Source organism: Pinus tabuliformis, chromosome 3_1 (genome assembly GCF_031772625.1).
Source record: "Pinus tabuliformis cultivar Carrire ecotype Pingquan chromosome 3_1, CPIR1, whole genome shotgun sequence".
Taxonomy (NCBI): Eukaryota; Viridiplantae; Streptophyta; class Pinopsida; order Pinales; family Pinaceae; genus Pinus; species Pinus tabuliformis.
Window position 1 is genome coordinate 650870662 of NC_142301.1, and position 72089 is coordinate 650942750.

Sequence of the window (72089 nt, forward strand, 5' to 3'; positions counted from 1 at the left end):
TTAGATTTGAAAATATTTGGCTCTCACACCTATATTTCATCAGTAATATTGGAAAATGGTGGGAAGAAAATCTTCAGATTCAGGGAACCAGAATGTTCATGCTTCATAAAAGATTAAAGCACATAAAAATGAGGCTCAAGGAATGGAATAAGAAAGATTTTGGCAATATCTTTGTGGAAAAGAAAGTAGTCGAAATCAAAATGCAGATACTCAACCAAGCTATGATCTTGAAAGGCTTCGATAAAGATAAAAATGATCTAGTGGAGAAACATCACCAAGACTGGGAAAATTTGTGTAAACAAGAGGAAATATTCTGGAGACAAAAATCTAGAGTCCAATGGCTAAAAGAAGGGGAGCGTAACACAAAATTTTTCCACAGATCCACCATGGTGAACAGAGCACACAACAAAATTTCTGCAATAAGAAAGGAGAATGGACAACTCCTTCAAACGCGTCAGGAGATAGAGGCGGAGCTAGGTCAACACATTCGAGAAATAGCCAAGGAAAGTAATCGAGAAAGAGATCATCATATCAAGGACTTAATAAAGCATATATCCAAGCTGGTGTCTAGAGAGGACAATTTCAACCTCAACCGACCAGTGACTGAAGAGGAGGTCAGTGAAATTCTCAACGAAATGCAGAATGGAAAAGCACCAGGCTTGGATGGCTTCAATGTTGATTTCTTTAAAGCCTGCTGGAACATTGTAAAAATGGACATTTTGAATGTTGTGGAAGACTCCACGACAAACAGTACTATCTTGAAAGCTCTCAACACCTCCTTCATCTCCCTGATCCCTAAATAGGAAAATTCTCAAACACCAGACAGGTATAGACCAATAGCACTTTGCAATGTGGTATACAAGATAATATCCAAGGTTGTGGCCAACAGACTTAAACCTCTGCTGCCTGCTCTGATTTCGGGGGAACAATCAGGATATGTTGAAGGTAGACAAATTCTGGACAATATTATTCAAGCTCATGAGGTGGTTCACTCTTTAACCAGCACAAGGAGAGCGAGTATGATCCTGCAACTGGATATAGCAAAAGCATATGACAAAGTGAACTGGTCCTATATCAGACAAGTGTTAAAGGCGTTTGGTTTTGATCACAACTGGATCAGATGGGTAATGGCCTTGGTAACCTCCTCCAGCTTTTCAATTTTGGTTAATGGCTCTCCTTCTGAGATTTTTCATCCTTCAAGAGGGCTGAGGCAGGGTGATCCGCTCCCTCCCTTCCTATTCATACGCATGATGGAAGGTCTTGGCTGGTCTATCAAGTATGCTAGAGTCACGGGAAAAATTCAAGGTCTTCTACTGAAGGAGAATGGTCAGGCTTTGACTCATCAAAAATTTGTTGATGACACCATGTTACAAGGTATCCCCACTGTCAAAGAGGCTCGGGCATACAAACAAATTCTGTATGATTTTTCCTTGGCTTCAGGTATGGAAGTTAACCTCTCCAAATCAATTTTTTTTTCTTTAACACTCATATTGCTATTCAGAGAAATATCTCTAGAATTCTTGGCATTCAGAGGGACTCCCTCCCTTCAAAGTATTTAGGAATTCCCCTCACGGCAAAGCCCCTGCATAAAAGCATTTTGGAACTATTGATCAACAAAATGCAAGATAAAGTCAAAAGTTGGATGAGCAGATCCTTAAACCTGGCAGGCAGACTCATGCTAACAAAGGCGGTGCTCCAATCAATTCCATTTTTCATGCTTTCAACACTTCCAGCCCCTCTAGGAGTTCTGCAGCAATTCAGAAATATCCAAAGAGACTTTCTCTGGGGTAGGGAGGAAGTGAGTAAGAAGTGGGCCTTGGTCTCTTGGGAAAAAATATGTAAACCCAAGAATCATGGGGGTCTCGGCCTAGATGACCAGGAGATCCTAAGTAAGGTCCTAGGAGCCAAACTCTGGTGGAGGTGGGTCAAAAATCCCAAGGCTCAATGGGCAAGCATATGGAAAGAAAAGTACGCTAACTCCTCGCATCACTCTGAACTCATAAGGATGTTCGGTAACATTAAAGGCTGTGCCATCTAGAATAAAGCCTGGGGGAACAAAGGTCTCGTTCAACAAAATAGCTTTTGGGAAATCAAAGAAGGAGACCTTGCTCTTTTCTGGGAGGACAAATGGCAACAAGAACTGAAACTATTAAGAGAGGAATTTTGGAACCTTAAGCATGAAACAGACACCCAAGGTCTGACTAGAGTGAAATATTTTTGGGATTATTCACACAACAACGGGAAATGGAGGACTTGGAAGGAGATAGACTGCAGGAATGATGGATTGCTGGAAACAAAAGCTGAGGCTCTTGGACAAATATTGGAACAACGTATGATCTTGGTGTCTAAAGGGCAAGACCAACTCAGATGGGGAAACAACAGTAAAGGCATCTTCAACATTAAGGAAGCAAAAAATATTCTCCTTGAGCTGGTAACCCAGGCTCCGAACAGAACCTGGCTAAACCTCTGGAGACATCAAGGTTGGATAAAGATCAAACTCTTCATGTGGTTGGTTCTGCAAAGGAAAATCTTGACTTGGGACAACATCCGAAAGAGGGGAATAGTTGGTCCTTCTATATGCCAGCTCTGTAAGGCCCAAGAGGAAACTATGGAACACCTTCTCAATAGTTGTAATTTCACTTCCAGACTATGGGATGCTTCTGCCAATATCTTTCAACAGTCTGATAGAGATATAGAGAGTATTATCAACACCCTTACTAGATGGAGGAGAAACTTCTCAGATAATGAAGTTCTCAACCTAGCCTGGGCTCTCATGCCAAGTTTTATTATTTGGAACATATGGAAAGAAACGGACAAAATAATTTTTAGAAATGAAAAGAATCCCGCTTCTCACCTGTTTGACCAGATCTTAAAGCAGATCAAGGAGACAGTCAACTCAATAGTCAAAAATCTTCCTAAGAATCCCCCCACAGGAGCAGACTTGAGAACTCTCAGGCTGTTAGGTCTACAGGGGATCACCCCTAAAAGCCAGTACAGAAGTGTAAGGAAAAGGGAGTCTGATAAAGAATACTGGCAACCTCCTCCAAGAGGTTTTTTGAAATTCAACATAGATGGAGCCTCCAAAGGCAACCCCGGAACAGCGGGCTTTGGGGGAGCTCTTCGGGATGAAGCAGGTAACATCCTCTCTCTGTTCCATTGTCATTTAGGAAGAGCAACCAATAACATGGCGGAATTAATGGCGATGGAGCAATGCTTAGATTTGTTGAAGCGGGGCAACTACTACAATGTGATCATCGAAGCTGACTCAGAGATGGTTATTAACTCGGTTAAAAGAATCAATTGTGGTTCAGAGCCGGAGAAAGTATCTCAGCATTGGAAATTAATCCGGGTTTTCCAGAGAATTCAGAGTCACCTGTAGGGGCTTTTCTTTGTCAGGTTCAAACATGTGCGCAGGAAGGCTAATAAGCTGGCAGATTTCTTGGCCAACAAAGGTGTCAGCTACAAGGAAACCAAAGTGGTGACAGGGTGGCAAGCAATGCCATTTGACAACCTGAAAACTCTTTGTCTCAAACTTGTGGAAGAGGACAAAGAAGCATTTCGGGTTTCTACTAAAAAAGAAAGAACTCAATGAGCTACCCTCAGTTGAATCTCCCCTCTTTAAGCAAACAGGTAGATGAAAACATATGGAGGCAGGCTTCAGATGCTCTTACAAGACCAGTCTCCAGATTCACCAGCTCAAGCCAGGCAACTGGCTTCGTTCCATCAAGCTCAATTCAAATCCCAGGTGCAGGTACTTTACCCTCGATGAGGTGGAGTGGATCGATGCACTCAACATTCCTATGGTCTTGAATGGGGCTCAGGATATTGAAGACTGCTTTTGTCACCATGCTTCTGCCAGGAGGGAGGAAAAACCGTGTCCCAAGCGGTTTAAGAGCGACTGCACTACTTTCGATCGTAAAGTGGTTTATGACAATCGAGAGCGACTCCATACATCTAACGACATGTGGAGGAGAGAGGAGGAGTGAAACCGCCCTCATCGCACAGTAAAGCTCGGGCATGTCCATGGTGCGAAGTGGGGCTCATCCGTCAATCGTCGTGGCATTGATCAATGGTCAGATTGTACCGAGCATTTTGGTTGGGGTGTAGCGTTGTCCAATGTACGGCTAGCCGAAAAAGTCAATTTTTTCCAAAATGGAACTCCAGCTTATGGGGCAGAGAGACAGGCTTTTGGGCTGTCGGATGTAATTACAGTTGTGTGGGAACGGGGAGGTCAAGTCAGCATGTCTCCGAAAGACATTTCTCTCTTCCACTGTTGGGTCCTTCGGTGACTGGGATAGTCTTGGTTTTTAGGTTGGTGGTAGGGTCGTGAGGAAAGCTTTGGCTGGTTTTTCTTTGGCCCGTCTTCCTTTGTCGAGTCTTTGTCATAGGTTAAGGGCCTTGCTGCGAGGGGCGAGCAACCCTGTTCGGGGTCCACAGGATATGATGGACTGTTGTAAATTTTGTAAATTTTTTTTCAATTAATAGTAATGAAAGGAACGTCTCTTGCCTTAGCAAAAAAAAGAATAGTTTGTTTGTTTTTTTACTGTTGTTTGCTTTATAAACTACAGACGAAGCCTGAAGTTAAGCCAACTAGCCTTTGAACTGCTTTTGCTATGCAACTGCAAAGTAGATCAATGCTGCTTCAGTCAATCTCTGGGTTAGTTTATGAACTAAGCATCTAACTTCCAAACATCATAAGTGTCCTGGTGGTAGCCCAACAACCTCATTAGATCAGCCCCTATACTTTGTGTTTACTGTCTCTCATAAGCTCGACCTAAATCCCCGAATTTAACTACAAACTGTGGGTGAAAACCAAGCTCAGGCTCATCCCTGGACCATCGCACTGTCTCTCATTGGCAGTCTAGATGCATCGCACCTCTCATGCGTTGCAGGTGAGATGCATCCGTGTTTTCCTTAAGGACAGGTGCGATGATTGAATGAGATTGTTTCTGCCTCCAGATTTTTTTTTTTCTTCATTGCTTTCAGCTCTATTCAGTAGTTTTGTTGTCCATGATCAGGATATCACTGTTGAATCCTTCTTCCTTCACATTATTTAGCCTCCATTGATAAGGAATTGTGAATGTTTTTTTATGTATTTTTCATCATTTACAGTCCTCCTTCGCAAATAATAGCTTAATCGAACTGTCGTCTTTTGATTCGAAAGTGTCGCAACTGTCGTTTTCAGTCAAGGAAAAGAGTTTCGTAAAGTCTTCCTCTTTTATATAGTTAATTACACTTTTGCCATAGTATTTGATTTGAATTATCAATTCTTTGAAGTGTTGGAAAGAATTTTCCATTTGAAAAAGAAAGTATTGTCTTAGTCTTCCTTTCGTTTTTTTGAAAATAAATTGTTAAAGTGTCACTTTGAAGAAAAGTAGTTCAAATTTGTACTTAGTTTTCTTTTTGTCATTCTCACATTAAGGGAACTGAAACAAAAATACATGCATGTGCATTTACATTTAGACTGCATGTGGAAATTGATTTAGGAAAAGTGCATTTAGTGTGTGCTCTTTGTTCTATGTTGAAAGAATCATATTTCTCTTTCCTTAGTAGCTAGGATTTTCATTGCTAAAAGAAAATAAACGACTATTTATCATTTTAGATTGCATATTTAGGAGTTGTACATCTACATCACGTGGTGAACCTTGAAAGGAAAAATTATTAAGAAATATCAACTATAAAATAAACCTCAATGAACATAAAAATGATTTGGAACCTAGCACATAACATCTAGAAGTCTAAGCTAGAGACATATCCCGGCATCATAAAGCCTGGTAACTATCTTTTTCATCATAGGTTGGGTGATTCCTCCTCTTTGATACGACAAGTGCCAGTACGGACTTGTGCTCCCACATACTGTCGAGTATATATTGGGAGACCACAATAGGCTGATATCCTTTATCCTTAGGAAGTCGTGTCTACCGCCTTATCGATCGCAATGCACTGAACACATCATTCGGGAAGATTGACTACCGTACGTAAACTCCTCGGTAATTTTTCTATAATTTACCACCGAGGTGTATATTGTGGTTTTTCGATTGGTTTGGTAATCCCACTGTCTAGATTTCCATAGTAGTCACTTTCATTCCTTTTCATACTCCTTAAAAGAAAAGGTCTGTATGAGCACTTGTCACTTCAGGCTCATTAAAATTCAAAGGTGACTAGATTCATCTTTAGCCTTTTATCAACTCTTAAAAATTGAAAAATCAAGTTGTGTCAAAGCGTCATAAAATTCATTTAATTCGGAATAACATTTTCCCCTTTTTATTTTGAGTTGATTAAGTAATCTGCAATCGTGGAAGAAAGTCAATCAAAACCCCATCATTCGTGGAGACTAACGAGTAAACCGTCTTTGACCCCAGAAACGAAACCATTCCGAGCCAGGTGATCTCGTTTAACTGGGTCAAAGTCTCCTGGTTTATTTCAAACTTGTGTTTCAACATCCTCAGAGACTCTAGTTTCTCCAATTACTTCTGGTACCCTTGCCTCTACAGAAGAAGTTTCGCAGTTACAAGAGGACGTTAGAACTGATCCTAGTGTAACGGTAAACACTTATATTCCTAAACCAACTCCATCTAGGGCTGATTCGGAAGGTGTCAACCCTTCAACATCTGTCGCTACAGAGTATATACCTTCTTTAGCACCAGAAATATTTTATGGACCTGATGGTCTACCTCTTTTTCCTGGATTGATTGCTATAGAGGAGATAGTGGAGGATCTTCCACCCAGTACTACAATGCATTTTGGAACTGGTATCCACTTACATCCTTCTACTACAGAAGTTAGTTATTTTTCATCGCAAGTTCCTGTTGAATCACTAGGAAATATTTTTGATAGACTCAATATGTCTGAACAACCATCGACATCTAGGACTGTGTCCTTTGATACAGTAGCAGCAGAACTTCCTGCCACTACTTCGACAATTTTCACTGGTATACCATCTGTCCAAACTAGTTCTGAACCACTAGATGGAGTCCACCCGGGGACTATTTCGACAGCGTGGTCTGTTCCTATTTGTTCATCTGGAATCTTATCTGGAGTTTCCTATGTTGAGACTCAGAAAATTGATCCTTCACATCAGTATCAATTTGGGCAGTCCAGTCTCCAAAGACCAGTTTACCATTTGAATACTAGATTGCCGCCATATGGGGGGCAGTATGCTTTTTCATTGTTCCCTCCAGGGGAGCAACCATATGAGATTTTACAACAAAGCTCAGGTCAAGCTGGAATTACATCCAGTGGTTGGGTGCCAATACTGCCTCAACAGCCAAGAGTTGTACATTCAATACAACAAAATCAACCTGTGTCTAACATTCCCACTACACTGGCTATTGTGACGGTGTTGCAAGTACAAGCGCTGCCTGTTGTATGTCAACCCCAAGTCTCTCAGGTCGTAATACAACAGCCTCTTGTCCCCATGACTCAATCAAAACCGCCGATTAGTGGCTCCTTAACTGAATTGACCCAAGCTCAAACGAGTACTATCACCCCTCATCTTGGTCAAACATCTAGTATTAGACAACAACAAATGGTCTCACAGCCATGGCTGGTGCAATATCAACAACCAAAATTCCAGCAAGCTTACCGAGGACTTGAGCAACAAAGCTATGCAGGTAATGGGTAGCCATATATTCAAAACGGTTACCAACAATCATATTATAATGGTTATGCTCATCAAACTTATCAAAGTTATCAGCATCAAATGCATTATGCTGGTATGAAAAGACCTACTGCTCAGGTGATCCCATATTATCCTGGGTATGCTTTGCCAAACCTGAATCAACAGTTTCCCTTCGTAGCAACTTTAGAATTACCAGATCTGAATCGGCTAACAAATGATCCAATTTCTTACGCCCCTTGGTGGCCAGCGATTCCTCATAAACTTCCATCAGATATTCCTAAATTCAATGGAAATTTGGGTGAAGATCCATCAAATCATGTGATGACATTTCATCTGTGCTGTTCGTCCAACACCCTCCATGATTATTCAATTAGCCTTTGCCTTTTTCAACGAACACTAACTGGTCCGGCAGTGAAATGGTACATCGAATTGCCTAGAGCTTCATTCGATAACTTCAACGCCCTTGCCACCACCTTTTTAACCCATTTTCAGTTACCCATAAGGTACAAAACAGGAATGAAACTCCTTACCAATTTTAAACAAACAACAACCACTCACATATATGATCATATTCATGAGTGGAGACGTCATTGTCGAATGGTAAAGACATATGTTCCTGATTAGCTTTTAGCTGAATGGTTTATTAAGTCATTGTTACCTTCTATTACAGAAGATGTGGCCAAGGGAGGAGTCGTCACTGAAGAGCAAGTCATTGCTTGTGCACAATATCTACACTTGATCTATACTCAGTCTAGCATGCTCTATGACAAAATTCCTGATGCTCCTAGACCAGAATTTTTCGTCCCTCCACCTCCTAAATCGAACTGGGACTCTCATGTCGGTGATGGTGTGATTGGCACCTCAAGTACATAAACCGCAAAGGCCCCATCTAGTAAAGCCCTTGCAGTTTCCAGTAAAAAGGCAAATCATAAACATCCTGCCTCGGAGGTTAATGCCATGTCGACTAACAAAGGCAAAGAACCAAAGAAACTAGGGGGCAAGAAGAAAGGGAAAAACAAAAAGAAGAAACAGGAAGATTCATCTCCTGAAAAATCTTCTGGAAACCCTTCTGGGCAAAAAAAACCTAGTCAACCATGTCACATATGCGATGAAGACCACTAGATGAGAGATTGTCCGCATAAAGCTAAGATTAAGAAGTTCTTTAAGAGTTCAAATACCTTAGCAGTGTTTACTGATCCATTTCCAAACCCAGAAACCAATCTGGTTGCTAGCGACAATGCTTCCCCATCCCAAGTGCTTATGTTGTCCATTTCAAAACACCAAAACGATGCTTTGATATTGACAAGGAATAAATATTATGGGAATCCACAGATGTCAAACAACAAGGCTACAGATCAACCTAGTAGTTTGACAAAAAATTTGATAGAAGTTGTGCCACCCATCATTCCTGAGCTAACAATAAAGCCACCAAAGGGAGTAGTACACAAATTGACATTTAATTCTCGTGCTTGAGTAGCATAAAATTATAATATAGTAGAGGATCTAGGCCAATCGCCATCTGCTATTTCGACGCTTGAAGTACTGCAAAATTTCCCCTCCCAAAAGCAGGCTCTATTATCAGCAATAGGTGGGATTGACCCAACGGATTCCAATCTTGTGGCCTTTAATCATAAAGGATACGAACCTTAGTTACCAGCTCAACTCACTTTCCTCATACAAGTGAAAACCCTCAACAAAACTGTTCATCAAACAATTATTGATGAGGGAGCATCTACTTGCATTATGTGGATGAGTTGCTGGAAAACTTTAGGCTCACCACCCTTTTCAAGATCATCAACGACATTAGAAGTATTTGATGGACGAACATACACCCTGTACAGGATTTTAAGTAACTTGCAAGTTGAATTGGGGGGAACAACAGTAGAAATTCACGTCGAAGTTATCGATGGAAACCTCGATTACAATATCCTACTGGGAAATCCTTGGATTTATGCTATGGCTGCTTTTGTGTCATCATACTTTAGAAAGATTGCATTTCCCTTTCAAGAAGGAATTACAATTGTTGATCAACAAACCTTCCTCCCCAACAGTTCACACATTACAGGAAGCATTCCAATGATCCATGGAAGCTCTCATTCGCTTCAAAATGTCAGAGTAAGCCTCCTAAAAGACCTTGCCTTAATGGGTACTTTTTCCCTACCTCCTCTGAGTAATCTGGTATAAGTGGCCACGGTGGAAACCTATAATATGATATCTTCCATATCTAAATAGATTCAGAAGATTTCCAAACATTTTGTTAGCATGGATCATCAAAAGTTGTTGCCTCCAAGCCCAATAGAAATTTTGTAGCAATCAATTTTCTTGGCCTGGGCGACAAACCAAAATTAACGCTCATCGAGTGTTTTTGTTATGAAACTAGCTCAAGAAAAGATAGAAAAGATAGATCAACGCCTTAGAATTCAGCCTCTTCGAGGGGGCAACCTCCTTTACATTACATAAATGAACAATTCTTGGATGATACAAATGACAAAACCTCCTTTCTATATATAGGAGTCTAAGGAGTCACAATATAATCCAGCCGACCTAACAATAATAATATAAAGCCACAAAAATAACAATAGAGGGATTCTATGGGGCACAGAAATAACAATATGGGGGTAATAGGGGCACAACAATATAAATAAGGGGTATAACTACAATAGTAATGGGGTAATCACTAGTATTATAGGGACCCAACATGCCCCTCTCCTTCAAAAAAGTGTTGTCCTCAACGCTTGAGTAGTTCTGGATACTTCTGCATAAAATTCTCATCCTCCCATGTGGAATCTTCAGCGGATAAGTTCTTCCACTTGATAAGATACTCTGAAATTGATCGATTTCGTAGCTGTCGAGTTCTTGTTTCTGTGACTGCTTCCGGTTCCAATATAATTTTTCCTTCCTCGTCAAGTTCTGGCAATATTGTTTGAATTGGGAGCTTGTCACCTATAACCTTCTTTAAACATGAAACATGGAAAACTGGGTGCAATCGAGAAGCTGCAGGAAGCTCCAATTTGTATGCCATAGTACCAATCTTTTGCAACACCTTGTACGGACCATAATACTTTGGTGATAATTTATTATCCTTCTTAGCTTGCTTTAGGGACATTTGCTTATATGGTTGTAGCCGTAGGAATACCCAATCACCTACATCAAAACTTCTTTCACTGCGATGTTGATCTGCCTGTTGTTTCATTCTATTTTGTGCCAACACGAGGTTATCCTTTAAGAGTTGGAGGACTTGTTGTTGATGTTCGATGTGATGTTCCACTGCCTGAACCTTAGAATTTTCTCTTAAATATGATGTGATGGATGGTGGTTGATACCCATAAAGTGCCATAAATGGGGTCATTTTTGTTGCTGTATGGAAGGAAGTGTTATACCACCATTCAGCCAGAGGCAACCATTTGACCCATTGTGTCTGTTTATCAGATACAAAGCAACGAAGATATCCTTCCAAACATTTGTTTACTATCTCAGTTTGCCCATCAGATTGAGGATGATAAGATGAGCTATGAGCTAACTGAGTACCAAGACAAGAAAATAATTCTGTCCAAAAATTTCCAGTGAAAATGGGATCTCTGTCACTTACAATAATCTTTGGGTTTCCATGTAGCTTTTGAACTGTTTCCATAAATGCAGTAGAAACTGTACTGGCTTTAAATGGATGTGATAATGCACAAAAGTGTGCATACTTGGTAAGTCTGTCAACTACCACCATGATGACACTCTTTCCCTCAGACTTGGGTAAACCTGTGATAAAATCCATTGAAACCTCCTCCCAACGTTGGCTTGGAATGGATAAAGGTTGTAATAGACCCGGTGTCTTAATTGTTTCAACTTTATTTTGCTGGCAAACCAAACATTCTGCCACAAACTTTTGAATATCTGATTTAAGGCCATCCCAAAAAAATTCCTTCTTAACCCTGTGGTAAGTTTTTAAAAATCCTGAGTGCCCTCCTAAGGGAGAAGTGTGCAATTCCATAAGAATCTTTTGTTTTAGCTGGGAATTCTTACAGAGGTATAAGCGATCTTTGTACCATAACGAATCATTTTGCCAGCTAAATGTATCAGAAGTACTGGAATCTTGTTGTAGCTTTCGAATAAGTGCCCACACTTCTTCGTCATTCTTCCATTCCTCCCTTGCTTCGTTTATCCAATCTGGTTGGATAATAGAAATGGCACACAACAATGCTTCCACATCCTCATCCTTTCTTGAGAGTGCATCTGCCACCACATTTTGCTTCCCTTTTTTGTAGATGATTTCAAAGTCATAACCCAACATCTTTGTGACCCACTTTTGTTGCTCTTCAGAGGATAATCTTTGTTCTAAAAAGTATTTAAGGCTATCATGATCCGTTTTTACCTTGAAGTGTCTTCCCATTAGGTAGGGTCGCCATTTCTTAAGTGCATGGAGTATTGCCAACATTTCCTTCTCATAAATAGCTTTGCTTAAAAACTTTCCCTTGATTGGACGACTTTCAAAAGCAATGGGTCTTTCATCTTGCATTAGAACAACACCAATTCCATTTCCTGAAGCATCACATTCCACAATAAAGGTTTTTGTGAAGTCCGGTGTAGCTAAGACCGGTGCTTGGCACATTGCCTCTTTAAGATGTTCAAAGGCCTTTGTTGCTTCCGGAGTCCATGAAAATGAATCTTTCTTCAATAATGTTGTTAGAGGTGCTGCTATTCTCCCATAATTCTTAACAAACTTGCGATAATACCCTGTCAACCCAAGAAATCCTCGCAGATGCTTTATGGATGTGGGGATTTTCCATTCCTTAATGGCTTTAATTTTGCTAGGGTCTACCTTAACTCCTTCATGAGATACAATATGACCCAAATATTCCACCTCCTGGACTCCAAAGAAACATTTGGATCTTTTTGCATATAATTGTTTCTCCTCCAATAGTTGTAGCACCCTGTCAACATGTTCAACATGATCCTTCCAAGACTTGTTGTAGATTAGTATATCATCAAAAAATACTAACACAAATTTTCTAAGGAATGGTTTGAAAATTGAATTCATCAAACCTTGAAATGTTGAAGGTGCATTGGTAAGGCCAAAAGGCATGACCAAAAATTCATAATGACCCTCATGAGTTCTAAATGCCATTTTCAGAATGTCTTCAATCTTCATTCTGATTTGATGATATCCCGAACGAAGATCCAACTTGGTGAAGTAAATTGATCCATGCAATTCATCCAGTAATTCATCAATAACAGGAATGGGGAACTTATCTTTAATAGTGAGCTTGTTGAGCTCCCTATAATCCGGACACATGCGCCATGATCCATCCTTCTTGTGCACCAATACTACTGGAGCTAAGAAAGAACTTTGACTTGGTTGAATTATACCAGCCTCTAGCATTTCTGCAACCATACGTTCAATTTCACTTTTTTGGGCATAGGGATATCTGTACGGCCTGATGTTTGGAGGAACACTTCCTGGAATCAGATGAATAGCATGATCATGATCACGCATAGGTGGGAGACCTTTGGGAGTCTCAAATACCTTGGAATGATTGTCCAGGACTTTTTGGAGATCTGGAGAAATAGATGATTCCAATGTGGAAACATCTAGCGAACATAATTGTGCAATTACACCTCTTTGCTCCTTTTTAAGAAGCTTAGTCATGCCATTAGAGCTGATTATCTTTCCTGGTTTCCCTGCAATACCCCTTAATTCAACTTCCTTTCCTTCCGTAGAAAATTTGATGAAAAGTTCTTGAAAATTAAAAGCTATTGTACCCAAGGATTGTAGCCATTGGACTCCTAGTACAACATCAACACCTCCCATTGGAATGGAAAGCATTGGGCTAGTCAATACATATTCTCCCATGGATAGCTTGATATTATGGCACTTTCCAGAGCAATTTATTGTTCCTCCATTTGCAATCATCACTTGACACTCTGGTGCTGGATATAGGAAGCAATTCAATTCTTTTGCTACCCTACAATGAATAAAATTGTGGGTGCTTCCTGAATCAATCAACACTATTACCTTTTTCTTCTTGATTTGTCCTTCTATCTTGATGGTTTGAGGAGTGGTAATTCCCGCCAATGCATTACAAGATATGGTCGGATTTATTTGTTCTTCATCTAGGCTTTGTTCCTGGAGTATATCTTCTTCTTTTGACCTTTCTTGCTCCTTTTCTTCTTCCTCTTCACAATCTATGTAGAATAATTTCTTCTCAGCACACTTATGACCTTTAGTGTATTTGCTATCACAACTGTAACAAAGCCCTTTTGCTCTTTTTTCTTCCAATTGTTGTGGTGTCAACCTTATAGGTTGTGGAAGACTAGGGGCAACAACACTTCCGTCTTTATAGTTGTGAGTGGTATGCTTCCTAGTTGCCATAATTTTGCTTTCCATTTTTCTTGCTAACCTGAATGCCTTCTCTAATGAATCAGGTTCCCAAAGGCGAACATCATGTTGGATATTATCCTTTAAAGACCCTATGAACACATCAATCCTATGCTCCTCTGGAATATCTTTTACCCTTATGTTCAATTTTTGGAACTCCTCAATGTGCTCCATTACTGAACCCTTTTGTTTGAGACTTATCAATTGGCTAAAAAAAGTGTTGCTTTTTGTATCTTCATAATGTGCTATCAATTCTTCCGTAAAAATTGCCCAAGTGATAAATTGTTTACGAGAGCAAAGCCATTGATACCATACAAACTGATTTGGTTCCAAATATACAGTTGCCATACGTACCTTTTGTGCGTTTTGCACATTATTGAGATCGAAGAATTGCTCCATCTGTAATATCCATGTGGCGGGATCCTTGCCATCAAACTTCCTCATATCGATTTTTGGAATATGGTGATTCTTCGATCCAACATTAGCATCTATGGAATCATGATTAACATTTCTTTTGTTTTCATCATGAGTTTCCTTTACTACCTTTTCACCATTAGTGACCCTTTCTTGTAGCAACTTCTTCAATTCTTCCATGTTTGTCTTCAAGTATTTCTTCAAATCTGCCATCGAATCCTCCATCTTAGCTTCCATGCCCTTTATCTTAGATTCCACGCCATTTATCTTAGATTCCACACCACTTATCTTAGCTTCTGTTAGCTTTTGTGAGCGTGACATTTGTTGCACTTGTTCTTGTAATTTTGATATATCATGTAGCATTTCTTCCTCTTCTTCATGAGTCATGCTAGAGCTTTCAGGTTCCTTACTAGGTGTTTGCATTTATTTCCTCGGGGCATCAGTTACCAATAATAATGCTTTACTATGCCCTTTGAATTCCGTTAAACCAAGCTTACACAAAAATTAAAAAAAAACTACACACCTTTTTTTCACTTTATAGAAGCCTGATATTGAATCTGATGTATCTCTGTAATTTCAGATCATCCAGTTCTAAAATTACTACCTGTAGTAGCCTTCTGTGTCCTCTTTCCAATGCCACAAGTCTGAGCCAAATTCGATTCTCCAAGGAAGAGTTATGTGAAATCTCCCACATTGACTTGCTTTTAGACTGGTTCAGTAGAGCGAACTTGTATGACGTGCCACGAGAAATGTTTCAACCTTTGAATCTCAAACACACACCCAAGAAACTGCAGTCCGTCCTCTTTTTGTACCTTCTTACGAAATTTCAATCCGATCCCCAGAGAAAACGTTATGACGATTTTCCCCAGGTCACCTGTTTTGAATGTAATTCAGGAGTCTGCAAAAAGTCCAACTTCCTCAGATCATATCTCCGTAAATATGGCGCGAAAAGCGCTGAAATTCGGACCCACGGTTCAGCGAGATTTCTTCTCAAATGGGTTTTATTTGCGACTTTTGAAATGTCACAGAAAATAAGTTATAGCAAAAATTCCACGATGACCTGTTTGGAGCAGCGAAACCCTAGAATCCAAAGCTCTGATACCAAATGTTATGAAACCAGCTCAAGAAAAGATAGAAAAGATAGATCAACGCCTTAGAATTCAGCCTCTTCGAGGGGGCAACCTCCTTTACATTACATAAATGAACAATTCTTGGATGATACAAATGACAAAACCTCCTTTCTATATATAGGAGTCTAAGGAGTCACAATATAATCCAGCCAACCTAACAATAATAATATAAAGCCACAAAAATAACAATAGAGGGATTCTATGGGGCACAGAAATAAAAATATGGGGGTAATAGGGGCAAAACAATATAAATAAGGGGTATAACTACAATAGTAATGGGGTAATCACTAGTATTATAGGGACCCAAAAGTTTGGATAGATAGGTCTAAGGAATATGGCACCTCTTTAGATCCTTGGTCGTATGTACATTCTACAGACGAAGGAATTATTCAGTCGATGATGATAGGAGAGGTACCATGGGAATATCACCACCATCATTCCCATCTTCCAGATTTCAACGAAGATTATCCCGACCACCTTAATCATCCTTCAGTTTTTGATTTTCTGTCAAATACTGTAAATACAGTGGATTCTGAGTGAAATCTGTCCACTATTGAAGAAACTATCATCATAATATCTCGACCAAACCTAATATTGTAGAGAATATTCATGTCACCAAATCTTGTTCTTCTACAGAACTTGAAATACATTGCACTCTCTTTCACGAATTCAAAGATTTCTTTACATGGTCATATGAAGAAATGCCAGGCATAGACTCGAGTATAGTTGAACACGAAATCAAGATGTATCAAGATGTCAAACTGGTACGACAACGGCTTCGACAGGTACACCCGAAGAAAGTTGCCGCCATCAAGGCAGAAGTTGAAAAAATTTTACATGCTAGTTTCATTTACCCGATTCCCCTTACTGATTGGGTATCGAATATTGTTCCTATGATGAAAAAGCAAGGAATGAGTAGAGTGTGTGTTGATTACAAGGATGTAAATAAATCTTGTGCAAAGGACAACTACCCTACACCCTTCATGGACTAGATAATTGATGAATGTGTCAGATGTGAAATCTTTTCATTTATGGATGGATTTTCCAGGTATAATCAAATAAATATCCGCCCACAGGACCAGTCAAAGACTACATTTATATATCCATGGGGCACATTCACATACCGCAAACTACCTTTCGGTTTAAAGAACGCAGGGGCAACTTTTCAGAGGGCTATGAACTACGCCTTCCATGACATCAAGAACATCGTTTAACCATATCTCAATGATCTACCGGCTCATTCGCGAAAGTGGACTGACCATCTGCAGCATTTGACAGCTATATTTCTATGTTGTCGACACTACAAGATATGACTCAACTGACACAAGTGTGTGTTTTGTGTCAGTTTTGGTCGTTTACTTGGTTTCGTGGTTTCTAAGGATGGGATTTGACTCAACCCATGTAAGGTTCATGAAATCATCGACATGCCTCCACCTTCAAATTTGCTTCAGATTTAGAAAATCCAAGGGAAAGAAAACTTTCTGAGGAGGTTCATTCTAAACTACGCCGAACTTGCTAAAGATTATACGCATCTTTTGAAAAAAAAAAAGTTCCCTTTAACTGGGATCAGGTTGTGCAAGCTTCCTTTGATGCTCTAAAGGAATCCCTAATAAAAGCATCATTAATGTACGCTCCTGACTATCAAAATGACTTTAACCTGTATCTAGCTGCAGCAAATATGACCATCGCAATGGTTTTAGTTCAAGAAGACAATGGAATTGAACATCCTATCTATTATTTAAGTCGAAACTTAAATGATAAAGAAAGAAAGTACCCATACATTGAAAAGCTGGCTCTTGCAGCTGTTCAAGAAGTACAGAGATTTCGACACTATATCCTCTTTCGAAAAACAAACATTTTGTCAGATTGCAACCCTATGACTTACATTCTATTGCGCCAGTTACTTGGGGGAAAATATTCGAAATGGATAGCCATTTTGCAAGAGTTTGATCTGGAATTCTTAAAATCCAAATCAAAGAAATCTCTAGTATTCGCGGAGTTACTATGAAACTTACCATCGTCGTCCAGCGATTCAACATCCAAAGCATCAATCGTGGATGAATCTTTGTTTCTGATATCATCAAGCGATCCATGGTATGGAGATATATTGATCTATCTCCAAACCCAAATATTTAGGCCTAATACCTCTCGGTTTGAACAATGATGTACTCGATACAAAGAAAAAGACTACATGATCATCGGTGATATAGTTTACCATCGTGGTATCGATACAATTCTGCGAAGGTGCCTCACCCATGAGGAAGCCGAAAAAGTCCTGAATGATTTCCATTCAGGTGCATGTGGGGGGCATCAATCTGGTTATGCTATAGCCCAAAAGATCTTATGAGCAGGTTACTTCTAGCCTACTATGTTCAAATATTGCATAATCGTAGTTAGAGGTTGCCATGCTTGTCAAATCTTCGACCGCAAAACCAGAATACCATCCGCACCTCTGAATTGAGTGGTTGCTATTGGGCCATTCGCGAAATAGGGAATATATTTCATGACATGTAACCCCACCTTGGCTAGGGGGCATGGGTATGTCATAGTCGCAGTTGACTATTTTACAAAATGGACCGAGGCGATGCCTACATTAAACAACAGCAGCGAAACAACTGCTCTTTTCTTTTTTAATCATGTAGTCTCTAGGTTCGGTGTTCCACAGGCTATAGTCACAGATCATGGATCGCATTTTTGCAATCACATGATGGTTGAATTGACTGCCAAATTAGGACTATCCCACGATAGTTCTACTCCATATTATCCGCAGGCTAATGGACAAGTTGAAGCGATCAACAAAGTCCTCAAGCGCATGCTGCAGAGAATGATTGGAGCCCACAAACAGGATTGACATTTAATCATGTACTCAACTCTATGGGCATATAGAACCTTGGTAAGAAATGTGACTGGGTTTACACCCTTTTAGTTGGTGTACGGCCTGGAAAATGTCTTACCAATTCAGTGTGAGATTTCATCTCTCAAGCTCGCAGTTGACCTTCTCCCCAGAACTTTAGAGGAAGAGACTTGAGGCTTGTTTCTTGGAACTAATCCAACTGGATGAAACTCGTCATGATGCTGCCTTGGCTAACGAAGTTCACAAGAAACGAGTCAAGGCACAATTTGAGAAAAATGTCAAACCTCGTGTCTTCTCAGAAGGTGACTTGGTCTTACTTTACGATCAGGAATCCGATAAATTGGGATCAAGTAAGTTCCAATCATTGCAGATGGGGTCCTACATTGTTAAGTGAGTATTAGCAAAAGGAGCCTACAAGCTAGTATATTATGATGGGATTCAATTGTCGCAACCCCGAAACGGGTTGTACCTTAAGCGTTGCTATGCTTGACTAAGTGTAGTAATCTCTTTATATGCTTTTGTTACGTTTTTGTTTTCATCAAGAGTGATCATTTTGGTTATGTAATCCAGTTTTTCATTTGTTGCAGATGTCGAACCTATTGGAATCATTTGTTGGATATGCCGACGGAGCTAGTCATAGTACACGGAACCTATCTTCTGTAGCCTGGGCCATTTTTGATCCAAGCAGAAAGTTAGTGAGTTTCAGAGGGGTATGTATTGGTTGGTCAACAAACAACATTTCTGAATACAGTGTGTTGATAAAGCTTCTGTCTAATGCCATCGCACATGGCATATGTCGACTTGTTGTCAGGCTAGAATCACAACTCGTCAGCCTACAACTTACTGACATCTATTCCGTTCGGAATCCAGCTATTTGTCGTATGTTCCTAAGGGTCAGGATTTTGGAAAGGCAGTTTGATTTTATTCAATATCAACACATTTCCAAAAACTTAAACACATTAACTAATTAATTAGCGTAGTATGTGTTAGATAAACATTTGCAGCATTAATAAAAGAAAAAGAATGTCAATCAACATTTGCATTAGGATCAAGAAATAAATCCGACCATATCTTGTAAAGGATTGGAAGGGAAAGCGGCGTTCGGCTCCAAGAATGAACCCTGGTTCTGCCGCCTCCATGCCCTCGGCCACCGGCAGGGCTCGGATCGTTCTGGCTGCGAAGGGGGTCGAAAGACTCAGGCAAAAAACAAGATTCTTTCTGTCCGCTGCAGCTTTGCAAGACGGCCACACCAGAAACGCAGGCGCCGCAGGCTCAAACGCGCATGCAGACCTCTTGGCCGAGAGATCTGGGGTAGCATGGCCCTGATCCCCTGCTGTCGTAACGCGTTTACTCAGCCCACTTCAGAATTATGGAGCAGCGACTAAGAATGATCACGCAGATCCCCTAGCTACTTATCCTCCGTCTGTGGCTCTTGGGAAAGAAGGGCATGCACCGATTGGCTGTACGCCTCTCACGCCCATAAGGCAATTTCAGGAAACAGAAATCAACCAATGCATTTTCCTGTCCTCTCCACAGATTTGCAGGGGAAAGGGGATTTCGGAAGCCTCTTCAACATTTCAGATACAAATCAAGCTCATTACAGGCAAAACAATGTTACTATGGGTAAGCCAGATGGATCTAGTGCAGCATCTTAAGCAGACACTGAACATCAAACTGGGGATCCCCTCTGCAGCACAACGACTCCTCCATGAAGGTAAACAACTTGAGGATCTCTATCCCATTTCTTTTTACGGCATTAAGAAAGATGCATCTATTATTTTAAACCTTCGTTTGAGAGGAGGAGCGGCTGGAGAGCCATCCTCAGCTAAAGCATTTTCATATAAAGACGCAGTCCACGCTAAGAAGCCTGACAAGACAGAGCCACCAGCTCAGGCTTTACCCAAGCCTTTTTTGGTTGACAAAGTGGAGGAGGTTCCCTCTGTAGAGATCTCCTACTCTAATCTGGCAGACGACACCCAAAAATTCGCTGAAAGGGCCATCATATGTAGATTCAATGGGCTCTGGCCACCCTCTGGACTGGATCTATGACAACTGGACACGCAGCTGCAAGATCTACTTCTATGCAAAGGGGTATTTTATAGTGTTGTTCGACAATCTCGAGCACTACGAAAAGGCCTTAGAGGAAGGTCCTTGGTTCATGGGGACGGCAGGCCTATTCCTAACACCATGGTTCCCAGACTTTGACCCAGCTTCTGCTGTTATCACAAAAGCCCCTGTATGGATCAGACTTCCAAATCTTCCAATATATCTGTGGAAAACAGAAGTATACAGGCAAATAGGCAACGCTCTAGGCTGCTTTCTAATGGGAGATTATCAGAGGGAACAGCAAGGCCTCTACACATACGCCAGAATTTGTGTAGAGCTAGATCTAAGCAAGGGTCTGCCAGAGCAAATCAATCTCAAGATCAATGACACTGTTTGGACACAGTTTCTAGATTACGAAAATACTGCCTTCCGATGCCGCCATTGTCACCTAACAGGGCATCTTCAGACCTCCTGCCCATCGCTGACAGCAAGAGCGAAAAAGGGAATCTTCGCAAAAACCAAACCCAAGCGTTGGGCTCCCTGTGCTCCGCAGCCAGCTCGAAGCTCCAGCTCTCCAAGTTCGGAGGACGGGGATAGCGATTCAGATCCAGACCAGGTGCCTCAGCCGATGGATTCACCCATGAACACTATGGGGCACTCCTATGACTCAGCTATAGCCCAGAAACATGCTCATGAGACCTCCTCAGAATCAGAAAAGGAATTCCCGATGAAAGAGAATTCCAGTCTTCAAGTTGTCTTAGCTCATTCCCCCCAGGATGGCTGGATAAAAGTCAGCAAAAAGAAAGGGAAAAAACAATGTGTTGTAGTCTCTGCCCCTATGGGGTAATCAGGCAGTTTGTGATTCCTAGTCATCTGATGTAGCTATGAGGTTGAATCTTTCCTCCGGAACCGAGGTTGATGGATCCATCATTTCCGGTTTGCCGGTTTTCTGCTTTTCCTGATTGTACTATATTTCACTTAATAGAATTAGTCTTTATCGAGAAAAAAAAAAACATTTGCATTAGGATCATATAAATTAACCAAAATAAAGCTCCGAAAATCAAAAATATATATAACTGTTTATAGTCTTTTACAAAATGTTCTGTCTCCAGGACAAGATTGGTCGTAGGACCAGAAAACTCAAAAATGCAGGGAAGCACCCTAGACTAATGGTGCTGGTGATAACAAGTCACCGCTTGTGCAATCATACGTAAGAGCCTAGTCCATCGACTCGGCACGCCAGTGGTATGGCGCTGTAATCTCAGAGGTAACTGGTCGGTCCTCACATCCTAAATACCAAGGGTGAGACCCTCGATCTTATCCTACAATACTGCAAGGGTCTTGGCTATGTCCAGATCGCGAAGGACAACCCTCCCTACAACCTCTCCTACTAGAACAACAGCTGCTACCCTCGGGCGCGCTACTGGTCGTACTGGTCCAATTTTTGCACGAACATATGAGTTTTATTAGTCTTGATAACATTTAAAAAACACAAGAATATTATAAAAGCAATAAATAGAGATATGGTCAGATCTTTTTACCTATAATGCCCCACTGCTCGCCAGCTGGCAGCACCAAATCTGGGTCACCCCGGAAATCCATCCCAACATATGGGTACTCGGAAAAGACCATCTCCTAACGGTTGAACCACTTAAAGAAGGCATCAGAGAATGAAATCTATGACTGACCAGCATGTCTGTCCATGAGATCGACCCATCTCTGCATCTGTGGTTCCGTCGGTGCTAGCAGTTCGAGTGAAATGTACTGTGGCTGCATAAGTGGGATCCTCTCCAAGGCAAAAGCAGTCAGAATAGAACCATAGCTGAAGTTCTTGGATCTTCCATTCTTCACCCTGGTAAGCTATTCTTTTATAACCGGAAGTACTGCATCACACCAGTTGAATAGCTTTTGTTCAAGGCATTCCAGAGCATACTGCATATAGGACCTGTTGGCCAAATGAAGAGCTGCACTACCAGCCAATCTAGTGAAGGTGAATAAGATAGTCCATAAGGACCGGCCAGTGACATCTCGAATACTAATCTTGTCGTCCGTGCTTGCCTGAGATCCAGCACTACAAAACCGGTGAATATAATCCCTCACGGATTCACCCCGACGGGTAGATCCTGATAGTGAGAGAGAAGCACCACGCCTCGATAAATCGGTTAAGAAGTAGATATCCTCAACTGTCAAAGGGATGGATTTAACTCAAATCTGGAACACTTGGTTCATAAGATCCCATGCATCGAGAAAATATTGCAACAAATTGATTTGTTGCCTCATGCTGGATATGCGGAAGAATTTAAGCAATCCATAGTTCCACAATGCAGTCACCATACCCGGATCATGTAAGGCAATCATATCCTCTTCTTCATGCTCTCATTCATGCCATGTAATGACCATCTTGATCCAATGAATCTCTGAAAAACAAACAAGAGAAGAATTAGGATCCTGATTTGGGAAAAAACAGGTAAAATTTCCATGAAAAAATAGTGCACAAACTTTCCACTTTGCGCCCATCGCACCCTAGTTGTGTGCTGGGTGGGATGCATACTGACTGGCCAATGGCCAACTCAATATGCATCGTACCTTTCAATGTATACTAGGTGCGATGGGGAGAGAATGAATTGTTTAGACCTGTGAGGCCCAGAAAAACAGGAAATTATGCTTAGAATCAGAAAAGGAAAGAATGAAATTGAAGAGCTCAGGTTAGCTCCTACCTAGTCCAGACAGCGCCGAAAATAGTCCACCGAATCTCCCGGAATCAGTTGATGAAATTCGAGGGGGAAAACACCTCCAGAGCTCCAACAATCCCAAATTCGAATGAAATGGTAAAAATTGGAGATAAGAACTACTTTTATGTTACTATTCACGTAATTCAAGTAAGATGTTAGTGTTTAGCTCATTTTTTAAGCATGTATTTACATTTCTAATCAATTTTATGGAGAAATTGAACAGGCAATACGACCGTCAAGAAAACATAGTGTTAATGGTGAATTGAACATCTCTGACTATTATCATGAGCACATTTTCGCGAAGTTCAAGCTCGTTAAAAAATAAACCTAGCAATGAGCATATGTTCCCCCAGAGTTCAAGATCATTAAAAAATGAACCCACCTTCGGTAAATAACCTTTGTGATTGCATAGCTATCAGCTTTTGAGCCTTGGTCGTGTTCTTACCATCACCTCCACTCTTTTTAAGCTGATCATATGCCTCCACTTGATTGTTTACCCTTTTGAGGAATAGCTATGATTCTATTAGCCACCTTCTTTACACTGCCATCATTGAAAAGTTCCAAACCTTACCTGGAACCAGTTGCTATCCGAAAACATCACTCGTTCCTCAAAAACAAGTCTCCTTTAAGCTCTTTTTTAAACTCGTAAAATATGAAAATATTGTCGAGAAATTGGCCTTTCTAGCTCATTAAAGTGATTGGAAGTTCCATCCCTCCTCTATATTTTAATATTTTTGGACCTAAGGGATCATTACACAAAAATATCGATCACTTGTCTTTTTCGGCTCGCTAAAGTGATCAGAAAAGTCATCCCTTTCGTATTATTTTACACTTTTTCGGACTTAAGGGATCATACTACGAAAAAGGACTACTGGAGTTTCCTTTCCATATCCTTTTAAACTCTCTAAAATAGAAAAGGACCGAGTTATCTTTGTCGTTAAACTCATTAAAGCAATAGTGACAAACTTGTCCGTATGGACAAGAGTGAGTTTCACTGTCGCTAGGCTCGCTAAAACATAGTGACAGGTTTGCCTGAAGGGAAAATTATAGAACAAGCATATGTTATCCTCCTCAAGCTTGACAAAAATAAAGAGGTACTGGTCAGCAATGACTGGGGAAAAAGGGAAGAAAACTTGAAGAACTTCATTGGTAGCAGGTCGCTCTTGAACATGACACTTTCACTCCATCACCATGATTGAGTCGGGTTGGGTTATTCCGTTCACCGGTCATATCACCATTGGTCCTCTGTACCATCCATCTTGGGGTTAACACTACCAATCCATTCCAGTGTCGCTGATATGTTCAAGAGAAGTCACTCAAAGAATTCACCAACATAGCTAACACCTCATCCGCTACGATACCTTCATGCTCCATTCTTTCATGACTACCACCGTGAACCTTTTATCATCAAATCGTTTTCACCTCCACAAAATCATTTTCTCTATTCTGTGTCGTAGATGTGGGATTCAATAAGGCCCTCTTATGATGGGTCACTTCTTTTCGACATCGGCTCATTATCCAAGAAGTTGACTTAGAAACAACCCTTTCAGTACGAGGAAGCTTGCATGCCTCAATGGCATGTTTCTCACTTCTAGTGACAGGTTTACATCAATGGCCTCCGACCGAAAGATATTGTGTGGTGTTCGACATCGACTCATGTATTCACACCACGTGAATTGTACTATTTTACCTTGAGGGTCATTATCATTATAGGTGATTCCTCTCGCGCCTGTTAACAACTTACATAATTGGTTGGTAATCAGGCGATGTCTTTCCATGTTTGACACCAGAACATCTTTTGACATGGATCGACTTGTACATCGAGCGAAGATTGAATGAATTTGAAGACCCCAGATCTAGTTTCATCCATCAGGGCTACGATATATTCAAGAAAATAAAGACATAAAATGTACTCCATAGCTGCACAGATAATCATCCAAGCTAAAGGATGATGGCTCTACCAGAATCATTAGTCTGCCAGACAGACGATTGTCTATCCTATGTACATAAAAATGAATTTATAAAGCTGACCATGGGAATGCCCGTCTCAGCTAGATCATGAAAATATTATGAAGATAATGTATTGTATTGTATCTTATTACAAGTCACCTTCCAGTTCGAAAAACCTCGGATCCTCATGATAAAGCATTTCACCCGACATCAGAAGATTTACGACTTCATGCTTTAGGGGGCAACTGTTATAGACATATTTGGGAACTGCAACCCCAATCACTTATGTCAATAAACCAAGGCCTATCAAACCCCTAAAATTGTTGTTTCATACCCCAAAGGATCAAGGCCAACTGATTACATCATTTCCTAGAAGTTCTCCCTGAAAAACTACTCAGAACTAGTCAAAACTGGACCATACAGACTGCTCCATGCTGAGGGTGCAATGCATCTCACCTGCAGCACACAAAGGGTGCGATGCATACTGAAAATAACTTCTATAGGATGCGATGAGTGAGAGCAGAAAAATGGTAGAGGCAGTTTGATAGGTGGAAACCCAGAGAATCTTCTAGAAACTACTCATATGACACTTGCCTCTCTGAATTCACCCAGGGATGAGTAAGAGATCATGAAATATCCAAGTGGAACCAAGAACTATCAGTGAAATGACACTAATCAAAATCCCATAAGCTGACTCACCCCCCTGCAAATATCTATATATGGATTCCTCATCCTAGAGATCCAAAGGCTGGAATTTTGTAATTTGTAAGGAAGTGCTATTGGTTTCTCTCTGATACATTGTATTGTTGGGTGATCTAGCCTTTCATGAGGTGAAGAGGGCTTTCATGTTGGGAGGATGATGCTGGATCAGACAGCTGGGTTGTAATCCTCTCTTCTACTACCTCTATCAATAAAGCTATTTGAGTTTTCTTCCATATACTTGTATACTTCTGAATATTGTATTTGTGTATGCATTTGTATGGTTAATGTACATCTGATTCTACATTGTTTATGGTTATAGATCTCTATGCTTTGATGGTATTTGGCTGCTTTGACTCTACAAGTGTTCTCTGAAGCGAGACAAGTGAGAAAGGAGTGGCGAAGCTTTATCAAAGGAGAGAGGAAACAAGAAAGGAGCCAAGCGAAAGACTGAGGTTGGTACTCTCTTCTTCTCTCTCATCTATCTCTCATAAAGGAAAACACAAGTTACTTTGAATTGTTTGTTTCTAAGATAGCTACCAGTCTTAGTGGGACTAGCAGCTCTGCATGGACACTAGTTTTCCTGGAAACACACCCCCTATCCCACCGCATGGGGGGAAACCACCACCTCCATATGTACCTCCTGTTTCTAGTGGAACCTATATGAGTGGATCTCAAACTCATGTTATGGGAGCAAGTCAAAATGTTGCAAGTATTCCTTCTGGATGTAGACAAATTTCTTATGAGAAACCTCTTTCATATCAGATAGCTTACAAATATCTATACCCTCCTTATGTTTCACACCAACTTCAAAACCCATCTTTCAATAAATAGGTAGGACCCCAAATGAAGTCTAGTCCTAATCCCTCGTTTGGGTCGTCTGGTTAGTTTTAGTCTACTTCTGGAACTTATACTTTAGCAGATGTTAATCCTTTATAGCAAGGAAACTATTCATATCAACAAGGAACCTATCAAACTCCACAAGGAACCCATCAACAACAAGGTTAATCATTGCATTAGAAACCCTATTCTCAATACTCCTCATAGGTTTTGTATCCCCATTATGGTTCTCATGGGCCTGTGCAGGGTCAATGCTAACCTTTTCTTGGTTAGAACCTACCTTTGCAGGGACAAACTTAACCTTTAGATGTTCAAAATTCCTCTCAGTTGGGGCAGTATCAAAATCCCTATGCTAAAAATCCACCATATGGGGGAAAAATTAGTACCAACAAGGTTGGAATCCTTAATATGGACCTTATAAAAGGCCTTTCATGCATTTTAATCCTCAATTTCCATTCTTAGTGACTTTGGAGTTATCGGATGTGTCGAGGCTCACAAACGACCCAATACTTCATTCATCGTATTGGCCTTCGGTTCCTACCAAAATTCTTGGCGATTGTCCAAAATTCGAAGGAAATTATGGGGAAGACACCCAAGATCATGTCATGATCTACCATTTATGTTGTTTGTCTAACTCTTGGGTCGGTGATTCCATTTGATTTCATCTATTTCAGTGAACCCTAACATGTGTTGCCACCAAATGGTACATCGAGTTACCTCGAGGTTCCTTTCAAGATTTCAACAATTTGGCTATGGCTTTTCTTACTCACTTCTAGCTTGTTCGATACGAAACTAGTACCCATCTCCTAATGTCTTTGGAACAGAATACTGCTACCCACAACTCCAATCACATCCATGAATGGAGATGTCGGCGTCGCCTTATTAAGTTTGAAATCCCTGATGAACTTTTAACCTAATGGTTTACTAAGTCATTCGTTAATCAAATCACTAAAGACATAGCTATGGGTGGTTGTGTGACCAAAGAACAAGTCATCGTCCATGCTGAGTATCTAGATTTGATATATTCTCGATCAGGCACGCTTTATGATCTCTTACCTGATGCTTCACAACCTTCAACTAATCCGACATCTCCAAAACCTGCGAAGACACCAAATATTAATGGTATTATTGGGTCAGTAGCTCAAACTTCTAGTAATACATCTTCTGCTTCTACGAAGCAAGGATCTACTCCAACTATTGTGCCTTCTCCTCCTTTTAATACTCCCAAAAATCTTGGTAAAACTTTTGAGGTCAATGTTGCAAGGAAAATTTTAAGGATGGAAAATTGTCTTGAAGTTTAAAAACATTGGCAAATCTCACTAATCCCTAATATGAAAACTATAAAATGTTTATTGATATATTTGTAAAATTATTCAAATTTATAATGATTTTATATATAGTCTCTACATAATGTTGGCAATTTTTAAGGTAAAATAATTTTATATTATAAAATTTGGGCGAATCGTCTTTTATAAAAATTAGAAATTGGAAAATCTTTTTTGTGGAAAAATCATGGAAAATTAGCCCATTGGGCGAACATTAGCCCCTAAAATTTTCCATGCAATGTTTTCCAATCTACCACAATAGACAAAGCCTCGAAAGGAAAAAATAAGGGTAAAGGTAAGACTAAATCTAATACCACAAAACAATATCCTTATATACCATCTAATAATGATGCATCCAAATGTAGTCTGAAATATCCTTGTCTTATATGTGATGAAGATCATTGTACCAAGGATTATCCCCATCATGTTGAGGTTAGTAATATATTAAAAGACACCCTAGGGACACTAGCTTTGTTGAAAGAAACCTTTCCATCATAGTAGACTTCATTGGTAGATCAACATCTATCCTCTACATCTTTAGGCTCTCAATCTTTTAAGAGTGGAACGACACCTATCTATGTTGCTACTTGATTGAAATATTATTAGCCTCCTACCAAACTAGTTGTGGAAAGTGATGCCACTAATATGCCTTCTACTTCCACTTCGCCCAGTTCTAGTCCTCTTCATATTGAACAACCTAGTAATGATTCCATTATCTGACCACCTCCCAAAGGTGTTCTTCGAAAGTCATCGTATAATCTGAATGCACGAGCTGCTCAACATTATAATATTGTGGAAGATTTAGCTCAAGCACCTTTGACGATGTCAGCTTTGGAAGTCCTCCAGACTTGTCCATCGCAAAGGAAATAATTACTATCCGCCATAGGAGGAATTGATCCTACATATTCGAATCTGATTACTTTTGACCTCGAGAACCATGTTCCTCATCTCTCGCATCAACTTTCCTTCTTGATACAAGTTATTATCAAGGGGAAGACTATTCATAGGATTGTTATTGATGAGGGTGCTTCTACTTGCATCATGTCTCTTTCATGTTGGAAAGTTATTGGCTCTCCACCTCTCAACCAGTCCCCCAATACCTTGGAAGCCTTCAATGGTAGAGGTTCATGCCCATATGGTATTCTCAATGACATCCCATTTCCTTGGAAGGAAAAACCATTAACCTAGAAGTAGAAGTTGTCGATGCCAATTTGAATTACAATCTTCTACTTGGTCGTAGCTGGACCCATGCAATGTTTTGTGTGGTTTCCACTTTATTTCGAGTGCTCCATTTTCCTCATCAAGGGAAAATAGTCACTGTCGATTAGCTCGGATTTTTCTCCTCCAACTCCTCAAATGGAAATTTTCCATATGTTTGGAATACCGATATTCCTTATGAAAGTGTTGGGGTGTGTATTTTAAAAGACTCTTCCCTTATGGGAAAATTTTCCCTTCCACTTCTGAATGTCACTTCAATTAACATGATCTCGACTTGTCATGGTCCTAGGGTCATTACACATCTTGATCATATTGATAGTTCTGGCGATGATATGCCTCTTAGCCCGTAGAGAAAGCATATCAAGTTGTCATTTCGACTTCCGTGGAAAATTCTGAAATTCATGATCATTTTAGTCTGAGTCTAGATGCATATTTGCAATCTCCCTGGCTCGGTTCTTGGGATTCTCTAGATCCTTTGAATGAGACATTTTCGATTGACGAGTGTATCACAAAAGTTATGTCTCTTAAAGAAATTCCATGGAATGATACCCATCATCATTCCTAATTTCTCTCAAGCCTTAGTGAGATCTCTTCTTGTCTAGAAACCCTTGTTTCGAATGTACTGAATCATCCAATTTAGAAACCTTTTTTGGTTCATGAAGTTTTGTCTGAAGGAAAAATGGAGAACATTTCAGCGACAATGCCCATTGACATCTCTATCAATCCAGGGACTATCGAAAATATCCATGTCGGGGTTTCTTGTTCTCCGGATGAGATCAATATTTATATGAGCCTCTTCAAAGAATTGTGTGATGTCATTTCTTAGTCATATGAAGAGATGCATGACATAGATATGAGTATAGTAGTGCACGAGATTCCTACTTATCTAGGTGTGAAGCCTCTTCGTCAATGCCTTTGTCCCATGCACCCTAGAAAGGTAGCTACCATAAAGGAAGAAGTTGAAAAACTTCTTAAAGGTGGCTTCATTTATCCTATTCCATTGACATATTGGGTCTCGAATATTGTTCCAATGACTAAGAAACATGGAACTATCCGTGTTTGTGTTGACCATCGTGATATCAATCCTGCATGTCCTAAAGATAATTATCCAACTCCCTTTATATATCAAATCATTGACGAATGTGCAAGGAATGAGATTTTTTCCTTCAGTGACAGATTTTCTGGATACAACGAGATTAACATTATCCCCACTCATCAACGCAAAACTTCTTTCATTTTTCCTTGGGGAACCTTTGCTTACAAAAAAATCTCTTTTGGTTTGAAGAATGCTAGTGCTACCTTTCAATGAGCAATGTCTGATGCCTTTCATGATATTAAGTATATCGTTCAACATTATCTCGATGACCTAATGACATAGTCTCCTAAGCATCACAACCATCCTAATCACCTTCGAGAGATCTTTCTTCGTTTTCGACACTACAATATTGGTTTAAATCTGCATAAGTGTGTCTTTTGCATTGAATCTAGTTGTCTCTTAGGGTTTGTCATATCCAAGGAAGGCATCCAGATCAATCACATTAAGGTGGAGGCCATCATGAATTCCCCCTCTCCATCTTCTTTACATCAATTGCAAAGCTTACAAGGGAAAGTAAACTTCCTTCATCATTTTGACCCAAATTATGTTTAACTTGCCAACGGATTTACCCGTTTGTTAAAGAAAGTGAACCCATTCATTTGGGATGAAGTTTCTCAAAAATCCTTCGATGGATTGAAGAATGCCCTGATTAGTGCTCCTTTACTACATCCCCCAAATTATCACTACGATTATTTATTGTACTTGGTCATTGCCAATAGTACTATTTCTTGTATGGAGATGAACACATGATTTATAACCTGAGTCGAAATTTGTTCGACACTGAAAATTGATATGCTCATGTCCAAAAACTAGTTTTAGCAGTTGTTCATGTTGTTCAACGCTTTTGGCACTATATTCTCTTATGAAAAGCCACTATGATTTCTAACTGAAACCCCATGAAATACATTCTAACTTGTCAGTTGCCAGGGGACAAGTATTCTAAATGGATTGTTATCTTACAAGAATTTGATTTGGAATTTGTTAAAGCTAAATCGAAGGAATCATTGGTTTTTCCTGAGTTAATTTGTGACCTTCCTTCTACAACCATGTTAATTGCATCTAACCAATTAATTCATGACAAAACTCTCTTCCTCATAATTATTGTCGATCCATGGTATGGAGATATAATTACCTATCTCTAGACCCAAAACGTTCAACAAGAGTTATCCAACTCTGAACGTCAATACATCTGACATCAGTCCGAACCTTACCGAGTCATCAGAGATACTTTGTACCATGTTGGTGTCGATTCAATCCTTTGTCAATTTTTAACACTTGAAGAAGATGAGAGATTCTTAAATGACTATCACTCTAGAGCCTGTGGTGGTCACATATCAGGATATGCTATGAATCAAAAAATCCTTCGCACCGGTTATTTCTGGCCTTCAATCTTTAAAGTTTGCATTTTAGCAGTCCAAAAATATCATGCTTTCTAGATTTATGACCACAAACAACACACCCTATCCGCACCCTTGCACCCAGTTATTACCGTCGGACCCTTTGCCAAATGGGGTATTTATTTCATGACATGTAACCCTCGCTCGTCTAGGGCACATGGTTATATCGTCTTTGCCATCGATTATTTCACTTAATGGGATGAGGTGATGCCCACATATGATTCCAAACGTAAAACTGAGGCTTAATTCCTTTTTAATCACGTCACAGATCAATTTGGTATCCCTCAAGCCATCTTCACTAAACATGGCTCTCATTTTCAAAATTATATGATGACAGAGCTTACTACTCAATTGGGTATGTGTCATGACAACTCAAGGCCTTACTATAGAAAGGCCAATGGCCAAGTTGAGGCAGTCAATGAAGTCTTGGTTACCATGCTTCAACGTACTGTTGGGATGCATAAACGAAATTGGCACCTTATGCTATTTTCAGCTTTCTGGGCATACCAAACTACAACTAAGACAACAACTAAATTCACACACTTTCAATTCGGGTATGGTTTAGAGGCAACCCTTTCGATTGAATGTGAGATTCCTTCATTGAAAATAGTTGTTGAATTACTCCTTGACACTTCGTTGGATGAGGAATGATTAATTTACCTCGAAAGTCTTGATGAAACTCATCATATTATTGCATTAGTAATTGAAGCTCAAAAGAAAAAATTTAAAGTACAATACGATAAAATTGTTACTCCCCATGTTTTTGCTGAAGGTGACTTGGTCTTGTTATAGGATCAAGCCAATGATAAAGTAGGACCCTGGAAATTCGAACCAATGTGGCATGGGCCTTACATTGTTAAACAAATATTACAGAAATGTGCCTATGAGTTGGTTGTCTATGAAGGAAATCAGTTGGATAAGCCCCCAAACGGGCTTTACCTCATGAAGTATTATGCATGATTTCATGTAAATACTTTATACATTAGTGTATTATTCATTAGTGTCTAGTTTGGTTTTGGTGTGTTTGTTTGCTTTTGCAAATGTGTTTTCCTATGCTTACCATGTGTTCTACTTGGTTTGCAAATGTCATGGAACCTTTTTGTCAGTTTCGCCAAAGGAGCTTGTGTACACGGAATTTATCTTCCGCTACATGGGAAATATATGACCCTAATGGTGAGTTAATGAATTTACAAGGCTTATGTTTAGGTTGTACTACTAATAACATTGTCGAATATAGTAAGGTTATCGAACTTTTGTCAGAAGCCATTGATCTTGGCATTAGAGAGATAATCATTAATCTTGATTCACAGCTCATTGTATTACAACTTAACAGACAATATTCAGTTAGAAACCCTCATATTTTGAGAATGTATTTGTGAGTTCATCTTTTGGAACGAGACTTTGATTATATCACTTTCAACATATTTCAAGACGTTTGAACACATTAATAGATACATTGGCTAATTATGCATTAGATAGACATCTGCAACATATGTAAAACAAAGACAATCACATAGTGAACATAACAGGAAAACATGTATGTATATAGAGTGTTTGAACTTTTTTTTTATTTCATCAGTATGTCAAAAATTATGTTCTGAGACACATGGCTTATCAAGCCTACATAAGTGTGAAAAATAAATATTAGAGATGGATAATCACCCACATCTTGCCCATGATAACATAACATAGATCTAATGACTCGGTTTAGTAACTTATGCAACCTGGCAATTACCCCCATAGTGTGAATATGATATTGTAGTGACACCTCATCAATCGATGCATATTCAGAAATTCCCCTTGTCAGGACTTCCAAATTATGCTCCACCTCAATGATCAGGTCTACTCCCTCCTCATAAGGAGAATCCTCTATCTGGTGTGCCACTTCCCTGGATATCGAAAAAAACCCTAGAGGTCCCTCTAGTCCAACATTTTCAAAAATCACAAGTATCTAATCTCAGTACACACATAAAAAAAAAAAAAAAAAAAACCTTTAGAAATTGGTTTTTACCTGCATTAGTCCACTGTGCACCAAGTGGAAGTGGAAGATCAGGATCCTCAAAAATCTATGTCATCGTATGCCCAATCATCTATCATGATTAGTTGTTGTCGCAGCCATCCAAAAAATGTTGGGGGAAAAGAAATCAGTTGACCACCTCCCTGCCACGACATCAGCTCATACCATCTTATCAACCATGGATCTCTAGGCATTGGTGCATCCACTTCTATCCACTGATATCAAAACAATGGTACAAATTCCAAGAATAACGTCACCAAGATGGATCTAAAACTGAATTGTTTCAACCTTCTAAACTTTCACTTCGTAATTTGGCTCTTCATATTGACCAACAAACCCTCACACCAATTGAAGACCATGGGACTTAGTCAATCAATTGCATACTGGAAATGAGACTTTGTTGCTTCATGCAATGCCAGAGCCCCATCTATTCAAGCCATAGTATGAAGGATTGTTCGTAGTGGGATATTTTTTATGGTCTTTATACCTATCTTCCCACTCTGGTTCTTTCGATTCCCTGAACAATGTCTCATAATCAACATATCAATGCTCTCCCCTCCACTGCGAGAACCAGACAACTGAATCTGGTGTCCCTTTCTAAACAAACCAGTAATGAAATAAACGTTTGTGACATCTATTTTGAGTTATTGGTCCCCAATCATGAATAGTTGGCGATCCACATCCCACCAATTAATCAAATGTTGTAGTAACTCTACCTAGATCTGAATCTCACGAATCTGAAATAATTTCAACAACCTACAATCTCGAAGGGAAACAATGCAATTTCAATCCCCGATTATTTGATTGTCTTCATCTTCGTGTCCTCTTTATTTCCATTCGATCACCATTTTTGGTTGATTAACATGTAAAATGTCCATAAAACAACATTTCATGAGGATTTTCCAAAACATTCGCAACTCTGTGTCAATCTCCCTATCTATATATTTTTTCATGCTTCCAGAGCGCTACCAGAGTTAGCCACATTGTCAGTAGCACAAATCCGATGGGTAAAACACCCGCTAGTCGCCGTCAACATAATTTTTTGCTAAGCCCTCCATGCAGCCTAGTATATGTATGAAAATCCATAAAAATAAAACCAAATTGAAGGGAAGGGATAGATCCCTTACCTATAGTGAACAACTCGATGAATGGTGCCTAGGATTGATCGTACTCTCCACCTGAAGATCAAGGTAAAATAGGGTAAAAATTCTCTCTAATTTGCTAAATGGTAAAATGGTCAAAATTATTTACTTTTTTGAGATTTTATAAGTTTTTAAATGACATTTTTACCAAATTAGGGCATTTTTCACTTATATTTTAATATTTTTCCTTGAAATTGATAATGTACATTTCACTTTTGCAGGGATAGGTCATCGAACATGGTGATGGTGATTAATTATGACTGATTCAATGAGTTTTATTTTATCACTTTTTCATACTCATAAAAAATAAACAAAAAAGCAACTCCCTGGAGTCATCTTTAAGTTCATTGTTGACTCTTGAAACATGAAAATATTGTCAAGTACTTGTCATTTCGAACTCGTAAAAGTAAATGAAATCATTAGGGGAATTTTGAGGTCTAAAATGGGCCTACTAAGGAAATTATAAAATAATAGTGGAAATAATAAAATAAGATTAGATTACATCATCAAATTTTAGAGGGAAAAAAGAAAAAACTATTTTTAAACTTGTATTTTCAACTTACCTCCTTATGAATTTACTCAAATTTTGAGTGAAACACTTGTTGGATGGAAAATTTGATTCCTCATCTAAGGAGGGCCCATGTTGCATACTTTTGGTGGATCCTACTCCATGAAAAATTAGAAATACATGAAAAGGTGATTGCAATCATATTTTTTCATGTATTTCACATTTTTCGTGTAGCAGGGTCCATTGAAAGTATGCAACATGGGTACTCCTTGGATGAGGAACTAATTATTTCATCTAATGAGTACTCCCACTCGAAATGTGAGAAAAAAATTAGGGAGATAAGTTGAAAATATGAGTTGAAAAAGTATTTTTATTATTTTATTATTTTTTAATCTTTTTTACTTTCTTTCTCCAAAATGGTGAATCATCGGCCATGGTTGACATCATCATCTTGAATCCTATTGGTTCTTATAAAGTTTATTTTGGTTGTATATTTTTCTTAGGAGGCCCATTTTAGACCTCAAAATTCCCCTAATGTGGTGCCTACTCAGTATAAGTTTAACCCTTTTTTGAACTAATATAGACTATTGTACAAAAAAGGAATACCTTAGTTGAACATGACTAAGAGGTTCTATTGGATATCATTTTCTGCCTTTTCAGATTCAAGAAATGATTTACAAAAAGGGACCTTTGGAGTTTTCTTTTTTACCTCTTTTTCAAACTCTTTAAACATGAAAAAGATTCCGAGTTTCACCTCTATCGAAATCATAAAACTTAAACAACACAAAACTTGTCATCATGATGAGATCGAGTTTCTCCTCCCTAGGAATCGTTAAAATTACTAAGATGGATTCATCCAAAGGATGAAATTATATGGAATAATATGTTATCCCCTTCAATATTTTGTTAAAAAATAATGGGTTACTCACTGGAAATAGTGGGGGAAAAACAAAAGTGAACATATCTTGTATTTTTTGTAAAGGTAGCATGTCGCTCTTGAGCATGACAGTTATCTGTTGCTCATGGTGGGTTTCGGATATCCTCACTTCATCACTTGCCTTCCTAGGTTTGGGAAATCCATTTTTCCTCTCATATGATTATACTAATTCATCATCATGACATCTGATCCCATGTTGAGTCAAATGTTGCCAAACTCCGAAGTCGTGTCACTGATATTGTTAAGAGAAGTCCTATCTATAGTTTTCACCACTTATACATTGTCTGAGCTTTCTGCCACAATCCTAAATCAAACTTACTCACTCTACTATATCCTTTGTTTTGTGTCAATGATGTGGGAAACATTATGACCCTTCTTCAACGGATCACTTCCTGTCGACTTCATCTCATTATCCAGGAAGATGATCTAGAAACTCCTTTCTAGTACTTTGGAGCTTGCATGCCTCAATCGCAATTTATTCGCATTCGATAAGAGGTTTACATCATTGGCCTTCGATCAAATGATGCTTTGGGTGTTCGACTTCAAGTTCGTTATTCACACTCGTGGATTGTGTTGATTGTGCCTTGAGAGCCATTTCCATTATTGGTGGTTGCTCTCGTGCCTGCTAACGGTTTACATCATTGATAGGTAATGAGATGGTTCTATATCATGTTCGACTTTGACAAATCTATTATCATGCTAGAATTTGTGCATTGATCATATCAAGATGGAGCTCAAGACCCAAGATTTCATCTGATAAATCCCAGGTTGCGTGAATTTGTCAGTTATTTATGATTGTACACATGATTATGCGGATGGATGCGACCATACCGTGGGTCCATATATATGATCCTTTTTATTTGTATGGCTATGCCCATGTCATGGATTCATGTATTATTATATGCTTATTCATGTATCATTAGGCATTTTTATATCAGAGATTTCAGATATGTATATGTATATGCTTGATTTGCAGGTCTCCTAACGATGTTTTTTTGGTCATTGTCTTGACTTGTAAATCATTTCACCCATTACTTGTTCTACCTTCATGCTTTAGGGGGCATCTGTTACATCGTATTTTGTCACAACTCATGTTCGCTTCCTGTCGCACATCATGAAGTGCCAAAATTTTGACAACTGTGAAGTGTATTCATCACAAAGAAAATACTGAAAAATCCCTGAAGATTAAAGGAAAAACTACCCTAGGTCAATTCTAGAGAAGGTTGCCTGAAACCCTAAATTTCGGGACCAACACTCTTTGCTCCACTACCTGCCCATGCTGATGGCAGGCTACCATTCTTTAACCTAGCACTGTCAGCATAGGTTTTTATATGAAAACCCACGTTGAACCTCTTCTGGAAAGTTTTCTCAAAATGGAGGAGAAGCTTTGTATGCTGGAAACTTCAAGAAACAACGAGGTAGATGTTGTTGGGTTGAGATATGGTCGAGCTCTCCCATTTGGAGCTCTTGATCCTACCTTTAAGGGCCTTCCCCTTGATATGTGAACTACCCTATCTCTTTTGTGGATCCCTAACTCCCTCTCCCTTCCTATAAATCAAATCCCTTCCGTCCCCAAATCGTTGGTCATTGAATGCCTGCATTCCTATGCTGATATTATACCTAAATTCTGCCCATATGACTTGGATAAAGAGCGCTTGAAGAGTCTTGGCTTGGACTTGGACATCCACCAAAAGGAGGTTTCCAACATCAAGGAAACCATTGCATGCTTCCCTTTTTCATTCATTAATATATACATATGATGTTCACTTGCTATAAATGTCTAAATCTTTATGCATTTAGCTTGATACTCCTTGATCTATCAAGTATTTTATGTTTCATATGTACTATGTATGCTCTTGTATCTTGTATTGCCTTTTGATCTCTTTTGCAGATACTTGGAAGTAAGGAACACGCAAGGAGCAAGCCTAGAAGCTAGGATATCGAAGCCATCACCAAAGGATTTAGTAATTAGCATAAGAGAAAGGTAGGTTTATCTCTCCCTCTACATTTTCAAACATAAGCTAGGAAAGTTTGCATTAGTTTGTTCAGTTTGTTGCTAGACCCACTCATTGGGTTAGAGAGATTGCATTTGTCTGTAGAGGGGATTTATCTTCACAAGAATGCTATAGTGAATATTTGTGCTCAATTTTCATTTTATGTAAGAATTCCTTCACTTATGTGCATTTTCCAAGATATATGATTGTTTATAAGTGACTAACAAAGGTTGTCTAGTTCCTATACTATTTATAGAGATCATGCACCAAGGAAATGGATGTGTGGAATTCTTTGGTCATTGAAGTATGCCACGAGGGCTGGTGGTTAGATATCTTTTAGGAGTTAGATCAAGGTGAAAGAATGCCCATGATGATTACAACTACCTCTAGACCAAGGAATAAGGAACTACTCTCTAGTTCTTGTCATGGCAGATCTGTGATTTCCTTTTTTAGTTTGTGGTTGCAGTAGACTTTCCTTCGACCACAAGTTATTTTGATTCTTACGTACTTTTTTGTAATTGATTGGTTGGTTTGAAGCTTCATGATGTATTGTAAAATTTATAAAGAAAAGTCATGGCCTTGTGCCTAAGGAAAGTGGTATTATTTTAGACTTATATTGTTGGTCACTTCTTTTAGTCAATTGGATCTGAGACATTGATATTGTGTAGAGGCTGAGTAGATCTAATACAAATTTTTATGCCAGGTTCCATCCTATGTTTTTTGTCTGTTTTATGAATTAAAGCTATGATTTAAATTTTCTATAGGAGACATGAGCTTGTTGGCTAGGCTGGCCAATCCAACTCATTTCCCTCCTCCTTGTGCATTGATTTAGCTAGGTTTCAAATCCGTTGATTTATTCTTGATATTTTTCCATTTGGTGTGCTAACTTGTGCATTTGATCTCAGATCTAGAGGTTTTATAAGTGAAAAATACACACTTTGTCTCCACAGTAGATAAATCTTTAGTCTATGTTTTCTTTGTACTTACAAATCAGGGAGTGTTGGGATTAAAAGCATGATGAATTTCCATGGAAAACATTGCACATATAATTTATTGTTTTACTAGATTTTCATGTGATGATATTTATAATCTACGAAAAATATTTATCATGTGTACTAGAAGGATCAAACCAATCGATAAACTATTTTCTTATGATCCCAATATAGAGGGCTCCACTTAATGGAAATATAAGACATATTCGATCTAACAATATTTGGGGTTTCCTGTCATAACAATGAACAATAGATTGACCCAGACTTAAAGTTATCTTTGTATAAGTACAACATGTCTATTAAGATGTGGGATCCTTTGGTTAATTTATAATTTGGGTTATCAAAGGTCCATTGTAACTTAAAAATGGTTGTTGAACAATGAAAAGAGTTGGATTGTATTCATTATTATTGTTTGAGTTGAGACATGAATTTCTCTTTGATTTATTTATGTTTGTGCATTATAATAGAGTTTATATATGTGTTTCTTGGTGTATGGGAATCAATGACATGGATGTTTTAAGTGTATAATGTGTTGTATCCTTTATGAAAATAATTAATCTCTTGAGGGATCGAATTATCGTTTCAATCTCGAGACATTCCTTCTAACACAAATCATATAAGATCCACAGAAATCTATTATCTAAATGGTAACATGAGTTGTAATGCAACCTTTTGTTATTGATTGAGTTGAAACATAAGTTGCAAATCTGGTGATGTGATGTGTTGTCTTACCTCCTTGGATACGTCCCAAAGGAATAAGAGTGATTTGATTATTTATAAGCTTGTAACTTTTTCATTGTAGAAAAAGTGATGATTTTTGCTCTTAAGTATTTTAAAATTACTTCTTTCCTATGTCCGTTTCATGATCAACACATTGTATTTTAGAATTCATATTTGATTGATTTTTCTTAGAAATATTTGAAACATGTATACCAGTTTGAAGAAGAATGTGCAAATTTTATGAAGCTTTATAATAGTGTTGTGTGCCAAAACTATGTAGGGACCATGTTATTCATGCATATGGTGTTTTACACAGTTTTCACATCTATAATGGATCGATGTATGTCTCGAAAAAATTTGTAATATTTATTTTATTTTAAATAGAGATAGATTTAAATAGGACCTAGTGTAGGATCACAATAGACTTAGTTGTTTCTTTTGATTTAGAGTTCTACATTGAGTGTGGGAATATTTTACAGTGTGTGGATTGACTAGGATCTCTATTCTTTTTCCATTCAAAGACAATATTTAGATTTGATTATTCGATGCTCAAGTTTTTTGTTAATTAGTAGCTAAGGTTTGCATTTAAATAGTTAAGGTTTTCTCTTTAATTGTCAATAGTTAAGGGTTTTCCTTTCAATTATTAGTAGTTAGGGTTTTCTTTTCAATTTTTTATAGTTGGGGTTGTTGAGCAGTAGAGAAGGTATGTTATTATCATTTATTTTGTCATCTTTTCCTTAAAACTCATAACCTCTTTACATCATGAACTAGGTATATGACAAGAGATTATGATAAAATCTAGAAGATTTGTATGCAACGTGTAATAACTAATAATTACCCTTCTTCTATGAAAAAAAGGGAGAAAATGGAAGATTTCCATCCCAAAGGAAAAGTCAAGACAAAGTTAACTATTGTCCCTTTGACAGGGAGCCGCATTCAAACAAGGTGATCCAAATTGGAGCGTATCAACTAGGAAAAGGAAAAGGAGATACCAAATCAGCGCAAGAGAACAAGAGGATAACTGAGAGCTAATAGTTTGGTGAATCCCTCAGGATCCTTTGATCCTGAGGGATCGCTACCTTAATGATTTTTCTATATAGTTGATATCTCTGCTTGGCTTCTGTAAGAAGGGGGCAGCATTACTAGCATGGGGGATGAACTATTGTTGCTTTTATGAAATTCTCCTTTGTACTTGAAACTTTGATCATCGACTCTCTTTGAAGAGCGATTCACTGTAACTCTATTTTGATGTTTTAATATATAAATCTTGTTGTCGTTCCATATTTGATTCTGGAGTAATCTTAAGCAGTGTGATCCTGGAGCCTAAGGGCCCGGCCCTAGTGGAACACTTGCTCCTGTACCATTATTTCCGATTCGTGTGTGTTTTAATCTCTTCTATTCGCTCTGTTCAGTAATCTAATGTGTCTTACTACTTTACATATTGGTTCTGTTATATTTCATTTATACTTGACTAATTAATGTTATTCTTTGCAACAGGAATGTTATGCTATTCATTCTAACTTTATATCGCATCGTTGTTCCTTTAACAATTGATATAACATTGTTGTTCTGTACAGATTTCCATTGCTGTTCAATTACAGAGTAATAGCGTTGTATATTCATAAATCGGTATTACTGTATTTATCTATGGTTTACTCTTAAACGTGATTGTTGTTCATTTGGGATTTTTGTTCCATCGTGATCACAATTGCTATTTCTTTATCACTGTGATTCATATTTATTGTATCGAAGCTCAGATTACTGTTCCTTTCAATATTAGAGTGTCATGTGTAATATTTGATTTAAGTTGTTGTTCCATATTTCATTTCTATTAGTCTGCTATTCTATTTCCATTTGCTGTTCAAATTATCTCTAAAGTAAAGATTGTTACTCAATTCCTGTAGGATATAATTATTGTTGCATTCATTTTTGTAGGTTAATATTTTGCTGTTCAATCCGGTTAATAAGATTAGTTGCTGCTCCATTTCCTATCATTTGAATTATCATTGCTTTGGTGTGTATAACGATCTAAACTGTAATGAGCATTGACATATGTTGTCTAGTTCCCAGATTGATGATCTTTTCCTTGATTTCTTTTTAATTTCATTAGTTTACAGAGGGAAGAGTTACCATTACTATACCCTTGACTGATAAATTGTTGTAGCTTTCTGAATGCATGATTTGAGTTTTAAGTTTCTTTTTGTAAGTAGATTTTATTCCAAGCATCCATTTACTCTTGTATTTAGATCACTATACTACTAGCATTACTCTGACAAATGACTGCCTCAAACTGAGTACACTCTTTGAGATAACAAATTGTTCTTGGATTGACAATTAATGCAGGATAAATAGAGGTGAAAAAGACCCTTTTTACTGCTCGACATTTTGGCGTTGCTGCTCGTGAAGAGTGTAGCCATTTGTTTCTTTTCCATAGTAGTGTAAGAACCTACTAGGAGAGAATTGGGTTTTAAAAATAGAAGGTAAGAACTTGCGTACGGAGCATGTAACAGCCCTGCTCCCCTGCCCACTTTCCTGCATATTTTTTTTTGTTTTTGGGTAGAAATTAGCATTTGATTTGTGTGCATGACTAAGCAGAAAGAGCCTGAAAAGAATCATAAACCACTACCCAAACTTGAAAAAGCTAAGGGGCTGGTGACCCTTGTCCGATCGACCTTTATAGATGAAATCCTTAAGAAAGAAGAATCTCAACCTTCAGTAGGACCTACAAAAGTTGCTTCTAGACAACCTACTAGTTCCCTTCAGGCCATAGGATCACCGGCTGTAGCCTTTGCTGAGGTACATAGCAAAATCAAAGAGCAAGATTTTCAAGAAATTGAGAATTTTAGCCCAAAATCATTGCAAGAAGGGAACCTTCGCAACCTCTGTGAAGGAAGAGGAGAAACAGGGGAAACTGAAGAACCAAGATGTCCTCTCGGGATAATTTAGCCATTAAGGAGCCCAGATAAGGGAAGTGCTATAAAGATCATTCAAAACAAAGAATCCTCCCAAACATTAAATCATCAAGGAACTCTCATTATCCCAGATCAAGGAAGTGCTATTAAGGCCACTCCTGCTCATCGGCCTAGGTGTTATAGACATTTTTGGGCACTGCAACCCAAATCATAAATGTCCATAAACCAAGGGCTCTTAAGTCCATAAAAGTGTTGTTCTAACCTCTAAAAGAACAAGGTCAATTGATTACATCCTCTCCCAGAAGTTCTCCATGAAAAACTGCTCAGAACTGGTCAAAACTGGACCATCTCGCCTGCTCCATGGTCAAAGTGCACTGAATCCCACCTAAATACACACGGGAGGTGCAATGCATCTTGAAAAACCCTTCTATGGGGTGTGATGGGCAAGAGTGGACAAATGGCAGGGTCAATCTGCAAGGTGGAGGATCATGGAATCTTCTAGAAACTTCTCCTGTGACACTTGCCTCTCTGCATTCGCCTAGGGATGAGTAAGAAATCATCACTCTCCAAGTGGAATCAAGAACTACCAGAGAGAGGACACTAATCAAATCTCAAAAGCTGACTCGCCCCCCTTGAAAACATCTATATATGGATCCCTCATCCCAGAGATCCAGAGGCTGGAATTTTGTATCTTGTAAGGAAGTGCTACTAGTTTCTTAGTGCAACATCATAGTGTTGGGTGATCTAAGCTTTTCATGAGGTGAAGAATGGATTTCTTGCTGAGAGGATGGTGCTGGGTCAGAACAATTAGTTGTAATCCTCTTTGTTATTTCTTGATTATCAATAAAGCTATTCAAGTTTTCCTCCACGTTCTTGTATGATTTATGATATATGCATTTGTGTTGTCAATATATATCTGGTCCTATGTTGTTTATGATAATAGATCTATGTTCTTGGATAGTGTTATGCTACTTTGATTCTACAGGTGCTCTTTGAAGCTGGGTAGACGAAGAAGCTAGTGGAAAAGATCTATCAGAAGGGAGAGGAATCAAGCAAGGAACCAAGCGCAAGGCAGAGGTTGGTCTCCTTTTTCCCCTATTATCTATTTCTCATAAAGGAAAACAAAAGTGGTTTTAGTTTGTTTGTTTCCAAGGTAGGTACCAGCCTTAGTGTTGTTGGGAAAAGTATCTATTCAGAATGCCCCTATCCCACTCTAAGGTGTGATAGTGCCTTAGCAACAAACAAGGAAAACTACTTGAGTATTCTTCTTTATGAAATGTAAATGAAGAGGAAGGATGTAACTAACCAGTGTCTTTCGCTAGTTTGTTGATCCAATCGCTCCTCTCTTCAATAGCTGCCAGCTCCCTGCTCCCTTACTGGCCCAGCTTCACCGAATTCCTGCAAGATTTCAGAAGAGAGAAACTACACGAAGATATAGATTTACATTCATAAAAAGCTTAGGATCAGATTAAGCTAAACATGCAAATATAACAAAACATCATTGATACACAGCATGTAGGAGAAACTCAAATAATTTTATTGATATGATAAGAAAGTCCAAGAGGAGATACAACCAAGTGAGTCCCGATCCAGCATCTACCTCCCAGCAAAGGAATCCCTTCCTCTCCTCCAACAAAGCATAAATCACCCAATGCACTAATCTCAATCTCAAACCAACAACAATTCTCTGCAAAGTACAAAATTCCAGCCCCTGGATCTCTGGGATGAGGGATCCATATATAGATGTAAGCAGAGAGGATGAGTCAGCTTATGTTTTGACTTGTGGCTTCCCTCTATCAGTTCTTGCTTCCACTTGGAGACTGAGAGCCTCTTACTCATCACTGGTCGAATTCAGTGAGGCAAGTGTCATTGGAGAAGATTCTGGAAGCTTCCATTGTCTCTCCACCTCGTTGAATGACTCTGCCACTTTTTATTTCCAGCTCAGTGCACCTGGGTAGTGCATTCAAGTGCGTTGCAACGCACCTAGACAGTGTATTTGGGTGCTTTGCAACGCAGGCAGCTAGTGGAGCTTCTGAATTGATCCCGATTTGACTAGTTTTGAGCAGTTTCTGGTGGAGAACTTCTGGGAGAAGCTGTCATTGGTTGACCTTGTTCCTTTAGGGGCAGGAACAACAGTTTTAGGGACTTTGGATCCTTTGGATTATGGACATTTCATGCTCAAAGTTGTAAGGCACAAAAATGTCTATAACAGTTGCCCCCTAAAGTATGAGGCCGTTTATCGGGTGAAATGCTTTATTAGGAGGATCCGAAGTTATTTCAATGCTGGGAGGAGACCTGTATAAGATACAATACAATACATTATTTTCATACTATTTTCATGATCTATCTGAGGTGGGCATTCCCATGCTCAGCTTTATAAATTCATTTTTATGTACATAGGACAGACAATCGTCTGATGGTAGACTAATGATTCTGATGAAATCATCATCCTTTTGGTAGGATGATTATCTGTTCTGCAATGCTGTACATGTCAATGTCTTTATTTTTCCTGAATATATATCGCAGCCCGGATGGATGAAACTAGATCCGGGGTCTTCAATCTCGTCCGATCTTCACTCTAAGTACAAGTCGATCCATGTGAGAAATGTTTTGAAGTCGAACATGGAAAGACATCACTTGATTACCAGTCAATGATGTAAACTGTTTAACAAGCGCGAGAGGAATCACCGATAATGATAATGACCCTCAAGGTACTGCAGTACAATTCATGTGGTGTGAATAAAGGACTTGGCGTCGAACACCACGCAAAATCTTTCGGTCGAAGGTCATTGATGTATACCTATCGTCGGAAGTGAGAAACTTGCCATTGAGGCATGCAAGCTTCAAAGTACTGAAGGGGGTGTTCCTAGATCAACTTCTTGGATAATGAGCTGATGTCGACAAGAAGAGATCCGTCAAAGGAGGGCCTTGATGTATCCCACATCAATAACACAGAACGGAGCAAATGATTTTGATGGAGGTGAAAACGATCTGATGATATATGGTTCAGGGTGGTGGTCATGAAAGAATGAAGTATAATGTATGGTAGTGGATGGGACATGGGTGACTTCTCTGGATGACTTCTCTTGAACATATCGGCGACACTTATATGATGGATTGGTAGCATTTACCCCAAAGGTGGATGGTATGGCGAGACCATGGTGATGTGACCGGTGAATGAAACAACCCAACCCGACTCAGGCACGGAGTGGAAGTGTCATGTTCAAGAGCGACTTCCTACCAATAAAGGTTCTTTGAGTTTCTTCCCAATTTTTCCCCAGTCATTGCTGACCAGTACCTCTTTATTTTTTTCAAGCTTGAGGAGGATAACATATGCTTGTTCTATAATTTGCCCTTCGGGCAAACCCATCGCTATGTTTTAACGAGCCTAGCGATAGTGAAACTCGTTCTCGTCTAAAGACAAGTTTGTCGCTATTAATGTTTTTAACGAGTCTAACAACAAAGATAACTCGGTCCTTTTCATTTTTAGAGAGTCTGAAAAGGTACGTAAAGTTAACTCCGAAATTCCTTTTTCGTCATCTCATCCCTTAAGTCCGAAAAAGTATAAAACAATACAGAAGGGATGAATTTTCGATAGTTTTAACGAGCCGAATAAAACAAGCGCTCGATCTTTTTGTGCAATAATCCCTCAGGTCCAAAAAGATTAAATTCTAGAGGAGGGATAGCACTTCTGGTCGCTTTAACGAGCTGGAAGGCCAAAACTCGGCAATCTTTTCATATTTTACGAGTCAAATGAAAAGAGCTTAAAGAAGACTCGTCTTTTGAGGAACGAGTGATAAAAAGGGTAGCAGCTGATTCCAGGTAAGGGTTGGAATTTTCCAAGCATGGCAGTGTCACAAGGATGGCTAGTGAAATCACTCTTCGCAGCTGTTCCTCAAAATGGGTAAACAATCAAATGGAGGTGAATGATCGGCCAATGGAAAAGTGGAGGTGACGGTGCAAACACGACCAAGGCTTTAATGGCTGATAATGTTACATTCACGGTGGTTATTTACCGGAGGAAAGCTCATTTTTTAACGAGCTTAAACGCGGGTTGAAACACTTGCTCGATCTTATGTTTATTTTTTAACGAGCATGAACTATGTGCTAAAACTGCTCGATTAATCCAGTCATATGATAAGAATGTCTCATGTAAGATGCCATTTTTTATGGAGCTTGCGCCTTACAAAGCTTTGCCCCGCATCCTTTCTTTATGCAAGTTTGGAAACGACTAATCCTACGAGTTTAAAGGGTTAGAGGTCCTAAAAATTTAAAAAATAAATAGCCGCCCCTTGCTTGCACTCCAAAAGGTTTGCATGCCCCCAGGTATAAAGTACGATTTCAAGGTTACCCCTCAATTTGCAGATAAAACATTTGTTCTACCAGGAAAGGCCTACCTCTTTCAGGTCACCCAAAGATTGTTCCATTAATCTTTCAAACAAAAAGCTTCTTCGGCGATGTCTACCGAGATAAACAAAGGTGAGCGACGATGCCCGCCAACTCACATAACTTTGACAAAAGAATCTTATTCTAGAACAACCCCTCTTCCAATCACGGACGGGGTACGGACTAGTCATATTCTCCCGCGGAAACCTACCCTATACCCAAAGTTTTCCTGCCGAAGCAGACCAGGACGCATGCCCCCTGGGTTCCAGTCATATCCCTCCGAATTACTCGCGCTCATCGGGAGGATGGACCGTGGGTTGAGACATTTCTTGCGCGAAGAGACCATTTAGGGATGGTATATGACTATTTGCGATGCGTGATCCGGGAAATGAAAGCTGGTCCACGAGCTTGACCACTCTTCCTTGGTGCGGAAAACACATTACTCTAAAGAGTGAGGAGACGATGGCTCCCATGCAATATATATAGTCTCGTCCAAGGAGTAGGTTATAATCCAAGGGTCCTTGAATGACCATCATGTTCATTTGAACGGTCTTCCCTTTCAATGTTATGGGCACATTGGGGAGGATCCCTAAAGGTCGACTGGTTCCTTTATCGAAGCTTATCAGATTTCTCATCTCAGGCAAAAGCGATGGCGAACCAAGCGCTTTCCAAGCAATAGAGGAAAGGATACTCACAGATGCCCCCTCATCAATGATGGTGCCAGCCATGACCATTCTGTATATTTGAACGATAATTCAGAACGGTATGCTTGCTGGCAAACGGGGTCTGCCTAGTTGGTTCCAGCCGAAGGATACAACTAGGTTGCTTGGTGGTGGGACCGAGTAGACGGCCGGGTATCGCTCTGATGAACTTCCTTCCTGCGATAAAGGAATGGGTGGATTGCCCCCGTGCTCGTCAGAGTCTGTGTTGATGAAGAGAATTTGGACGGTGTCAGATCCTTGTTCTCTTCAGTGACTGTGTCATTCGAAGATAAATCCTCTGAAGGCAAGGCCGGGTCAACTACCGCCTCAACCTTTTGACTTTCGTCGGGTATGGATTCAGCTGGTTCATCTTCAATGACCGGCGCTTCAGCTGACCACTTGAGCGGGCCAGCTGGATTCTCAACTAATGAAGGACTCGGCAAGAGTTTATTATATCCAGGAGGAAGTCGTAATGGTGAAACCGGACGATCTTCCAAGACTCTTTTAGCCTCGTCTAAGAAGGGACAATGGTGGAGGGCATGGTTGCCTTCACACAGTCTACAGGGAGATCTAGTTCTCCCTTTTTGTCCTGGGACTTCACTTTCGCTAGTTGACGGTGTGCTTTCAACATGGCTATCAGAGGTTGACGCCACCGGATTGTGCAAACGGGGAGACCAGTCCCTTAGTATCCGAGGGATGCAGGGACAATCTCTGTGAAAGTGGTCTCCCTTGCAAATGACACATGGCGATTTAGGCCTGGTCAGTGCAGTGTGTGGATTTTTGTTAGACGACACTCGTTTGCCCCCAGTCGCTTTTGGCTCCTTCTTCTTCTTTTCCTTCTTCTCTTTAGGAACTTGACTTTTGGCTTTGCCAGCCCCATCAAGCGAAGAGGAAGGAGGAGAGGAAGAATTAGAGGAAGTAGAAGGCTGGTGGGTAACTCTGGACTGGTCTAACTGCTAATTCGACTGTTCAGGAATAGTGGTGTTCTGAACGACATTGGTTGAGAAGAGCCAGACCGGCAAGCCAATTGTCAGTCCTGGAAGCGACAATGTGGCCATATGGGGCGCACCAACATCTCCCCAAGAGGAGAAGGGACTAGGATTTCCACCAAGGGGAATTCCTTGGTTGGTAGGCTCCATTTTCTCAACCTAAAGATCAACATAGGAAAAAGGGTATGAATATTTCGTTTAAAATAAATTTAAACGACGCTTGGACACAACTTGCTTTTTCAATTTTAAAGAGTTGAGAAAAAACAAAAGATGACTCTAGTCTCCTTCGATTTTTAATGAGCCTGAAGTGACAAGTGCTCAGATGGACCTTTTCCGTTAAGGAGTCTGAAAAGGAACGAAAGGGACTGCTCTGGAGTTCTAGGTAGAGGGTGTGCCAAACCAATCGCAAAACTGCAGAATACTTTTTAAGGTACAGGCGGTCAATCTTCCCGAATGCTGTGTTCAGTGCATTACGATCAGTAGGGCGGTCGACACGGCTTCCTATGGATAAAGGTTTTGAGCCTATATGGGTCTCCCAATATATACTCGACGGTACGTGGGAGCGCAATCCGTACTGGAACTTATCGTCTCTCAGGAGGAATCACCCAACCATCAGCGAGGCAACAGTTACCAGGTTTTACGACGCCAGAACACGTCTCTAGCCTAGACCTCTATGTTGTGTGTTAAGTTACAAAGCGTTGTTAAGTTCATTCAATTTATTTTAGGTTGATCTTTCTTAGAAGTTTGCCTTTTTGGATCACCACGAGATGTAGATACAATTCCTAAATGCAGTCTAAAGATGATAAGCAAGCTTTTATCTCTTTTCAACAATGAAAATCCTAGCTACAAGGGGAAAAGAAAGACACAATCTTTTCTCAAAGAGCATAGAGCACACTGTAAATGCACTTTTCCTAAATCAAACCATACAAACAGTCAAGATGCAAAATGCACATATGCATGTATTTGTTTTCACTTTCTTAATATTGATGCCTAAAAAGAAAGTTGTTGTACAAATTTGAATTCGATTTCAAGTGAAAAACACAAACAAGCTTCTTTTTCGAAATCAACAAAGTAGAGACGATTACGACACTTTATGATTTTGAAATAAACACTTGTTTCGACACTAGAAATTCATAAATTCAAACCAAAAGACAAAAGTAAAAGCGTAATCAACTATCAACAGCAAACAAACTCACTCCTAAGATCAAAACGACACTTACGACAGGTCTAGATCTAAGGGCGACAGTATGACTAGTTTACTTTTGTAATGGGAAACTGCAAATGATGTAACAAATACACAAAAACAAATACAGTTTCTTTTATACAACTGAGGCGGAATTAAGGCAAAGAAAAGGGGTTTTCAGATAGGTACACACACTGATAACAGGCTGCATGTTGGCATTATGAGATAAGTGTTGTCCTTGATGGCAAACCTCACTGATGAAAAATCATAGTACAGAAGGTCAGCAGCAAGGAATTGATGATCAGACTATAAGAAGAAGAGAAAGTTCATACACGCAGGTTCGTTAAGCCCAAGTCGCGTGTACACGCAGGTTGGCTTCAGCAAAAGCGTGTGTATGTGGAAAAGTACCTTTGGTCCATGGCGGTTAGTCCTTGGAAGTTGTGCCTATGGTTTCGGACCATTGTGTCTCGACGGGCGTGTCGATCCCTAGTTTTGAAGTTGATGGTATTGGATTTCTATGGTTTTGGCTCTTGGTATTGAACAAGGCCTAAGGCTATATAAAGGGAAGGAAATCATTAGGCAAGAGCATCTGATATGTCTTGAATATCTGATGAAGCATTAGATCCAGTATGCAGGGTTATGGGTTGATGATGCATTACTTAATCTGAGCTAAGGAGAGATCTCACCGGTTGATGGAGAACTAGATCTAAGGAGAAATCGGGATCAAATGGTTTGAAATGAACTATCTTTATGATGCTTATTCTAGATCTACATACTGACGCATGTATAGTTCTATAAGTGTTATGAGTATGACTGATGTCTGGTACAGCTGCAAGTTATGAGAAATTATTTTTAGATCTGTACGCAGGTTGTCTTTGGTAAAAGCGCGTATACACGCGGGTTTGATTCATCGAAGTAGCGTATACATTGTAAAGCTTGATATTTGAAGTTGTAGATGGATCTGATGGTTATTACAGAGTTCTGTGTCTGCTCTGTGTTCTGATGACTGTTGTTAACAGGGTTTCAGTGATTCAGAGTTTGATGATTGTTTTGAGCTTCAATGATAGTTATGGGTCCAGTATGAAAATTGGATGAAAAGTGGCCTTACAGATTATGTGTTGTGCTTCAGTGTATCCAGTCTGAAAATTGATGAAACGTGGTACCTGGAGGTGAGAAGATTGTAGGCAAGCGCCTACGTACTAGTATCTAAGCTAGTACAAAAGCTAAAGGAGATCTTTGGAGCATTGTAGCAGGTAGCAGCCTGCGTACTAGTAAATGGATCGGCTAGTACAAGAGCAAAGGGGGTTGTAGCTCCCGTACTGGTATAAGACTGCACCAGTACAAATATTGTAAAAGGATTTTCTTATTAAGAAGAAGATTGAGATGACTTGCAGCAGGTGGTTTTCACCCACATTGGGTTTCCACCTTATATCTTTGTGTTCATGTGTGTGGCTCTTGTGTGATGTTCTGTTCTGTTATTCTGCACCTGTTTACTGTTAATATGCTTAATAATGATCTGATGCATTTACTGAAGATTAAGCTAACTGAATTATAAGATCTCTGGATATACGCGAGTTTCATTAGACACAGTAGCGTGTACACGCGGGTTCACTTAATTGAAGTAGCGTATATGTTTCTGAGTATGAAATTGAAAAGTTTGATTGATCTGATAATACTGATTCACCCCCCCCTCTCAGTATTATTTCCAACAATTGGTATCAGAGCAGGTCCTTTGGTAGAAGCTTGATCGCTTGAAGGAGATCCGTGGAACAATGGGAAAGAAGCTTAAGAAGAAAGCTCATAAGAAGAAGAAGACATCTCAGAAGATCTATGACAGTGGGAGAGTCGATTGGGGATTAGGTATAAGAAGTTCTTCAGATTCAGAATCAGATTCAGAATTAGATTCAGAATCATTATCAGGTATGAATGTATTATCCTCTGATGTTCCTGCTATATTTCCTTGTGAAAGTGATGGAAGTGATAGTGAAACTACTGAACATGCTTTTATGGGTGAGCAAGAAAAGTGTCAAATAGAGGCAGTATTTAGAAGGCTTGCAGACAAAGTTAAAGATCAACAAGATCTATTGAACAAAAGGGAATGTGCTTTCAAAGAAGAAGTTACCAAACTAAAGGCCCAACTAGAAGAAGGAAACAAGGTAAGAAAGCTACTCAAGGACAAGGAAGACCAATGTCAAAAATTGCAGCATGAAGTGACATCATTAAGAAAAGAAGTCAACGAAAGAAGCACAACCATCAAGAAACTCAAAGATAGATCCAGCTACTATGAAAATCTTGAAGCTACAATCCCCTCACTAAAAGGAGATCTTGAAGAATCAAAGAAGCAGAATACAGATCTACTCCAAGCTATTGCAAAACAAGAAAACGAAGTCACCAGCTTAAAATCTCAACTAGAATGTGCCTTCCGAGTTCGTCAAATGCAGCAGGATCTGAATGAAGAACAAGAAAAGGAGATTCTCAAATTAAGGCATCAGTTGGAAGAAGGAAGGAAAGATGGAGAAGACATGAAGAAGCAATGTCTAGAAAAGGAGGAACAACTTCAAGTTGAGGTAAATATCTTGAAAGGTAAATTAGAAGAAAAGGATAAACTTTTGAGATTTCAAGATAGTACTAAAGCCTTGGATGATATTCTTAGTAGTCAAAGGTCTCCTGCTATCAAGACTGGTCTTGGTTTTCATGAATCTGTTGAAGGTGAATCTAGTTCACAAGGTGAGGCAAGGAACTCTAAAGAGAAATCTAAAATGATCAACAAGGAGATGAAAGGTCAACCCCATCAACAATCAAGGAAAGAGACTCCTCAAAGAAAATCTTTTACTCCTCCTATGAATAATGTTGAATGTTATGTATGTCATAATCTTGGACATGTTGCAGCTAGATGTAGAAGAAGAAGAGTTCAAGACTATTATGCGGACAGGTCACCTCAATCAAGGTACTTTAATGGATATTGCTTTGCTTGCAATATGTATGGTCACAAAGCTGCTGATTGCTACAGGAGGAATATGAAACATGTAAGATGTTATACATGTAACAAACCTGGACATATAGCAAAGGAATGCAGGAACAAAGGATGGACATCACACCAAAAGGAGAAAACCTCATCACACTTGAAGATATGGAGGAAGAAGGAAGTACAGTCAGCACAATGTACTGAGACACAGCACAGCACAGACATATCAGACTCAGGGGGAGCTGAAGGTGTAAAACTTCAGTGTCCTGAATCTAATACGCAAGTTCCTTAAAGGGAAGTCGCGTATATACGCGAGTTAGACACTGCAAAGTCGCGTATATGTCAGTCTGAGGAAAAGCAGTGGGGACAGGCTCAGAAAAGGGATCTGATATGTTTCAGTCCATTATTTGCTCTATTGGTTAATAGTTACAGTCTGCTGAGGATGTGTAAAAATGTTTTGATACTTGTAAGATGTCTAGAAGTGTTTTGATCCTAACTTGATGATGATGATGATGTCTTGATGCTTATTGCTGATATATGCATGATCAGATCTAACAGATGGCACAGGTTGAGGGGGAGCATATGCCTTTAATAAATCATTGTTGGCATTATGGTTAATAGTCCTTGGTGATGATTCTTATATGGCTAAATGATATATCTTGCTATGATGTGGTTGTGAGTTGTCTATGATAAAATCACATATGATTCTTGGGGTTACATAGTTGATGATCAGATCAGATTTATGGTTGATTCCTTGATGATGCATATATGGTGCTTACATGGTGATCTTCATAAGGACAAGGAGAAGTACAAAGCTTGAATACACATCTTCCTCACTTGATGATGAGTCACTTATATACTGCTGTTGTCATATGCATAAAGATCATACAGTTATGATGCAGGCACTCATGTGGATAAAGATTGTTGCTGATGATGATATCAAGAAGCTTTGTCAAAAGAGTTTGAGCTCAAGATACATAGTGCTGATTCATGTCACATGATCTATATGATGATAGGTTTATACTTACATATGTTAATTGATGCAGATGCTCCCAAGTAATGATACTTGGATCATGTAGAGCTTGATGAAATGGCTATGGTGGTTTCACACATGATACAATGTGAATGACTCTGAATTCTGTTCAAAGGGATGAATTGATGTAGACATACCTTGTTATAGGTTGATGACCTATTCTCTACAGGACATTTACAGGTTGCTGATATGGAAATTTGTGTACGCGTTTTGTTTGAAGGATATCCGCGTGCATACGCCGTTTTACAAGGGGATAGTCGCGTATATGGTGTACGCGTGTTGCGTAAGGGATATCTGCGTATATACGCTTGTTTATGTGTATACAGACGCGCATATGGAGATTTGAAGGAAATCAGCAGGGACAGATGTTGGTTGCAGAAAGTCTGATATAGGTCTGACAGAGATCATCTGGCACAGGTTCAGGGGGAGCAGATAATCTTCCAATGATGCATTGTTGGCATTATCTTAAAAGCTTTTGGTTCTAGTTCACATTTGGTGTTGATTTCAGGAGGAACAAAGGCGAAAGGAGAACAGAAGGATCTCTTGGTTGCTGATCTGAATGGTGATTATCAGATGCTGCTGGTGAATTTCATAAGTCTTGGTCTAGTTATTTCGTCTATATGTCATATATCTCTTTTGTGGTATCTCTTTTATGGTGTCAAGGTCATGTAACGGCCTATTTTGGTTTCCCCACTATGCCTGGGATGATTGATGCAATGTGATTGGTTGTCATATGTAAACTTTTGATGTATCCCCACTTGGTTGGGTGGATGAGTCAATTTTTGTATATCCTCACTTAGTTGAGAGATGGATGTATGTATGAGTCTTTGGTGATAGGAAGGTCCTTTTCTTCTTAAAGAACATCTTTTGCAGATCTTGCCTACAGTCAGGAAGAGCATGAACAGCACACTTCAGCAGTACAGAGACTTGGCATGTACTCAGGGGGAGCATTGATAGATTGGTACACCTTGGCATATACAAAGGGGGAGATTATTCAGAGATTTCAGTAGGTACTCAGGGGGAGTATGGACAGTGGAATGATTCAGCAAAGGAAGAGAATATCTTGGTCCACCCTTTGCCCTTGATGTCAAAGGGGGAGAGTGATTTGGTGTTGTTGCCATCAAGTCCAAAGGGGGAGATTGTTGGCATTATGATACATGTGTTGTACTTGATGGCAACCCTCTCATAGAAGAATATCTCACTTATGTATAACTGGATGAATCTTCAAACGAGATATCAGATGTAACTGATGGAGGATAGCTCAAAGGAATCAGATGATGAATCTTCAGAAGAGATATCAGATGTGACTGATGGAGGACAGCTCAAAGGAATCAGATGCTAATTCTAAGTATGACAAGTTAGCTTTGCCATCAAGTCCAAAGGGGGAGATTGTTGGCATTATGAGATAAGTGTTGTCCTTGATGGCAAACCTCACTGATGAAAAATCATAGTACAGAAGGTCAGCAGCAAGGAATTGATGATCAGACTATAAGAAGAAGAGAAAGTTCATACACGCAGGTTCGTTAAGCCCAAGTCGCGTGTACACGCAGGTTGGCTTCAGCAAAAGCGCGTGTATGTGGAAAAGTACCTTTGGTCCATGGCGGTTAGTCCTTGGAAGTTGTGCCTATGGTTTCGGACCATTGTGTCTCGACGGGCGTGTCGATCCCTAGTTTTGAAGTTGATGGTATTGGATTTCTATGGTTTTGGCTCTTGGTATTGAACAAGGCCTAAGGCTATATAAAGGGAAGGAAATCATTAGGCAAGAGCATCTGATATGTCTTGAATATCTGATGAAGCATTAGATCCAGTATGCAGGGTTATGGGTTGATGATGCATTACTTAATCTGAGCTAAGGAGAGATCTCACCGGTTGATGGAGAACTAGATCTAAGGAGAAATCGGGATCAAATGGTTTGAAATGAACTATCTTTATGATGCTTATTCTAGATCTACATACTGACGCATGTATAGTTCTATAAGTGTTATGAGTATGACTGATGTCTGGTACAGCTGCAAGTTATGAGAAATTATTTTTAGATCTGTACGCAGGTTGTCTTTGGTAAAAGCGCGTATACACGCGGGTTTGATTCATCGAAGTAGCGTATACATTGTAAAGCTTGATATTTGAAGTTGCAGATGGATCTGATGGTTATTACAGAGTTCTGTGTCTGCTCTGTGTTCTGATGACTGTTGTTAACAGGGTTTCAGTGATTCAGAGTTTGATGATTGTTTTGAGCTTCAATGATAGTTATGGGTCCAGTATGAAAATTGGATGAAAAGTGGCCTTACAGATTATGTGTTGTGCTTCAGTGTATCCAGTCTGAAAATTGATGAAACGTGGTACCTGGAGGTGAGAAGATTGTAGGCAAGCGCCTACGTACTAGTATCTAAGCTAGTACAAAAGCTAAAGGAGATCTTTGGAGCATTGTAGCAGGTAGCAGCCTGCGTACTAGTAAATGGATCGGCTAGTACAAGAGCAAAGGGGGTTGTAGCTCCCGTACTGGTATAAGACTGCACCAGTACAAATATTGTAAAAGGATTTTCTTATTAAGAAGAAGATTGAGATGACTTGCAGCAGGTGGTTTTCACCCACATTGGGTTTCCACCTTATATCTTTGTGTTCATGTGTGTGGCTCTTGTGTGATGTTCTGTTCTGTTATTCTGCACCTGTTTACTGTTAATATGCTTAATAATGATCTGATGCATTTACTGAAGATTAAGCTAACTGAATTATAAGATCTCTGGATATACGCGAGTTTCATTAGACACAGTAGCGTGTACACGCGGGTTCACTTAATTGAAGTAGCGTATATGTTTCTGAGTATGAAATTGAAAAGTTTGATTGATCTGATAATACTGATTCACCCCCCCCCTCTCAGTATTATTTCCAACACTGCAAAAATCAGAGATAAAACTGAACAAAATGAAGCAAAGAACCACAGCTGCACAGGGCAAAGGCTGATCAGCGCACCTGTTGCACAGAGAAACTGAATTGCAGCGCAGGTAGCCCTCTCGGGACCTGCGTTGAAATGCAGAGTCTCTTCACAGAGCCTGCGCTGAAGCAGAAACGAGAATTGTCTCTAGGTTCTGGGTCACGGTTTGCAGTTTGATCTATGGTTTTTGGCCAGATAAAAGCTATCAATAAGGTACAATTAGAGGGATGATTTAAAGGAGGACTAAGAGCTATCACAAAGGGCTGTTAGAGCATTTGTGGATCAGCTGTTCAGATCATAAACAGGCCCAGTGAATGGACTAGAGTAGCAGATCTCTACTTTGCATTTGTAAATGGAAAATGCAGTTCGATTCGCCACTCCTAAGTTTATGAGAAGAACAACAATAGAAACACAAATAAACTAACTAGATACGATCCCCAGTGGAGTCGCCAATTTGTTGTTGGGAAAATTATCTATTCAGAACGCCCCTATCCCACTCTAAGGTGTGATAGTGCCTTAGCAACAAACAAGGAAAACTACTTGAGTATTCTTCTTTATGAAATGTAAATGAAGAGGAAGGATGTAACTAACCTGTGTCTTTCGCTAGTTTGTTGATCCAATCGATCCTCTCTTCAATAGCTCCCAGCTCCCTGCTCCCTTACTGGCCCAGCTTCACCGAATTCCTGCAAGATCACAGAAGAGAGAAACTACACGAAGATATATATTTACATTCATAAAAAGCTTAGGATCAGATTAAGCTAAACATACAAATATAACAAAACATCATTGATACACAGCATGTAGGAGAAACTCAAATAATTTTATTGATATGATAAGAAAGTCCAAGAGGAGATACAACCAAGTGAGTCCCGATCCAGCATCTACCTCCCAGCAAAGGAATCCCTTCCTCTCCTCCAACAAAGCATAAATCACCCAATGCACTAATCTCAATCTCAAACTAACAGCAATTCTCTGTAAAGTACAAAATTCCAGCACCTGGATCTCTGGGATGAGGGATCCATATATAGATGTAAGCAGAGAGGATGAGTCAGCTTACGTTTTGACTTGTGGCTTCCCTCTGTCAGTTCTTGCTTCCACTTGGAGACTGGGAGCCTCTTACTCATCACTGGTCGAATTCAGTGAGGCAAGTGTCATTGGAGAAGATTCTGGAAGCTTCCATTGTCTCTCCACCTCGTTGAATGACTCTGCCACTTGTCATTTCTCGCTCAGCGCACCTGGGTAGTGCATTCAAGTGTGTTGCAACGCACCTAGACAGTGTATTTGGGTGCTTTGCAACGTAGGCAGCTAGTGGAGCTTCTGAATTGATCCTGATTTGACTAGTTTTGAGCAGTTTCTGGTGGAGAACTTCTGGGAGAAGCTGTCATTGGTTGACCTTGTTCCTTTAGGGGCAGGAACAACAGTTTTAGGGACTTTGGATCCCTTGGATTATGGACATTTCATGCTCAAAGCTGTAAGGCACAAAAATGTCTATAACACTTAGTGGGACTAGCAGCTCTGCATAGACACTAGATTTCCCGATAACAAAATGGCGACTCCACCGGGGAGCGAATAGATTGTTTGTTTATCTACATTTGTTTACTTTATAAAGTTACAGACAGAGCCTGAAGTCAAGCCAGCTAGCCTTTGAACTGCATTTTCCATGCAAGTGCAAAGTAGATCAACGCTGCTTCAGTCTATCTCCGGGTTTTGTTTATGAACTGAACAATCAATTTACAAGCTCTCTAATTTCCCTTGTGGTGGATCTAGTAACCTCCTTAGATCTACCCCTGTGATTGATTTACTGATTACCACTTGCTTGGCCTAAATCCCTAAACTGAGCTACAAACTATGACCCAGAACCCAGTTAAAGTCTCGTCCCTGGTCCAATGCAGTGTCTCTTCTTTGGATTCTGGATGCATCGCACTTCCTGAGTGTAGTAGGTGCACTGCATTTCTTTTTCCGTGTGTTACAGGTGTGCTGATTAGACAAGGCGTTTTCTGCTCTTAGATTTTGGTTTCTGTGTTCACTCTTTTCAGCTCTATTCAGGAGTTTTGCTGCCTGTAGTCAGTACACCTCTGTGGAAACCCCCTTCCTTGCCATTATTCCGCCTCCATTGTGCAAAGGACTGTAAATGTTTTATGTATTTTGAGCCATTTTCAGTTCTCTTTTACAAAGAAGTAGCGTAATTGAACTGTCGTTACTTGATTTGAAAGTGTCACAAGTGTCATTTTCAGTCATAGAAGAGAATCCGATTGTTCTTGATAGTTGATTACACTGTTACTCTTGTATTTGATTTGAATTAGTATTTTTTCAAGTGTCGAAAGAAAGTTTTCAATTCCAAATTGCAAAGTGTCGTCATTATCTTCATTTTGTCTTGAAAAGAAACTTGTTAGTAATGTCGCTTTGAAAAATAATTCAGATTTGCGCTTAGCTTTCTTTTTATCATTCACACATTAAGAAGGCTGAAAAAAAATACATGCTTGTACATTTGCATTTAGACTGTTTGTTGGTTTGATTTAGGATGGTGCATATAGTGTGTGCTCTCTGCTCTATGTTGAAAGAACATCATCTCTCTTTCCTTAGTAGCTAGGATTTTCATTGCAAAAAGAGGATTAAACGATTGTTTATCATCTTAGACTGCATTTTAGGAATTGTACATCTACATCACGCGGTGAACCTGAAAGGCAAATTTCTTAAGCAAGATCAACTGTAAAATAAATTTAATGAATCTAAAAACGCTTTGGAACCTAACGCACAACATCTAGAAGTCTAGGCTAGAGACGTATTCTGGTGCCGTAAAGCCTAGTAACTGTTGTTTTCATTGTTGGTTGGGTGATTCCTCCACTTTGAGACGATAAGTGCCAGTACGGACTTGTGCTCCCACGTACCGTCGAGTATATATTGGGAGACCACAATAGGCTTTATACTTTATCCATAGGAAGCTGTGTCTGCTGCCCTATCAATCGCAATGCACTGAACACAGCATTGAGGAAGATTGACTGTCGTACCGTAAAAAGTATTCTACAGTTTCGCGATTGGTTTGGTGATCCCTCTGTCTAGATTTCCAGATCAGTCTCTTTCATTCCTTTTCAGACTCCTTAAAGGAAAAGGTCCATTTGAGCACTTGTCACTTCAGGCTCATTAAAAATCGAAGGCGACTAGAGTCATCTTTTGTTTTTTCTCAACTCTTAAAAATTGAAAAAACAAGTTGTGTCAAAGCGTCTAAAATTTATTTTAATCGAAATAAATATCACCTTTCCTACGTTGGTCTTAGGTTGAGAAAAATGGATTCCACCAACCAAGGAGTTCCCCTTGGGGGAAATCCTAGTCCTTTCTCCTCTTGGGGAGATGTTGGTGCGCCCCTTATGGCCACATTGTCACTTCCAGGATTGACAATCGGCTTTCCCATATGGCTCTTCTCAACCTTTGTCGTTCAGAACACCATGATTCCTGAACAATCAAGTCAGCAACTAAATGATACCAGAGTTACCCCCCAACCTTCTACTTCGTCCAATTCTTACTCTCCTCCTTCCTCTTCGCTTGATGAAGCTGGTAAAGCCAAAAATCAAGTAACCGAAAAGAAGAAGGAGAAGAAGAAGAAAGAGAAGAAGAAGAAGGAGCCAAAGGTGAAAAGGGGTAACCAAGCATCGTTTAGCGAAAATCCACACACTGCACCGTCCAAGCCTAAATTGCCATGTGTCATTTGAAAAGGAGACCACTATCATCGAGATTGTCCTTGCATCCCTCAGATCTTAAGGGACTGGTCTCCTCGTTTGCACAATCCGGTGTCGTCAACCTCTGATGATCATGTTGAAAATACGCCGTCAACTAGTGAAAGTGAAGCCCATGGACAAAAAGGAAGATGTAAATTTCCTTGTAAATTGTGTGAAGGCGATCACGCCGTCCACCATTGTCCCTTCTTAGACAAGGCTAAAAGAGTTTTGGACGACCGTCCAGTTTCACCGTTATGACTTCCTCCTGGATATAAGAAGCTCTTGCTGAGTCCGTCACTAGTTTAAAATCCGGCTGACACGCCCTTGTGGTCGGCCGAAGCGTCTATTATTGAAGACAAACCATCTGAATCCACACTAGATGAAAGTCAAAAGGTCGAGGCGGCAATTGACCCGGTCTTGCCTTCAGATGATACAGTCACCGAAGAGAACAAGAACGACACCGTTCTAATTCTCTTCGTAAGCACAGACTCCGATGAACATGGGGGCAGTCTACTCGTTCCTTTACCGCAGGAAGGAAGTTCGTCAGATTCATATCCGGTCGTCTATTCGGTCCCACCTCCAAGCAACCTGGTTGTTTCCTTCGATTGGAATCTACTAGGCAGACCCCGTTTACCGGCTAGTGTACCATTTCGAATCATTGCTCAAATATATAGAATGTTCATGGCCGGTACCATCATAGATGAAGGGGCTTCTGTGAGTATCCTTTCCTCAACTGCTTGGAAAGCGCTTGGTTCGCCATCGCTTTTTCTTGAGATGAGAAATCTAACAGGCTTTGACAAAGGAACCAGTCGACCGCTAGGGATCCTTCCCAATGTGCCGATAACATTGAGAAGGAAAACCGTTCACATGAACGTAATGGTAGTCCAAGGACCCTTGGATTATAATCTACTCCATGGACGAGACTATATTTATTGCATGGGAGCCATTGTCTCCTCACTCTTTAGAGTAATGTGTTTTCCGCATGAAGGAAGAGTGGTCAAGCTCGTAGACCAGCTTTCATTTCCCGGTTCACACATAGCAAATAGTTATATACCAACCCTGAATGGTCTTTTCATGCAAGGAATGTCTCATCAATCGCCAGTCCGTCCTTCTGATGAGCGCGAGTGATTCGGAGGGTATGACTGAAACCCAGGGGGCATGCACCCTGGCTTGTTTCGACAGGGAAACCTTGGGTAGAGGGTAGGTTTCCGCGGAGGATATATGACTGGCTGACACACCCGTCCATTTGGGAAAATGGGATTAGACCGAAATAACATACTTCCGTTAGAAGGTAGGCCTTTCCCGATAGAACAAATGTTTTGTCTGCAAATTGAAGGGTAACCTGGAAAGTTAGAACTTTCCCAATAAAACAATTGTTTTGTCTGCGTATTGAGGGGTAACCTGGAAACTCAGCTTCACTATACCTGGGGGCATGCAAACCTTTTGGCATGCAAGAGAAGAGAGACCATTTATTTTTTAAATTTTTAGGTCCTCCAACCCTTTAAACGCGTAGGATTGATCATTTCCTAACTTGCATAAAGAAAGGATGCGGGGCAAAGCTTTGAAAAAATTCTGTTTTTATATGAGACATCCTAATTATACGACTGGATCGAGCAGTTTTAACGTGGAATTCAAGCTCGTTAAAAAATAAACATAAGTAATGAGCAAATGTTCCCCCAGAGTTCAAGCTCATTAAAAAATGAACTAATTTCTTGTAAATAGCCATTGTGAATGTGTTATCGTCAGCCTTTGAAGCCTTGGTCGTGTTCTCATCATCACCTCCACTTTGTTTTGGCCGATCATTCACCTCCATTTGATTTTTTACTCTTTTTGAGGAACAACTATGAAGAGTGATCCTGTTAGCCATCCTTGTGACACTGATGTGATTGGAAAATTCCAAACCTTACCTGGAATCAGTTGCTACCCGAATTGATCACTCGCTCCTCAAAAAACGAGTCTCCTTTAAGCTCTTTTCAACTAACTCATAAAATATGAAAAGATTGCTGAGCCATTGGCCTCTCCAGCTCATTAAAGGGACCGAAAGTGCTATCCCTCCTTTAGATTTTAATCTTTTTGGACTTGAGGGATCATTAGACAAAAGGATCGAGCGGTTGTTTTGTTCAGCTCATTAAAAGTACCGAAAATTCATCCCTTTTGTAATGTTTTATACTTTTTCAGACTTAAGGGATTATATGACGAAAAAGGATTATTGGAGTTTTCTTTATGTCCCTTTTGCAGAATCTCTAAAATTGAAAAGGATCGAGTTATCCTTGTCGTTAAACTCGTTAAAACTGAATAGTGACAAACTTGTCCATACAGACAAGAACGAGTTTCACTATCGCTAGGCTCGTTAAAACATAGCGATGGGTTTGCTCGAAGGGAAAATTATAGAACAAGCATATGTTATCCTCCTCAAGCTTGACAAAAATAAAGAGGTACTGGTCAGCAATGACTAGGGAAAAATTGGGAAGAAAACTTGAAGAAACTTTATTGGTAGCAAGTCGCTCTTGAACATGACACTTTCACCCCGCATCCGAGTCGGGTTGGGTTGTTCCATTCACTGGTCACGTCACCATGGTTCCATCACACCATCCATATTTGGGGTTAATGCTACCAATCCATCATGTCAGTGTTGCCGATATGTTCAAGAGAAGTCGCTCAGAGAATTCACCTGTGTCTCACCCACTGCAATACATTTACACTCCATTCTTTCATGACCGCCACGCTGAACCTTATATCACCAGATCGTTTTCACCTCCATTAAAATAATTTTCTCTGTTCCATGTCATTGATGTGGGATTCACTAAGGCCCTCCTATGACAGATCACTTCTTGTCGACATCAGCTCATTATCCAAGAAGTCGATCTAGGAACAACCCTTTCAGTACTTTGAAGCTTGCATGCCTCAATGGCAAGTTTCTCACTTTCGGTGACAGGTTTACATCAATGGCCTTCAACCGAAAGATTTTGCATGGTGTTCGATGCTAAGTCCCTTATTCACAACACGTGAATTGTACTGTAGTACCTTGGGGGTCATCATCATTATCAGTGATTCCTCTCGCGCCTGTTAACAACTTACATCATTGGCTAATAATCAAGCGATGTCTTTCCATGTTCGACTCTAGGACATCTCTCACATGGATCAACTTGTACTTTGAGTGAAGATCGAACGAGATTGAAGACCCCGGATCTAGTTTCATCCATCCGGGCTGCGATATATATTTAGGAAAATAAAGACATCAAATGTACATCATTACTGCACAGATAATCATCCAACCTAAGGGATGATGGCTCTACCCGAATCATTAGTCTACACTCAGACGATTGTCTGTCTTATGTACATGGAAACGAATTTATAAAGCTAAGCATGGGAATGCCCGCCTCAGCTAGATCATGAAAATATTATGAAGATAATGTATTGTATTGTATCTTATTACAGGTCGCCTTCCAGCTTGAAAAAACTTCAGATCCTCATGATAAAGCATTTCACCCGACATCAACAGATTAATGACATCATCCTTTAGGGGGCAACTGTTATAGACATTTTTGGGCACTAGAACCCCAATCATAAATTTCCATAAACCAAGGGCTCTTAATTCCCTAAAAGTGTTGTTCCAACCTCTAAAAGAACAAGGTCAACTGATTACATCTTCTCCCAGAAGTTCTCCATCAAAAACTGCTCAGAACTGGTCAAAACTGGACCATCTCACCTGCTCCATGGTCAAAGTGTGCTGCATCCCACCTAAATACACACGGGAGGTGTGATGCATCTTGAAAATCCCTTCTATGGGGTGTGATGGGCGAGAGTGGACATATGGCAGGGTCAATCTGCAAGGTGGAGGATCATGGAATATTCTAGAAACTTCTCCTGTGACACTTGCCTCTCTGCATTCGCCCAGGGATGAGTAAGAGATCATCAATCTCCAAGTGGAATCAAGAACTATCAGAAAGAGGACACTAATCAAATCCCAAAAGCTGACTCAACCCCCTTGCAAACATCTATATATGGATCCCTCATCCCAGAGATCCAGAGGCTGGAATTTTGTATCTTGTAAGGAAGTGCTGCTGGTTTCTTGGTGCAACATCATAGTGTTGGGTGATCTAAGCTTTTCATGAGGTGAAGAAGGGCTTTCTTGCTGAGAGGATGATGCTGGGTCAGAACAATTCGTTGTAATCCTCTTTGTTATTTCTTGATTATCAATAAAGCTATTCAAGTTTTCCTCCAAATTCTTGTACGGTTGATGATATATGCATTTGTGTGGTCAATATATATCTGGTCCTATGTTGTTTATGATAATAGATCTATGTTCTTGGATAGTGTTATGCTGCTTTGATTCTATAGGTGCTCTTTGAAGCTGGGTAGACGAGGAAGCTAGTGGCAAAGATCTATCAAAAGGGAGAGGAATCAAGCAATGAACCAAGCGCAAGACAGAGGTTGATCTCCTTCTTCCCCTCTTATCTGTTTCTCATAAAGGAAAATGAAAGTGGTTTTAGTTTGTTTGTTTCTAAGGTAGCTACCAGCCTTAGTGGGACTAGTAGCTCTGCATAGACACTAGATTTCCCGATAACACTAGGAATACCCTCCTAGACATCCCAGAAGGTTATTGGCATATATTTGACCAAATGGCCAAGAACCAGGTAAACACCCAAACCTCTACACTGCAATATCCCATTGTAGATACTGCAACCAATGCACCCATGAAAGCCATTCCACTCTAGCACATCCCTACATTCCATGGCCTTACATTAGAAGATCCGGACGCATTTTTATTTGACTTTGATGTGATTTGTAGAGGATATGACTATACCACTGATCCCCAAAAACTGAAATTATTTCCCTCTACATTAAAAGCCGCTGCTTTAAGATGGTTTATGGGGTTGGGTGGTGGTGTTATAAATAACTAGGATCAAATGAAAGATGCTTTTCTGAAAAAATATCAGGATTATTGCAGGTCTAGAGAGTTAAAAGATGAAATATTTCAGATGGTAGCTAGACCTAATGAAACATTAGAAGAGTATGTTGAACGTTTTCAGTATAATCTTCAAAGATCTCCTTATGCATCATTACCCTTACCTGATAATGTATTAAAAACAACATTAATTAAAGGAATGAAGGAACAATGGATTGAAACACTAAATATTATGGGAAAGGAGATATTTATCAAGAAAATTTTGCTGACATTATTGATTTATGTATCAGGAGTTCAAGAGGTAGCACAAGACTAAAACCAGCAGAACATGATAGGTTTACAAGAGACAACAAGATCTCTGCAGAAGGAGTAACTCGCGTAGAAATTGGAAATTTATTAGAAAATTTCAAAACTAATATATTGGGGACTCTGACAATGCAACTTGATATTATGCAAGCCAACCAAAAACAAGCAGAGCCAAAACAGAATCTAGCAATCTTCTGTCCAAGATGCAGAAAGAAACACAGCCACAAAGAGTGTCCATTAGATGTGGTTCAAGTTTGCGCCATTTGTACAAAAGACCATTCTACAGAGAGTTGTCCCTCACTTCCTGGATTGAAAGCAGTATACAAGGAAGTGAAAGAAGAGCTAGAACTGGTGTACCTACTTAATCAGCGCCATCGATGGCAGTCATGACAATCAGGTATGTTCCGCAATCTAGTTTCTTCTTTTCAGCCTCCACAATATCATGCTTGGCAATATAATGCAATGTGGAAAAATCAACCTCCCTTCTCAAATTGGTCATAGCAACCATTTCCTTCATCATCACCATGGCTGAATCAAGAAAGCCAACCCAATTGGCCAAATTTTCCCTATGCCCCACCATATTGGAAAAACAATGTATATCCAGCACAATGGTCCCCTCCTACTTCACAGAGTCAAGCCTAGGAGACAAACTAGCAAAGACCGATGAATCAGCCAGTAGGAACCATTCCACTCCCTCAACCTACACTGCTAGCATTGCAACAAAACCCCCAGTCTAACTTAACACCGCAACTCCCAGCCCAACCCAACCCTAATCCAAATAACAGACCGTCCAATCTATTCAAATAATTAAAACACCAGAACTAGAAACCGATCTAAAGGAGTGCAATGACATTCAATTAAGATCTGGGCACATTATAGAAATAGAGGGAGATAAAACCGCTTAGGTTAAAAATCAGTTACCTATAGAACAACCACCACAAGAAGAGGATTTGGTCAGACAACAAACTCATGATCAAGAAACCACATCTTCTCCCCCATTCCTAGAATGATTAATTATACCTCAACCTATACAACATCCTGATTTTGACATTCTGGGAGAACTTAAAAATCTGTACATACAAATCCCACTCCTCCAAGCCATCCAAGACATCCCAATATTTTCAAAGACCATCAAAGAGCTATGTATAAAAAAAACAAGGAGGAGAATAACGAATAACCCAACAATCCAAGTAGTTGGCACCTTATCTGACCTATTATCAGGAAAAGAAACACCTGTCAAATATGAAGACCCAAGAAATCCAATAGTAACAGTACAAATCAATGGACAAACCTTTTCAAATGCCTTAGTTGATTTAGGCGCTACAATTAATCTCCTAACAACCACCACTTGTCAAAAACTGGGCATTACATTAGTAGAACCAACTTCCACTTTATTAGAACTGGCCGACCGATCAGTGGTTAGGCTAGAAGGAACACTACATGATGTCATGGTATCCGGTGATTCCTGGGAATATCCTGCCGACTTGATGGACACCCATTAATTTTAGGCAGACCTTGGCTTGCAACTGCTGACGCTTATATTGGCTGCCAAGAAGGCAGTATGACCATAACTAGAGGGGCTAATATCAAGAATCTAGCCTTATATCCACCAACCCAGCCAAGTGTCACAATAATAAGAACTAACAAACATCCTGTATCATACCTCACCTAAAATATTATTTCCCCATTAACCATAGAATATGCCCTCGATTTCAAAATCAAATCGAGGATGATATCATTAACAACTTTATTAGCCAGACTGAATCCAAATCCCACATACAATGTCACATGATAGAAGTAGCATTTGATAATGAATTAGAAGAAAATCTTCTCAAAGACACTCATGATCGAACAATACCTACTACCTCTCTGTCAAATAGCAAAACTGTAGAAATTGAGCTAGGAAAAACTTTAAACATTAATGGCAACCTAACTCTCGAACAAGAAGAGAAATTGATCCAACTACTGAGGATATAAGGAAGCGTTTGCATGGGATTACCCTTACATGAAGGGAATCGATCCCTAGTTATGTACACACCACATTTACACAGAAAAGGATGCAAGACCTGTTTGCTAACCACTAAGGAGACTTAACCCTCATCTAAAAGAAATTGTAAAAGCTGAACTTCAAAAACTTTTAGATGTAAAATTTATTTATCCTATTTCTGATATAAAATGGGTCTCTTTGCTTATAGTGGTTCCAAAGAAGAATGGAAAGTGGAGGATTTGTGTAGATTACAGAGAATTAAATAAAGAAACAGAAAAAGACCACTTTCCCCTTCCATTCATTGACCAGGTATTAGATACTTTAGCAGGAAAGAAATTATTTTCTTTCTTGGATGGCTTCAGTGGATACAATCAGATTCAGATTGCCCCTAAAGACCAAGACAAAACTACTTTTACCTATCCTTGGGGAACATTTTCTTACAGAGTTTTACCCTTTGGCCTATGCAATTCCCCTGCCACATTTCAAAGGGCTATCCTCAACATCTTTTCAGATTTAATAAATAAAGGGTTCGAAGTATACATGGATGATTTTACACCATATGGAGATGATTTCGACCCAGCATTGGACACACTAGAAAAGGTGTTGCATCAATGCACTGCCACTGGGCTCTGTTTGAGCCATGAAAAATGCTATATGATGATGAATGAAGGACTTATTCTAGGCCATTATATCTCAGCAGCTGGAATACAGGTTGATCTAGCCAAAATTAAAATAATTTTTTTAATACCTACTCCTACCACTCAGACAGAGGTACGCAGTTTTCTTGGATTTTCTGGTTATTATAGGAGATTTATAGAACATTTTTCTCATATTGCTGCACCTGTATATGCACTAACAGGAAATGTTGACTTTGTTTGGACAGAAAAATGTGATTGTGGTTTTGAGGATCTAAAAAAACTTGTATCAACAGCCCCAGTACTCAGAGGTCCAAATTGGGACCTGCCATTCCAAATTTCATCAGATGCTTTAGACACAGCTATTGGGGCAGTCCTTGGGCAGGAAGAAGATAAAAAACCATATGCAATTTATTATATTAGCAAGAATTTATCTCCTACAGAATTGAACTATATTGTTACTGAAAAGAAATTTTTAGCTGTAATACATGCTGTTAATAAATTTAGGCATTATATCATCGGATATCCTATTGTCTTATATACAGATCACTCTGCCATAAAATATTTAGCAAATAAACCAATCACAAATGGTAGAGTAACTAGATGGCTAATTTTATTGCAGGAATTCGATATCACAATAAAGGATCGACCTAGAAAAGAAAATCCTGTAGCTAACTTTCTCTCACGAATGCCAAAACCAGTGGATGCAGCAGCGGTCGAAGATCAATTTCCAGATGAACATTTATTCGTTGTCACTATTAAAACACCCTGGTATGCTGATGTTGTGAATTATTTAGCAGTAGGAAAATTACTGAAACATCTGACCCACAATGAATGAAAATAGATTGTCCAACGTAGTACTTGATTTTCTTGGATTGGGGGCTACCTGTTTCATACAGGGGCAGATATGCACATCAAGATATGTGTCTGTGAAGATGAAATTTTTGACATCTTGAAAGCTTGTCACGACGGACCATGTGGCAGACATTTCACAGATCAGAGCTGCAAACAGGTTATTATTGGCCCACAATCTTCAAAGATGCAGAGAAGTTCGTTCAAGCTTGTGATAGTTGCCAAAGAGCAGGATGCTCTGGATAGTCTGACAAAATGCCCCTGAACCCACAGCTAGTTATTGAACCATTCAAAAGATGGGCGCTCGATTTTGTTTGTCCAATCAACCCATCACCGAACCAGAAAACATATATTTTGGTAGGAACAGAATATATCACCAAATGGGTTGAAGCCGAGGCATTGCCAAGAGCTATAGCGGATTCCATCATACAATTCCTGTTCCACATATTTGTGTGATATGGCCTCCCAAGAGATATAATTATGGATGGAGGACCACAATTTGCTGGTAATAAAATTGCTGCAACACTAAAAAACTATCATATTCAGCATAAAATTACTACTCCATACCACCCACAGGGGAATGGTCAAGTAGAAAGCATGAATAAAATAATAGAAGCAATACTAACAAAAACCATCACATCACACAGACGCGATTGGGCTACAAGATTGCTGGAAGCCTTGTGGGCATACAGAAAAACATGGGGAAGTACTACTGGTTATTCACTGTATCAGCAAGTATTTGGAAAGGAACCCATCTTTCCAATAGAATTCGAAATACAAACACTGTGAACATCACAAGAAGTTGGTCTAGATTTAAACGAGGCCCAGATTAATAGATTACAGCAAATCAATGAGCTAGATGAAATCAGGCTCTCTGCCCTTCAACATACTACATCAATCCAACAACAGCAAGCCAAATGGCATGACGACCTCATTAAAAATAAAGTCTTCCACGAAGGAGATTGGATGCTCCTATACAATTCCAGGTTTCAGTATTTTCCGAGGAAACTTCAGACTCGCTGGTTGGGACCATACGAAATCTGGAAGGTACATGATAATGGCACCATTACTCTAACCACCATTGATGGATCCAGACATACCTTTAAGGAAAACGGCCACCGAGTTCGATTATACCGCAAACCACTTACTCGGGAATCCTTCTACCAACAACTCTGCGAAGACTCCGACATGCAGACTCTGGTTGACGAATAGAAATCTTCCTCACCTTTGGTTCATTAAGTGATTCGATTGCTCTTACATTCTATACATAATTCTTTTGTTTTGTTAGTATAAATTACTTTCTGTACATATTTTTGCATTTCTGTAACATTTGCATTTTGTTGTTCCTTTTAGGAAGGAACAACATTTTCACCACTTTTCTGTTCCTTTTTGAAGGAACAACACTTCTGCATTTTGCTGTTCCTTTCGAAAGGAACAACATTTTCACCATTCTGCTGTTCCTTTTTCAAGGAACAGCACTTTTGCATTTTGTTGTTCCTTTCTGAAGGAACAGCAGTTCCACCATTTTGTTGTTCCTTTTTGAAGGAACAACACTTTTGCATTCTGTTGTTCCTTTCCGAAGGAACAACATTTTCGCCATTTTGTTGTTCCTTTCCAAAGGAACAACACTTGCATTTTCTGCTGTTCCTTTTTCCGAAGGAACAACACTTGCATTTTCTGTTGTTCCTTTTCCAAAGGAACAACACTTGCATTTTCTGTTGTTCCATTTTCTGAAGGAACAACACTTTCGTTTTTTGTTGTTCCTTTTCTGAAGGAACAACACTTTTGTTTTCTGCTGTTCCTTTTCCAAAGGAATAGCACTTGTGTTTTCTATTGTTCCTTTTCTGAAAGAATAACACTTGCATTTTCTACTGTTCCTTTTTCCGAAGGAACAACACTTTCATTTTTTGTTGTTCCTTTTCCAAAGGAACAACACTTTCGTTTTTTGCTATTCCTTTTCTGAAGGAACAACACTTGCATTTTCTATTGTTCCTTTTCTGAAGGAATAGCACTTGTATTTTTCTGTTGTTCCTTTCTGAAGGAACAACACTTGCATTTTCTGTTGTTCCTTTCCAAAGGAACAACACTTTCATTTTTTGTTGTTCCTTTCCGAAGGAACAACACCTTCATTTTTCTGCTGTTCCTTTTCGAAAGGACAACATTTTCATAATTTTTTTGCTTGTGCTTGTTTTCTTTGTTGTTCCACTTAAGGGACAGCTACTGTTCCTCTCAATGCACAACAGTTTTGAGTATATTTTTTCCTTTTGCTTGTGATTTTGTGCACAGTACCTATTTTATCTTTTTAGAGTACATTTTTCTTCTTTGTGTGTTTTACCATTTAGATCATTTTTGAAGCACAACTATACATCTATGCAATGAATACAAAAACTAGAGGATACTGAAATCAGTAAATTACATAAAAATCGTTATCTTTACAAGAAATTGCTTTGAATTGATAAGAGAAAAGAGGAAAGGACACAACTATTGATCACCTTGTTGTCACTATTCTAATACCAATATGATTGGTTATCTTTATCATGAATGTTCTTTCTAAATTCCCATAATCCTCTTTGATCATTATTAAGGA